Source organism: Gorilla gorilla, chromosome 3 (genome assembly GCF_029281585.2).
Source record: "Gorilla gorilla gorilla isolate KB3781 chromosome 3, NHGRI_mGorGor1-v2.1_pri, whole genome shotgun sequence".
In the NCBI taxonomy this organism is placed as follows: Eukaryota; Metazoa; Chordata; class Mammalia; order Primates; family Hominidae; genus Gorilla; species Gorilla gorilla.
Window position 1 is genome coordinate 94582658 of NC_073227.2, and position 72089 is coordinate 94654746.

The 72089-nt window shown below is 37.3% G+C and overlaps 1 protein-coding gene and 1 long non-coding RNA gene across 2 annotated transcripts in view; one reads left to right on the top strand and one right to left on the bottom strand.

The window, feature by feature from the left end:
* Positions 1–1313, bottom strand: part of LOC129533083 (uncharacterized) — a 52439-nt gene extending 51126 nt beyond the window's left edge. Inside the window, exon 1 of the long non-coding RNA XR_008679110.2 lies at positions 1207–1313. This is a non-coding gene — a long non-coding RNA (uncharacterized lncRNA). The remainder of the gene's footprint in view (positions 1–1206) is intronic.
* A 25333-nt stretch (positions 1314–26646) lies between these two features.
* Positions 26647–59038, top strand: EREG (epiregulin). Its single transcript, XM_055384129.2, has 6 exons — positions 26647–26685; positions 35492–35666; positions 49740–49826; positions 51282–51405; positions 52916–53065; positions 54996–59038. The coding sequence occupies exons 1-6, from the start codon at positions 26647–26649 to the stop codon at positions 55075–55077; spliced, it is 657 nt and encodes a 218-aa protein (XP_055240104.2). The 3' UTR covers positions 55078–59038.
* Positions 59039–72089: the final 13051 nt, after the last annotated feature.

The window sequence follows — 72089 nt, forward strand, 5'->3', positions numbered from 1 at the left end:
TGTAAAAGAAGTGTGTATGGCAGTGTAAAATAAAAGAAAGATTCAGAACTAGTGGCCCTCACTGCACCTAAGCAGAGTTATACATAGACAGTCTTATGGAGAAGTTCTATAGCAAATGGTATGTGACGACCTTCCAGAGAACAAATTCCAACTTAAGATGACCTCATGAATAAAAATTATAAAACACACAGATAATTTCAGAGGAGAGGGTGTCCATAGACCCAACTAGTGTGGAATTCATACCAAAGTAATTAGAGAAATTATGATCTAACTGGCCTTTTGAAAAGTGGAGCTTAAAATGTTCAGAGACAGGAAAGGAATCACCCCGTAAGATAAGAGTATTATATGGATAAAATAGACAAGTAAAAATCCTACAGTTAAAAATACAGTCTTCAGTATTTAAAAACATATCTTGTAAGTAGAATAAGTACTACAGTAGGCACAGCTGAAGAGAAGATTAGAAACATGGAAGACGATCTGAAGAAATCAGCTAGAATGCATCACAAAGTAAAGAGATATAAAGCATGAAAATTTCAGAAAAAAAAAAAGCCCAACATGAGTTCCAGAAGGAAAGGCTAGGTTAGAGGAAATATCTAAGAGATAATGGCTGAGAACCTTCAGAATGAAAGCAGGATATAAATCTTTAAATTGAAGTTGTATTCATAGTCTTAAAACTTAGTTTAAAAAACATAGTTTAAAAACTTCAAAGCCATACACACAAAAAGAAATATTACTAAAAAAGAAAACTAGTTAATTATAATGGCAGTAGATTTCTCATCAGTGAAAGTAGATGCCATAACACAATGGAATAAAGTATTCAAAATACTCAGGGGAAATCTCTGTTAACATAGAATTCTACCACCTTTGATAGTAAGAACAAAAAAATAGACATTCAGCCACAGCCACAAAGGATCTTGGTATTTCTAACAAGTAAACTCAAACCACTTATGCATAATTGAAGCTACAAAAATTCAACCATGGCCTATACAACAAGTTAATTTCACATTTTTTTCAAGGACAGACAAAGTTTAAATGAAAAGTTTTCTAGGACAAATATTTTAACAGATATAGTTTTTTAAACAAACATTTTGTGACTCAGGATTATAAATCAACCAAATTTATAAATTATTTTATTCTTCTTAGCAAACATATGGAAAGAGAAACTCAACTTTATGATGATAATATAAAAAACAAACAAAGACTTACCACAATGGTTCATGCTTATAACTTCAGCTCTTTAGGAGGCTGACGTGTGAGGGTCACTTGAAACCAGGAATTTCAGACCAGCTGGGCAACAAAGGGAGACCTCATCTCTAAAAAAAAAATTGTTTTAAATAAATTAGCTGAGTGTGGTGGCACACGCCTGTGGTCCCAGCTACTCGGGAGGGTGAGGTCGGGGATGGCTTGAGCCCAGGAGGTCGAGGCTACAGTGAGCTGTTATTGCACCACTACATTCCAGCCTGGTGATGAAACAGGAATTAAAAGAAATTAAAGAACGTGTAAGCGAAAACTCAGTTGTATGTAAAAAAACCCAATTCCCCCTGAGAAAGAAAAAGAGGTGGAGTCCTTTAAAAATTAACGCCTGTTTTTCTGTCTGTGGCTAGTGAGTCTTATCTCTCTCTTTCCCAGGCATTGCGAAGATCCTGTTTCTCTAACTGTGCAGTTGCAAGGTTACTAGGCAGATAAACTCAAGTCATAAAATATGTTTTTCCTTGAAAAGTTAGAAATAATGTAATGAGTGTCTCAATTGAATAACAGTCTTTGTCTCTCACTTCTGTAATATGCTTCCCCCTGCAAAGATCTCCCCCTGCCCCATGAAATGCTTAAAAGGTAACCTCACTCTTTGTTCGGGGCTCAGTCTTTTTGGATGCTAATCTGACTAGGCCAGTGCACCTAAATAATAAATAATATATATCCTCTCTGGCCCCTCAGTCTCTCTGATTCCTAAATTATCCCACTGCAGTGACACAGTGAGATCCTAAGAAAACAAACAATAAATTTAATGTAATTTTGCAGTAATTCACCAGTTAATGTTTGCTTACTTTCTTTTTTCTATATAATCTATGTTATAATCAGAGGTTTACCTTTCCAAAGACTAATGGTAGTTGTCTTCTAATTTTTTTCAAGTTTCCCCATTAAGCTCATCCTTAGGGCTTATAAACTCCTATTGTCCTTCCCAGCAAAGTCTAAGTTGAAGAACGTAGAGCTTATAATATTCTGTATCTACAAAAGACTAAGAGTTTAATATCTCTTGTATTGGTTCATTCTCACACTGGTGTAAAGAATTACCTGAAACTGGATAACTTATAAAAAGAGATTTAATCAACTCACAGTTCCACAGGCTATACAAGAGGCATGCCTGGGGAGGCCTCAGGAAAGTTACAATCATGGTGGAAGGGTGAAGGGGAAGCAAGCATGTCTTTACATGGTGGCATGAGAGAGAGAGAGAAGTGGGAGTGCCACACACTTTTAAACCACCAGATCCCACGAGAATTCACTCACTATCATGAGAACAGCAAGGGGGAAGTGCACCCCCATGATCCAATTACCTGCCACCAGGTCCTTCCCCCAACATTGAGAACTGCAATTCAACATGAGATTTGGGTAGGGAGACAGAGACAAACCATATCACCTCTAAACGATACTGAAAAGACTGCCAATGAATGTATTTCAGCAAGATGAAACAAGAACCCAGGAGAAAAAAATACCATGCAAGTATCAGTGATGAGCAAGGAAGTCAGAGATATGTGTTTGTCAATTACCCAAAATAAATATTGAGTAGAAATTAAAATTAATTTGTGACAATATTTACAAATTAACAATGTGAAACTTAAACACCAGACAACAATAATAAAGGAAGATTGGAGGGAGAATTTAGAAAGGAGTTCCGGTGTGCTAAATTCTTGTCTTGTTCAAATAAAGAACAAAGATATTGACTAAAAAGAGACCATGTTACAAAATTATAAAAACTAAGAATGACTGTAAAAGATATAGTTAACCATTAATATCATTAAATATTTATGTCTTAAGGAGAAGTACTATGTATCACTTTTAAAATAGGAGAGAAACTAAAAGCAGGGACTCCAGTGCTACAAAGCTTGGGTTTCTTGGTGCTACCATTTACAATACATGAACCTTGGGAAAGCTATGTAAGCTCTCTTCACCTCAGTTTCTTCATTCATAAAATGGGGATAATAGTAGAAGCTAACTCATAAAATTGTTATAAGGATTAGCTAATAGGTGATTTAATATACTAGTTACATATGGAGTTATGACTTAAATATATGGAAAGCACATTGAACAGAGTATAGCAAGAAAAAAATACTATATAAGTTTAGGTATTTTATGTATATTATCTAATTTCATATGTTAAAAAGAACTGGAAGCAAATATTAAAAATTTACAATTTACAAGGTGGGTATATAAATATTGAGTAGATAAATCTTTGGACTGTTCTACGTTTTTAAAATTTATCCAAAAAACAAAAAAGGCAGGAGTAAAGAAAGAAAGGGAGGGAGAGAGAAAGCTGGGAGGAAAAAGGGGAAGAAAAACTTCAGGTGACTACTCAGTAAAGAGCAAAAGACAGGAGATATTTCTGTTATTGTGACCCAAAAGTTGTTAAGGCCTATAAAATGCAGATTACACTTGGATTAAATAGAAACACATTAACATAACCAAGTACTGTAATGATTTTAAGGAGAATGTTGAAAAATGGAGGACACTCACCTAGAAATACCCAAGTATAGCTGCCTGTCTCTTAAAACTGTCATGAAAAATATTGATCATAAAATTGAAACACTTATGAAAATTATTTCTTATATCTGTGCTGCAAGGTTACATAATGAACAAAGACAGGTAAAACTCATCTCAGAATGGAATAAAATTAGCTGCATCTTCTGTTTCAAGTAAGATTGAATATTTTCCTTTGTTTATTGGACATTTGTCATTCTAGTTTAGTAAAATGTCGGTTCATCTTCATAGCTTATTTATCTATTAGGTTGAACGATTTTTTAATTTAGATATAAAAAATTTAAAACACTTCAAATATTAACCCTTTAACATTTGTGTTGCAAATGCTTATTCCAAGTCATTTCCCCATTTTTATTTAGTCTATATTTCTCTTTGAAATACATAATTTTCAAAGTGATATTTTCACATAGAAAGATCTTTACCACAAGTTATTTTTGCTTTAGAAGGTTTTCCATTCACACACACAAAAAAGTTGACTTATTTTATTTTTTAAAGATTCTGTGTATAGCAAGATGAAAATTTTAGTTCTTTTTAAATTTATCATGACTCATTTGTCACGTATCTATTTATTATATAAAGTAAGGCAAAAAATGTATACTATATATATTTACTTTGTATTCATATTTCCAAGATTAAATCCTATTTTATTGCTCACTCTTCCTCTTTTAGAACCAGTCCAATACATATATTTAATAAGTACGGCTATATAAAATGCTTGGAGTTCAGGTAAAGTTAGAATATTATTATCAAGCTTAATTTTCAAAATTGTATGCCTGTTAAGCTTCTGAGAAAACAGAGCCGGGCACAGTGGCTTACATCTGTAATCCCAGCACTTTGGGAGGCTGAGGCAGGTAGATCACTTGAGCCTAGGAGTTTGAGACGAGCCTGGTCAACATGGCAAGAGCTCATCTCTACTAAAAATATGAAAATTAGCCAGGTGTGGTGGTGCATATCTGCAATCCTGGCTACTTGAGAGGCTGAGGCACAACAGTCACTTGAATCCGGAAGTTGGAGGTTGCAGTGGGCTGAGATCTTGTCACTGCACTCCTGGGTGACAGAGTGAGACTGTCTCAAAAAGGAAAAAACAGTTCCCTTGTAATAGATCGTATATGAACATGATATAAAGGATAATAAAAAGGGTATTCAGATAATGGTAGTACTTCCTTCCATTATTGTTCCCTAACCACTAGTTATGCTTTTCAGAGATAAAAATTATTTTGTATCACTTCACATATTTTCTAAGCATAAACTAGTGACACAGGATTCTGTTGTTCAGCATGCAGAGGAAATGGCACCCAAGCAGCTTCTTTTCTTCCCTGTGGCTCCACCAGCAGGAGGGAGCGGTTACTGTGTTACAGGAGTTTTTTGGGGGTACTTAGCCAGCCGGAAATCTCATAGCCAGTGGCGTCTCTGCCCCAGCTTCGCTCATGACCACAGGGTTTGCTCTGCCCACTCAACCCAGTGGGCTACACTCAGCTCGCGCTACCAGCCCAGAAACTGCTCCCGCTGCAGCTCTGCACTCAGCTCGCTATTGGTCCAGGCATGTCGCAACTGGCTTCCACCTTGAGCACTGGTGTCTGGATGAGGGGGACGTAGTGGTGCCCAAAAACTCGGAGTGGCAAGCAACTGCGGAGCTCCAAGTGGTGTTATGGCTCTCACCCAAGGAGTCCTGAGGTCTGAGCCACCAAGAGATGTTACAGCTCCCTCGCGTTCCTGCCGCCTGCAACATGGCAAACGGGGGTGTGTTACAGATCATTCGTTTTACAGTTCATTTGTGTTATATCTCGTTTGTTCTCGCTGCCCACAGGGCGAGTTCTGGGTTTTTGTCCTGCAACCAAGAGGAATTAGGTACGCAGACAGTGGAGAGTAAGCAGCGTGGAGAAGAATTTTATTGAGCAACAGAAGGAAAGCTGTCAGTGGAGAGGGGACCCAAGGGAGGGAAGTCATCTGCGTGAGAGGGGGCCCAGAAAGTGAGTAATCCAACGTATGGCTCAGTTCAGGGTTTTCATTGGCTCAGAAGAGGAGAGTGCATTCTGACTGGTCCATGGGGAGGCGTGGAAAAAGCACCATTTGACTGGCTAAAATGCGTTGAGGGTATTCTCACTCTGGTCTTGGACGCTATCCAAAACTGTCTGCTGGGTTTTCAGTTCAGGCTTCAGGCTGTCTTTGGCTTGAAGGTCGGCTTTCACCGGGGACCTGTCCCTATCTGCCTAGGAATCTGTCTGCCTCCTTTTGCTATCAATCCCTCCTCTGAAGAGGTACATCTAACTGCTGTTAGGATGCAGACAGTAACCGCTCTTAACTGCTTCATGATGACAGGGTGCACTGTTTTGGGAAAACGGCAGTCAGATCTCTCAGAGGCCTATCGAAGTGTTTCCCGGGTAATGGGAACAGGTAATGGGACCCGGTAATGGGACCCATTGCCCGTGGCTCCTTTTGCATGACCATTTGGAGTTTGATGGTCTCTAGGTGAGAATAAACAAATTTTACAAGGAGGTTAAATATGCGTGGACCAAATAGGTGTAGTATACAAAGAGGAGCTAAAAGGAAAATCTCTATTGCCAACGATAACAGAAATAAGAAGTAAAATAGACTAATCATTCTGAAAACAACGTTGTGGCCACAGATATTTCACCCCAGTGAAGGAAATTAAATCTTGTATGGGGGAAGGCAATTAAACTTTAGAAGAGAGATAGCTGTTTAGGAGAGTAGATAATCCCAGGGACATTCAGTATTAAGGAGTCCTTGGCAAAGATGCCTTATGGTGAGGAACAGAACAAAGGCGAGTACAGCAACCATAGGTGAGATTATAAAGAGGATATCTATTGAAGGTTAATTATTGACACTTAAGTTTTGTGATTTTTAGCTTGAGGTCTCCCATTTCTTCACACTGTTGCTTCAGGTGCTCTTCTGGGTCAACAGAGGTAATTCCATCAGTTTCCCAGACTTTACTCGAGTATAATTAATCCAAGAATCTATTCCAGTGAACTTTACTGATGTAGGAGTAGAAAGAATTACAGTGGAAGGCCCCTCCCAATCTAGGCCACAGAAAGAGAAAAGGAAGGAAGAGCCTTTACCAGTACTAGGTCCCCTAGGTTGAATAGAGGTGGTTCTACTTCACGGGATTGGTCCTCCGACAGTTGTTTCAGTTCCTATTGGAAATGGGCCAAAGAAGTTACATGTCTAATCAAATCAGGGGTTTGTTGGTTTAGCAAGAAACCACTGGTGAGAAAAGGCCATCTATACATCGTTTTGAAGGAACTTAAACCCAGCTTCGAAAGTTGTTTCTAACACATACTAGTGCCATGGAAAGAAGAGTAATCCAGGGGAGATGAATCTCTTTAGACAGTTTTCTGAGGTGCCTTTTGATAATATCATTTGTCTTTTCTACGATTCCTGAGGATTGTGGTCTCCAAGCACAATGAAAATGATATTGCATGCCTAGTGCCTTTGAGACCCCCTAGGTGACAGCTGTTTTGAACAAGGGGCTGTCATACCATACTGGAAACATTAGTTTTGGGCTTTTTTAACCTAATGTTATGTATTTGTAGATTTTTTCAGTGCCAGTGTATTCAAGGCTGTGTCATTTATTCCAGAGTTGTAGAGTACTGCCTTGTTTGATGCATCATGTTGATTAACCAGTATTTAGTTCATGGATATTAACATTGCCTCAAGTCTCCTGTCAGAACAAATAAGACAATTCCTACTATTTTTACTATTACAATCAGAAGATATTTCAGTAAGATGGCTGAAAAAAATTTATATATACAATTTAATGGCATTCCTATATAGAATCAGTAACCAATTAGAATATAAAATGGAAAACAGTAATCACAGAATGATTTTTAATATCTTTCAATAAATTTAATAAGAAATGTGTAAGAGCCCTATGAACAAAATATTAAAATGCTATTATGGGAGATAAAAGAGCATTTGAATCTATTGGAAAATAATACCACTCTTGCATAGAAACACTCAGCATCATGATAATGTAAATTCTCTCTAAGGAAAGCCTTGAGATTTTATACAACAATAACAAAACAACAACTGGTCAATTTGTGAAATAGACTGGCTGCATCAATAAAGCAAAACAGAATCAAAAGATAGGAAGCAACAGAGTAGAGTCAACACTAAGATAACATTACAGATCAGTGCATAAGAACATAGATTATTCCATAAATGATGTTGAGAAATTGAGATAGACATATAAAAAATAAGCTGTTTACCTACTCTTTGCACTAAAACAAATTTTAGATGAATCAAGTATCTAAACATAAAAATGAAGCTATGAAAGTACTACAGAAGGCAAGGGAATTTTTTTATAATATTTAAGTGAAAGCCTTCTTGAGTGTGGACAAGGAAACAGAAATTGTAAAATAAAAGACAAATAAATTCAACCACACAACACGTTAGAGGTGTCAAAAAAGTATCATAAGAAAATCAAAGTCCAAACAAAATACTGGCAAGACATCCCTAAAGCAAAGGACCAATTTTCTTTATATAAATGATGCTTTATTTCGGTTTAATGGTGTAGCCCTCGGGTTGATAAAGAAATGGAAACATTATCACATTTTAAATATAAGAAGCAATACATCTTTGAGCCAGCAACCTTGGTTCTAGGAACTTATCCTTATAAAATATGCTTTCATATCTTCAACATGATACACATAGTTGGCTGGACATGGTGGCTCCTGCCTATAATCCCAGCACTTTGGGAGGCCAAGGCAAGAGGATCACTCGACCCCAGGAGTTTGAGAACAGCTTGGCCAACATGGTGAAACTCCATCTCTACTAAAAATACAAAAAATTAGCCAGGTGTGGTGGTGCATGCCTCTAATCCCAGCTACTCAGGTGGCTGAGGCAGGAGAATCTCTTGAGTCCAGGAGGTGGAGGTTGCACCGAGCCAAGACTGTGCCACTGCACTCACAGCCTGGGCAACAGAGCAAGACTGTTTCAAAAAAAAAAAGAAAGGAATAATAGTCTTACTTTCCTCCTAAGGGGTTGTAAAGATCAAATCTATATTAGGTTGTTTGAGCTGCCATAACAAAATACTACAGATTAGGCGGCTTGAAAAACAAAAGGTTATTTTCTCAGCTTTGCAGACTAGAGGGCTAAGATCAAGGTTTCAGACAGTTTGGTTTCTCCTGAGGCTTCTCTTTCTGGCTTGTGGACAGCCGCCTTCTAGCTCTGTTCTTTCCTCTGAGTGTTCTAATGTTTCTGGTATCTCTTTGTAGGCCCAAATTTCTTTTTCTTATGACACCATTCAGATTGGATTCTGGCCTACCCTAACCACCTCCTTTAAACTTAATCACTTTTTTGAAGACTTTATCTCAAAATACAATCACATTCTGAGCTACTAAGCGCTAGGACTTTAACGTATGAATTTTGGAGAAACACCATTTAGCTTATAAGAGATCACTGTCCATTCTGTTTCAAACAATAGTGTTTTTATCCTGCTACTGCAAAATTACCCTCACTCAAATCAGTGGAATCAATGGAATTAGTTTAGCTAGTAGGAATGCTAAAATAATGAAAAAAATAACGGCTCTGTGAATGGAAGGATTTGTTTGTGAAATTTGTTATATTTCAATGCCACTAATAATATCATATACTCTGTGACTAAGGTTTAAGTGAATAAATAATTTTATGAGTATTTAAAGCAAATACTAGTTGACTTGTAGTTTTATAGGTAACTACTGAATTACTGAATCTTTCAGACGTTTTCTCAGATTATTATTATGTGTGCTTTCAAGGGTCTTCTTGGGACTTTATTTAATCCATTTAATAACTTAGCTGTGTCCTTGAAAAAATAAGACTTCAGATATGCAGCCATTCCAAAAATGTTGTAATATTTATAGTTTCTGAAAAAAATTCTAAAGAAAAACTTAAGCTCAGGCTTATAAAGTTTATTTTACAGCATTTACAATATACAATTGATATCAACTCAAGAACCAAAATGAAAAAAGATGTATGCTTATCAATAAACAAAAACCAGATAAAGGAATAATCAAATTATTTATTTCTGTTTTCCAGCTTGGATATGTAGTAAACTATAAACAGTTAAAAGTGAAATTAATTCCCATATTATACCTGATGGCTTTTAACACAAATAAATATCTTCTTATTTTATTTATTACCTATCCCCCACACAAAGAAGTTTAGACATTTAAAAAATACTATGTCTTATTGCTCAATTCTCTTCTGTAAAAAACAAAGATCTTCCCCACATTAAATTTTGAAGAGTTGGTGTTTATAATTAAGTATCTTCGTGATTACCCAACAACTGTGCATACGTGAAAACATTGCTTAGCCGTCATGACATTGCAACACTCTCCACAAATGAGGAAATTCATATCCAGTAAACTTTTATTTATTTTGCAATAATATAAAGGACCCTTTCTAACATTTAGTGATATGCTGTTTATCTGAAATCTTTGTCATGGACAAGGATTGTTTCTTAGCCAGTGTAAGTATGTGTGTGTGTATGTGCCTGTGTCTGTGTTTAGGGAGAAATGACGTATTATGTCCTGAGCACCTTCTATTCACCAGGCATTATCTTCAGCACTTTGAATATGTGAAATTATTTCAATCTCAGAAGTATTTCATGGTATATGTTCTGTTAGCTCCATTCTATAGATAAAACTATCACTCAAGCCTGTTAAACAACTCCAACTTAGTAAGTGTGGGATCTGGGATTCACAAATGAAGTTTAAAAACAGTGAGAAGCACTGTTACATATGCACATTGGCAGAGTTATGTATGTGCATTAGCAGAGTCAAGACCCCAAGAACTTACCTAGTCTTTACATAAAATGTCACTGAAACATAAATATCAGTCTATCCTCCCTCCACCCTCGAAAATATTCAAGAATGACACTATACCAATTCTTTGTGATCTATTTCAGTCTCCATTCTTAACTGCCAGAGTACATCCTGGAAGCCTTTAACCCCTTAAGAACACCCTGTTTTGTCCTGTCTTAGCTGAAAGAGAGGGTCTGTTCACCACCACTCATAATTGAAAATTCTCTTTGTACTGAAAGCACCTATTCCTTTTTCTGTTCTTGGTTGTCTGCTTAGCCCAGAGATTCTGGCGGGGACACTGATCTGAATCTGTTCTCATCTCAGGTTTCACCAGGGGTTCCCAGGACAATCCTGCCACCAAATCAGAACATAAAGTAAACTCCTGGAACAGCAGATCTGTCAACATTAATCAAATACTTCCATGTTTGTATTTCAAATAGGAATGACTCTGAGTTGGACTAGATCTCTTCATGCTTACCCAGGCTATCTTACATATCAGCATAACTGAGAATTCAACAAGGAGGTAAAGAGGAACAATGGGGTAAGTTTAAATATCTCCACATTTTTCAAAATAGATAAGTGAAAGAAATCTATGAGGTTTGCATTTATTTTACCAGCACATTTATACTAAAACATCCAACAAGTATATTTTTACCACTACATTCCTATGACTATATCTATGACATAATTAGTGTTCATTCTTAAGTGCTTAGGTGATTATAATAATAGTTATTATATAGGTTCTTTGCATATCTAATATTGTCTTTGTTTCTAGTTACAGACATTAGATCCAAGACACTTAGTCACTGGGTATTTTCTTTTTCAGATCTCTGGTTTTACTGTATAAATCTATCAGCCAGTCAAATTCTTACATGTCTATTTTAAGCATGGGAGAGGCTCCAAAGAGAAGGTGAGTTCACAGACAGAGGTTGAATAAATGCAAACTGCTGATTGTCAATGATGAAGTTGTTAAATCTTATAATGGTTTTTGATGAATATTTTTGCAAATTGGAAAATACATGAGTCAAGATCATTTGGGGAATGCTGTTAAGAATGAGATTGAACATGCAGTGTTTGGTTTTCTGTTCCTGTGTTAGTTGGCTGAGAATGATGGTTTCTATCCTCATTCATGTCTCTGGAAAGGACATGAACTCATCTTTTTTTATGGCTGCATAGTATTCCATGGTGTATATGTATCACATGTTCTTTATCCAGTCTATCATTGATGAGCATTTGGGTTGGTTTCAAGTGTTTGCTATTGTGAATAGTGCTGCAATAAACATATGTGTGCATGTGTCTTTATAGTAGAGTAATTTATAATACTTTGGGTATATACCCAGTGATGGGATTGCTGGGTCAAATGGTATTTCTTGTTCTAGATCCTTGAGGAATCACCACACTGTCTTCCACAATGGTTAAACTAATTTACACCCCTACTAACAGTATAAAATTTTTCCTATTTCTCCACATCCTCTACAGCATCTGTTGTTGCCTGACTTTTTAATGATCACCATTCTAGCTGGTGTGAAATGGTATCTCATTGTGGTTTTGATTTGCATTTCTCTAATGACCAGGGATGATGAGCTTTTTTCCATATGTTTGTTGGCTGCACAAATGTCTTCTTTTGAGAAGTGTCTGTTCATATCCTTCACCCACTTTTTGATGGGGTTGTTTTATTTTTTTCTTGTAAATTTGTATAAGTTCTTTGTAGATTCTGGAGATCAGCCCTTTGTCAGATGGACAGATTACAAAAATTTTCTCCCATTCTGTAGGTTGCCTGTTCACTCTGATAATAGTTGCTTTTGCTGTGCAGAAGCTCTTTAGTTTAATTACATCTCATTTGTCTATTTTGGATTTTGTTGCCCTTGCTTTTGGTGTTTTAGTCATGAAGTCTTTGCCCATGCCTATGTCCTGAATGGTATTGCCTAGGTTTTCTTCTAGGGTTTTTATGATTTTAGGTCTTATGTTTAAGTCTTTAATCCATCTTGAGTTAATTTTTGTACAAGTTGTAAGGAAGGGGTACAGTTTCAGTTTTCTGCCTATGGCTAGCCAATTTTCCCAACACCATTTATTAAATAGGGAATCCTTTCCTCACTGCTTGTTTTTGTCAGGTTTGTCAAAGATCAGATGGTTGTAGATGTGTGGCATTATTTCTGAGGTCTCTGTTCTGTTCCATTGGTCTATATATCTGTTTTGGTATCAGTACCATGCTGTTTTGGTTACTATAGCCTTGTAGTATAGTTTGAAGTCAGGTAGCATCATGCCTCCAGCTTTGCTCTTTTTGCTTAGGATTGTCTTGGTTATACAGGATCTTTTTTGGTTCCATATGAAATTTAAAGTAGTTTTTTTTCTAATTCCGAGAATTCTAATACTGTGAAGTCAATGGTAGCTTGATGGGGATAGCATTAAATCTATAAATTCCTTTGGGCAATATGTCAATTTTCATGATATTTATTCTTCCTATTCCTGAGGATGGAATATTCTTCCACTTGTTTATGTCCTCTCTTATTTCCTTGAGCAGTTGTTTGTAGTTCTTCTTGAAGAGGTCCTTCACATCCCTTGTAAGTTGTATCTCTAGGTATTTTATTCTCTTTGTAGCAATTATGAATGGGAGTTCACTACACAGGGAGGGGAACATCACACACCAGGGCCTGTCAGGGGGTTGGGGGCTAGGGGAGGGATAGCATTAGAAGAAATACCTAATGTAGATGACAGGTTGATGGGTGCAGTAAACCACCATGGCACGCATATACCTGTGTAACAAGCCTGCATGTTCTGCACATGTATGATTTGATAAATATTTGGTTTCAGCTCCAATATGTAAAGATCTTAGAAGTTATTACTCTTATCCTCACAATAAGAAAAAGCTGAACAAGCTAAAAATAAACAAATTTTCTTAGATGTCTCAGAAAACTGAGGCCACAGGGCAAACTACCACCCCAAAATCCAGCAGATGAGTGAATCTTGAGAGTCACTGCTGAAATATGTTTATCTGAAGCAGTAGCAGCTGAAGTCAAAAACTGGTAGAAAAAAATGGTAAATTGGTAAATTGGGAGGCTGAGCCTGCAGTACTATAAGAATGAGAAACAGACAACTGTTGACAGAAGTCTTGAAGAACACACTTTAATGGGATTTATCTATAGAAAATCCATCAGGTTCTCATGATGAAGATGTGAGAAACAGCCCCTCCTGGCCCTGGCAGGAGGAGGGAAAGCATAGCCTTTGAAGCATGCACAGAGCATTCTCCAAAACAAAGGCCTCCTCTCCACAAGAAATACTTTACCAGAGTCTTATCCCACCTGATGGAAGGATGTTATCCTACTCCAGCTCCCTATAGTCCTCTTTACTCATTAGAAGGAGAAAAAAAGCTAAGAAATACCTGTGAAGTTTGCAGCCTAGGAAAACAGACTTACTAAAAGACATTATGCATAAGATTTTTGACAAAAAGAATTCTGTGAAATATTTAAAGAAGTTTCTTCTGAGCCAGTATTAGTGACCATGGCCCAGGGAATGGTCTTATGAGAAACTGTGTCCAAGGCAATTCAGTTACAGTTTGAGTTTATATATTTTAGGGAGACAGGAATCATAGATAAAATCACAAATCAGCATATGGAAGGTATACATTTGTTCAGCCTAAAGAGGAGGGGTATCTTGAAGTGAGGAGGGGGATTGGGAGGAGCACTTACAGGTCGATGTTAGGTCATTCTTGCATAGCTGTAAAGAAAGATCTGAGACAGGGCAATTTATAAAGAAAAGAGGTTTAATTGGCTCACAACTCTGCAGGCTATACAGGAAGCATGGTTCTACCATCTGCTCAAATTCTGGGGAGGCCTGAAGGAGCTTTTACTCATGACAGAAGATAAATTGGGAGCAGGCATATCACATGGTGAGAATGAGAACAAGAAAGAGTGTCAGGAGAGGTGCCACAGACATTTTGAAAAACAGATATCCTGAGAACTCACCCACTATTGCAAGGACAGCACCAAGCCATGAGGGATCCACCCCCCAGTGACCCAAACACCTCCCACCAGGCCCCACTTCCAACACTGGGGATTACAATTCAACATGTGATTTGGCAGGGATGTATATTCAAACTAAATTATTCTTCCCCTGGCCCTCCAAATCTCATGTCCTTCTCACATTGCAAAAACAATCATGCTTTCCCAATAGTCCCTGAAATTTATTCTTAACTCAATCCAGTGTTAACTCAAAAGTCCAAAGTCTCATCTGAGACAAGGCAATTCCCTTCCACTTCTGAGCCTATGAAATCAAAAACAAGTTATGTACTTCCAAGATGCAATGGGAGTGTAGGCATTGGGTAAACATTCCTGTTCTAAAAGGGAGAAATCAGCCAAAAGAAAGGGGCTACAGGCCCCATGCAAGTTCAAAACCCATCAGTGAAGCTCCAGAATAATCTTTTTTGACCCCATGTCCCACATTCAGGGCACACTGTTGCAAGAGGTGGGCTCCCAAGGCCTTGGGCAGCTCCACCCCCTGTGGCTTTGCATGGTTCAACTCTCATAGCTTCTCTCCCAGGTTGGAGTTGAGTGCCTGTGACTTTTCCAGGCACAGGGTGCAAGCTGCTGGTGGATCTACCATTCTGGGATATGGAGGATGGTAGCTCTCTTCTTATAGCTCCACTAGGCAGTGCCCCAGTAGGGACTCTGTTTGGGGCCTCCAACTCTACATTTCTCTTCTGCATTGCCCTAGTAGAGGTTCTCTGTGAGGGCTCCACCCTGGCAGCAGTCTTCTGCCTGGATGCCCAGGCCTTCTTATGTATCCTCTGAAATCTAGGTGGAGGATGCCATGCCTCCTTTACTCATGCACTTTGTGAACTTACGGGCTTAACCCACATGGATGCCAGTAAGGCTTACAGCTTGTTCCCTCTAGAACAGTAGCCTGATTTAGCTGGACCCCTTTGAACAGAGACTGGAACCAGAGGTGGAGTGTCCATGATGTGAGGAGCAGCTTCCTAAGGTGTTGCAAGGCAGTGGTGCCCTGGGTTAGCCCTGAAAACATTCAGTCCTCCTGGGTCTCTGTTTCAAGGGGCTAGCTACCTCAGAGATCTTTAAAATGCCTTCAAGGGCTTTTACTCATTGTCTTGGACATTATCATTCAATTCTCTTTTAGTTATGCAAATCTTTTTAGCAAGTGGTTGCTCCAAAGCCTCCTTGAATTCCTCTCCCAAAAGAACTTTTTCTTTCTCTGCCACATGATCAGGCCGCACATTTTTCAAACGTTTATGCTCTACTTTCCTTTTAAATTCAACTTCTAACTTCAAGTCATTTCTTTGCTCTTGCATCTTAGCATAGGTTGTTAGAAGCAGCCAGGTTACATCTTAAATATGTTACTGCTTAGAAAGTTCTTCCTCCAGGCTGGGCACAGTAGCTCATGCCTGTAATCCCAGCACTTTGGGAGGCTGAGGCTGGCAGATTACAAAGTCAGGAGTTCAAGACCAGCCTGGCTAACATGTGAAACCCTGTCTTTATCAAAAATACAAAAAATTAGCTGGGCGTGGTGGTGGGCACCTGTATTCCCAGCTACTCGGGAGGCTGAGGCAAGAGAATTACTTGAACCGAGGAGGTGGAGGTTGCAGTGAGCCAAGATCGCACTATTGCACTCCAGCCTGGGCAACAACAGCAAGACTCCATCTCAAAAAAAAAAAAAAAAAAAAGAAAGGTCTTCCTCCAAATACCCTAGGTCATGTCTCTCAAGTTCAGACTTTCACAGATCCATAGGACATGAACAGAATGTAGCCAAGTTATTTGCTAGGGCATAACAAGGGTGAACTTTGCTTCAGTTTCTAATAAGTTCTTAATTTCCATCTCATACCTCATCAGCATGGACCTCATTGTCCATATCACTATTAGCATTTTGGTCACAACAATCTAACCAGTCTCTGAGAAGTTCCAAACTTTCCCTCATCTTCCTCTCTTCTTCTGAGCCCTCCAAACTCTTCCAATCTCTGTGTGTTACCCAGTTCCACAGCTGCTTCCACATTTTCAGGTATCTTTATAGCAATACCCCCACTCCTTGGTACCAGTTTTCTATGTTAGGCCATTCTTGCCTTGCTATAAAGGAATATCTGAGACTGGGTAATTTATGAAGAAAATAATTTTAACTGGCTCACAACTCTGCAGGCTGTACAGAAAGCATGGTGCCAACATCTGCTTAGCTTCTGAGAAGGCCTCAGGGAAGTTTGACTTATAGTGGAAGGCAAACCAGCAGCAGTCACATTACATGGCAGGAATGGGAATGAGAGAGTGGGGTAGGAGGTATCACACATTTTTTTTAAAAAAACATATCTCCTGAGAACTCATTCTCTATTGTGTGCGCAGCACTAAGCCATGAGGGATCTGCCCCTATGACCAAAACAATTCTTACCAGGTCCCATCTCCAACCCTGGGGATGACAATTCAGCATGAGATTTGTCAGGAACATTTATTTAAACTATATCAAGGTCATAAGTGGATTCAAATATTTTCTGATCGGCAATTGGTTGAAAGAGTTAAATTTTGTCTAAGGACTTGGAGTAGAAAGAAATGCTTGAGTAAGATAAGGGGGCTTGTGGAGACCGAGGTTCTTGCTGTGAGATGAAACCTAATAGGTAGCAGTCTTCAGAGATAATAGATAGCAAATATCTCCTTTTGGACATTAAAAGATGTGAGACTCAACTTATCTCTCCTAGATCAGAGAAAGAACTGGCTGCATTAATGGAGATTCTCTACTGATGCAAATTTTCCCCATAAAAGATTGCTTTGCAGGGCTATTTCAAAATATGTAAAAAATATATTTTAGGATAAAATATTTTTATTTCCTTCAGGGTTTGCTGTCTTTCATGTGATGCTATACCTGAGTCAGGTTAGAATTTGATATCTTATTGCCACAAAGATTCTGTCAATCTTATGATCTCTGTTTTAATGTTAATGCTGGTCAGTTGTGCCTAAACTCCCAAAGGGATGGGGTTTAATGAGGCACTTCTGACCTCCCTTCCCAACATGGCCAGGAATTTAGTTTTTCAGTTTTCTCTGGGATCCCCTAGGCCCACAGAGGATCTCTTTAGTGGGTTGGGGTGGCTTAAAATTTTATTTTTTGTTTTACAGATTATAGGGCATTCCCCTTTTTATATCCCTCACCGGTACATCAGTGGTTCTCCAGTATGGTAACAGTGGAATACAGCTAAAAGAGCAGCTGGAAGGTGTACAGACTGTCTCCACGGAGGAGTACTTAGGAAAGTCCAAAGTAATGATGAGAAACAAAAATGCAAAACAAACAAACAACCCCCCCAGAAAAAAACTCTAGAGGAATTTAAAAGCCTATATACCCAACTTTCTGTTACCTGATATATCATGCCCCCCTACTTTCAACAAAAAAATTACAAGGCATGCCTACAGGCAAGAAAGAGCACTATATGAAGAGATAAAACAAGCATCAGAACTCAGATATGACAAAGATATTGGAATTATGAGATAAGGAATTAAAAATAACTGATTATTATGTTAAAGATTCTAATAGAAAAAGCAGACAATATGAAAGACTTGATGGTTAGCATAAACATAGAGATGGAAACTCTAAGAAATATCTAAAAGGAAACACTAGAAACCATAATACTATAACAGAGTTGAAGATTACTTTTGATGGGCTCCAAGAGTAGACAGGACATAAGTCAGGACAAGTGATAAGCAAATCAGTGGACTTGAAGATAAATCAATAGAAACTGCTCAAAACTGAAATTCAATGAAAAAAATAGAATACACAAAAACAGAACAAAACATCCAAGCATATGGAAAAATTTCAAAAGTGTAGCATTTACATAATGGGAATATTATAAGGAAAGGAAAGAGAAAACAGGGCAGAAGGAGTATTTAAAGTAATAGTGGTTAAGAATTTTCCCAAATTTATGACAGACAACAAAATTCAGATTCAGGAAGCTCAGAGAATACAAAGCAAGGTAAATAACAAAACAAACTAGGACTAGGCATATCATATTCAAACTGCAGATAACCAAAGACAAAAGAAGAATATTGAAATAAACTAGAGCAGAACATTCCCATAGAGAGCTAAGAATAAGAACTGTAATAAACTTCCAATCAGAAACCATGCAAACAATAACAAAGTGAAGGGACATAATTAAAAGAAAGAAAGACAGAAAACAACCACCTAGAATCCAATATGCAGCGGCATCACCCTTCACATGTGAAGAAGAAATAAAGACTTTCTGAGACAAAAACTGGTGGAAGTCATTACCAGCAGACTTGCACCGTGAGAAATGTTAAAGATAGCTCTTTAGGGAGAATAAAAATAAAACTTGAATCTACATAAAGAAGGAAGAACATCAAAGAAAGTATGTGTGAAGGTAAATAAAACCTTTCATTTTTGATCTGGAAGATAACTGATACATAATGATAAAGGGGTTAATTCTAAGAAGATAGAGCAATCCTAAGTTTGTATACACCTAGTAACATAGAGACAAGCAATGCGAGGCAAAATTGGTAGATGTGAAAGGAGAAACCGACAAAGTGCCATAATATTTGGAGACTTTAACACCCCTTATTCAGTAGTTAATAAATCAAGCAGGCAGACAATCAGTAAGGATATAAATGACCTGAAGACCACTGTCAATCAATATGATCTAATTGACATTTATAGAATATGTCCAACAACAGCAAAAATCACGTTCTTTTGAAGCTCACATGGAACATTCATCAAGATAGTGTACATTCTGGCCCTTATAACACACCTCAACACAACCTCAAGTTTAAAAGAATAACAATTATACAATAAGATTTTAGAGCACTCAAAATCAATATTGGAATTAAACTTGAAGTCAACAACAGAAAGATAGCTGGAAAATTCCCAACTATTTTGTAATGAAACAACACCCTTCTAAATACTACATGAGTTAAGGAAGTCACAAGTGAAATGTAAACACATTTTAAACTAAATGAAAATAAAAATACAACTTACCAAAATTTGCAGGATACAGACAAAGCAGTGTCAATGCAAAGCTGGGAAGTTCTGCTGGTTTTAGGTGGGTTTCCCCATGAGTCTGGGATTTGGCTGGAGATAGGCTAATCTAGACTGGTTTTATCTGGGGGCTTAGCTCTGCTCTACAGGACTCGCTCCTTCCCCTGAGACCTGTGACTATCCCAGGCATTAATTTTGCCAGTGCTGTCAAAGGTGCGAGAAAGCAAGCCCATCCATGCAAGTACTTCTCAAGCCTCTTGCTTGCATCATATCTGCCTACATCCCATTGGCTCAAGCAAATCATATGGCCAAAACCATAATCAAGAGGTAGGGAAGTACCTTCCACACATGGATGGAAGTGGGGCTAAAAGGGTGAATGTCTCAGAATAATAATCTGTTACAATAATATTGCCAACTTCAAATGGTTATTGTAAGTGTTGAATTAGGATATTAAGTTATGTATTTATGTAAATTCAGCATAGTAGTTGGCACATAGTAAAAGCACCATCATTTTTAGCCATTTCTATTACTTTATTAGCCTCTGGAAATAAAACACACATAATTCTTGTCCTCATAGTGCTTATTAGTAAAACAGATATTGCATGTGTAAAGATAAGAAATGCCAGATGTTGTGGGCAATATTTGGGAACTTTCTGCAGAATGAAGACTGATCTTGCATACATGCCTAAAAGTACTGGCAATTCAAGTTCAAGCCTAAGTAAAATTACAAATATTCCAAATTAAAATCTTTAGAAATGACAATAAAAAGTCAAATTTTAGTATTAAACTCTTGAATATCATGAGTTTACTGTATTGCATCAGTCTTTAATCCAATCTTGGTCATTTTAAAAACAGTAAAAACCTTGTATGATTCATAGTTTCCAAGTTCAAAATGGCTAAACTTTACTGAACTGTTACCATGGGCCAGGCACAGTTTTAAATATTTTGTGCCTATTTAAGACCCACAACATTTTAGGAGATAGTGATCCTATTATTTCTGCTATACAAGGGAAGAAAATCAGGCACAGAAATATTAAATGACTTGCCCAAAGTCACACAACTAGTAAATGGGGTAGTCAGGATTTGAACCTAGCTGGCACCAAGTTCATGTCTTTAGTTCCCACCCCCTTCAATGATTTCCCATATATCATTCCACTTAACATCACTTCGCTCATTCATTTAAAGAATATTAATAGAGTACAATAATGTTCCGTGTACAGAGCCAGGCACTGGAGAATATGCAAAAAAGTACAAGACATAGGGCATGGTCTGCCATCCAGAAAAGGAAAGAATTTAAAAAGTGTTCCTCAGGCCATTCTAGCATGGCCTAGAGAAATCCATCTTCCCTCCCCAAGTCTTTATTTAATCTAGAAGAGAGAAGAGTCTTTTGGGAAACTCCACACACCAGAAATCTCCAGGTTATCAGTAGGATCCCAGGTACAACAGACCTCCATAGATGGGCTTGCTTTCTTGTGCCTTTGATCTATATTTCCCTTGAAAAAAAATTCTTGATTGTTTTCTTTCATATGGTTTTAAAAACAAGGAGAAATCCCTTTTTCCTCAACAGCATTATATTCTGTTGTCATATGACAAAGAAACTGTGCCCCTACATCCTCAGTTTTCTATAGAACCAGACACTACAGCTTTTCAATTTGTTTACTCATCATTCTGGCCTTTTCTGTTCATCCTCTGGCTAGGAAACATTCTGAGTTGTTTGCCTTTCATGCACCCCGTATCCTCTCAGCCCCAACTAGTGATGCTCACTTCAAGCTAATACTGCCCAACCATCCTCCCATTTGGATGACCCTCCTCCCTATCTGATAGACGATTTAGGTTAGGAAAAATGTTATTTTTGGCTCTGCAGGCCTCTGAGAGTGGAGGCCAATTGTCAGCCTCAAATAGTCTACTTGTTTGGACTTCTCAGCCAGCTCCTGTAATTCTCATGCAAATGATCCTCAAATCCTGGACCTAATGCTTCCTCACCAGAGCATGGGTTACTGTGAGATGAAGTGTCTGCATGTGTTCTCTACTTTTGGAGTCCCGTTTAAGCTAAGGAGATGTGACTTTCTTGGAGGAGGGGGTTTATAAAGTTGGCCTGTGATATGGCTTTAAACTAAGAGGCTTATTAACCCAACATAGTTTGATGCTGTGTAGTCAAAAGTTAAAGCCAAACTGGGATCAAGCAGAAACTAAGCTAAAAGTGAGTTGAAGAGTGCTGAGAGTCTGAGGGGTGAGACAGTCTCCAAAGGAGGAGGAAGAGCCACAAGGGGATTGGTGACTAGAGGACTGAATTGATGGAGAACAGTGTGTAATATTCAGACCACGATCAGTGAGAAAACCTGGTGCTTGGGCAGTAGTTAGGAGGTCAACTCTATGGCAGAAGTAGACCAGTCTTGCGATGTAAATGGAGCACCAGAAAGGCCAGGGATTTGAAATCTAATAATCCTAGTTTCAAATCCCAGCTTCATCACTGCCTGATATTGAATGTGTTATTTAACTTTCAGTTTTTCATTAATAAATTGGAGATTATTATACCAAGTCCATGAATCGTTTTGAAGATTAAAAGAAGGAACATGTCTAATGTACCTAGCTTAATTTTTCACACAATCTGAACATTCAATAAATACAAATTTTCTCTTTCTTTGCTTCCTAGTCTTCTACCCCTCCCCTAACTGCACCATAATCTTGATTCATCTTTATAAACTGGTTTTGTTTACCTGTCTTAAACTGAGCGATTTTAGGAAGTTCTGATAACCGTTTTCAATTCTTTCTAATTAGTTTAAAACTGTGGAATGCTACCTTTGTGCTTGAAATATCACACATTTCTCTAGGAACAATCTGTTCCCATTCTGACGAACTGATAAAGTCTAATTTTCCTTTCGACTAAAGTGAAATCTTCTTTATCCAAAAAGCCATGAAGAGTAAAGCAATAAATAAAGTATCTTGGCCTTAAGAAGGTAAAATTTATTCCCTTACCAGAAACAAAACAATGAGCACTCAAAACTTAGCATTAAATTCTGAGCAAAACTTAACATTGAATTCATGATTAAAATACAAGCAAATTATTTAAACAAATTCACACAAGCCTGTAATATTAATTCCAAAATTAATGATGCTATATTTAAAAAATGTAAGGGAAATTGCATTATTAGAAACTCTAAGGGCCCAGACAAGTTTTACTGTACTTATACCTAGAGTATTCCTTGAAATGAAAAAATCATATGAGAAATCTTTTTTTACAGTAATTTTAGATGTAGTAGTTTTTGTCGTAGAGGATTTAACCTATAAGTTAGGGAAATTATAATGTACAGAGGTAACTGTCAAACTTTTTAAACCAATAATATGTTTCTTGAAATGAAATGTTATGTGGAAGACCTATATACATAATAAAAAATAGCAATAGTGAGAGTGAGAACCTGGAATTTATCTTCTTCAGAAACACATATTCTCTCTCCAATGTCTGACCCCTACAGAGACTCTTAGCCCCCAGCTCCCTCAGAAAGCTCCTAAGGCTTCAGGATCCACAAGATAGTCACTGTTCTAAAGCACCATCAAACCACTTTTTTTCTAAATTGCTTATTGTAACCAATTAATGTGTCATTAAATAAATTTTAATAAATCTCAGCTATATTTTAGCTTTCAAATGAAATTTAAAAAGATTAAAGTGGCTTCTCAACAATTTCTTTTTAAATATTTATTTCAGATATAAGTGAATATATATTCCTGGGTATGTTGCATCATAATTTAAAAAGGATTTTAGGTCTAGAAGACCACATACTACTTCATGAGGTTGAGAAAACCTCATGAAAATGGTAACATTTTGGTAAGGTGATTTTTAAATGACAAACTTCAAACTCTAATAAAATATAATGAAGGCGTATTTAGAAGAAAAGTTATAACTAAACACATGTATAGACCAATCAATGAAGAAGTTGGAAGCAAGAATTTTGTTAGCAATAAAAAAAGTAGCTGGATATTTTTAGCAGTTTATTTATTTATAACATTATAAGTTTCATGCTATTTTTGTATCTATCTAAAAAGTGCTTTGGTTTCAAACCTAAGATTATTGAATAACTTGGCCTGTCTCTTACACTCTAAGTCCTTTATAGAGAAACATATGTGAAAATATTTCAAATGCTTTAAGTGCAAAAAGTGGGCATAGCAAATAACTTAGTAAATCCATGGAATTGGGTGATGTGTCTTCTCCTCATAACACTGCAGATGTATTTGTCTTTTAGGTTCCAGCATCATTCCTGTATTAATTTTCAAATAAACATCCAAAAGAGATCAGTTTCTTTTTATGTGGTGCACAAAGATATTGTGTTGGTTAGACTCCAATTGCTGAGTTGCCAATAGGAGTCCGTTGGCTCCTTAAGCTACACAGTATTTTTTTCAAAATGATGCATCTCATATCTGACCAGCTTTTCTTAACATGATTCGAGATGTCATAAAGTCTTCAAAAAGCAGCATATTCTGAAGATTTCTTAAAGTATTTCATCTGCTCAACAGGCTCCACCAAACCCATTATATGACATTGTGACTTGTGAGTGATACTGATCAATGTTGAGAAGTAATCTTATGTGGACTGGTTAATGGGCAACCCTTCCTTACCATTGGCCCTAAATTTGAATCATAGGTGTCTAACAAAACTGGTCTGGGAGCTAGTTGAGATAACATACACATCATTAATGTAACAGGAATCATAGTTGCAATAATTATTAATATTGTAGTGTTTGATTACTATCAGATATAGAATGACCTAGTTCCAATGTAATTTTCACCTCTTCCTATAACCTGTAAAACCAAATAAAATGACTGAGGTGCATTCCAATCAATTTAGAAGGTTTTCTTTTTCCTTTTTGCCAAGGTTGAGGATATGCCCCGGATAAAGAAACACAAGCCAGAGTAGAATCTGTAGCCTGCACTTTCTTCAAAGAGGATTTTGAGGGCTTTGATATTTAAAGGGGAAAAAGTGGGCAGGAGGGGAAAGGGGAAAGAAAAAAAAGATGGAGGGTATGATCACATTGCTATGACAGTTTGATTAGCCTCACTGAATCCACATGTTGCACGTAAAGAGAAGGGGTGGAGGAAACAATTATATATTTATCTCGTGCTCAGTACACCTGCAATTTACATAAATCAACATCGAGTAGAGGAAGAAGTCAAGTATACATTTGGCTCAGGATGGGCAGGGTGCGGGGGACAATTTCTGGTTTTTCTTGTTCTGTACCCTGAAGATAAGCAGTTTATATATGAATACATAGTCAGGGTGAGGGAGGCCACCGCAAAGACATGTGGCATTCTACATGTATATCTATCAGTTAAGCAACAAAAGGAAAGGCAGTTTTGTGTGTTTGTGTGTGTGTGTGTGTGATTCAGCTTCCACACTTAACTTTTCTCTTTTGGCATAGTGAATTTGGGGTCTGGAGATTTATTTTCCTTTTACAAATCTATCAAATGGAATTCAGCTTTGGTAATCAAAAAATTCATTCAACAACCATATATTTACGGTCTACTACATGCAAAACAAATACACTAGAGACAGCAGGGTATCCAAACACAAGGAAGGCGTCATTGTGGCTTCAAGAATATTCAAACCTGGCATTGAGGAGGACACAACTTTTAAATCAGCACTAGGAAGAGCAATAGCTAGTACTTATTGAGTAACTTATATGTGCCAGGCAATGTTCTAAAATTTTTTACTTTAGTACTTTCATTTTCACAACTGTCTTATCATCTCATTTTATATATGAGAAACTTGCTCAATATCACACAATTACTTAGCAGTGGAGCCTGTATTCAAAGGCGGACATCTAAGAGCCTTCACCTACTTCTAGTGTGCCATGCAGCCTTTCTGATACAAAACAAATGATATATGTAAAACATTATGGGGATTTTTAAAGATGTAAAAATACACACCCAACTGCAAAATCATGACTTCTTAAATGGGATGGTTTTGCAAATAAAAGTTGAACTATAATTGAGATTTTAACATCTAAACACAGGGATGATGGTAACCAGTTTAGAATGAGAAGGGGAACAAAATCTGGAAGTCAACAGTTAGAGTGGAGAAAATGTTTTTGCTATGATTTTTAGAAAGTCAGTTATAACCTGTCTTTTGAGATATTTAACAATGAAGAAAAGGTGAAACTGTTAAAGGTTATGATAAAGTGGAGGACTTTGTGAGGGCTCAGGGAAGATGGGACTTAAGTATGGTGAGAAAGAAAAGAAAGTAGTAGAATAAGAGACTGGTAAAGATTTAAGGGAGAATAATAACCAGACAAGACTCAGAAGGAGGTAAGAAGCAAGTCAATAAAGAATACATGAAGAGGGGCCAGGAAGAAGGAGTCTTCTTTTTAAGAAATGGCAATGAAGAACAATGTGGTAAATGAGTTAATATAAAAAGTCAGAGGATATAGAAAAAAGCTACTATATTTAACAACATCTTAAGTTCTGATTTAAGAACAAAAAGTACTCATAAAAGATATTTCTCAGCTTACTTTCTTTACATGGTACTTAAATAATGCCTCCAAAATTACTCTTTATTTATTTATTTTTTTGAGACGGAGTTTCACTCTTGTTGCCCAGGCTGGAGTGTAATGGTGCGATCTTGGCTCACCACAACCTCCGCCTCCCAGGTTCAAGCGATTCTTCTGCCTCAGCCTCTCGAGTAGCTGGGATTACAGGCATGTGTCACCATGCCTACCTAATTCTGTATTTTTTTAAATAGAGACGGGGGTTTCTTCATGTTGGTCAGGCTAGTCTCAAACTCCCAACCTCAGGTGATCTGCCTGCCTCAGCCTCCCAAAGTGCTGGGATCACTGCGTGAGCCACTGTGCCTGGCCTGTTTTTTATTTATATATTTATTTTATGGCACAAAATGGTCAGTGAGGTCAATAGACATTTACCAATTAATTTATTTACCAAATATTTACTGAGCATGTATTGTGTGTCAGATACCATGTTAAGTACCAAGAATATAAAATAAATAAAAAAGAGAATTATCTCTTTCTTCTAGAGCTTTCCTTTTAATGGGAGAAGCAAAGAAACAGATATATGAAGAAGTGATAAGTTTTATGATAGAATAAGTCCAAAATGTAATGCAAGGTTATCACTCCAGTAACCTAACATGGTCCAGGAAGATCAGGGAAGACTTCTGAAGGAAGTGGTATTTAAGTAGAGACTAATTTGAGAAGTGACCAGGACAAGAAATAAGCAAAAGTACCAATTAACTTGATCTCAAGTGTCATATAAAATATTTTTAATTCAAAAGTCACAAAAGTGGAAATGTGATATAACCCCAAGGCTTCAACCCTCAAATTTACCCTCTAACATAAAAAAAAAATTCCTACCTTGTTGTTGTACTATTGAGTTTGATTTAGTTTTTTCCTTCTAAATATATTTTATTGACCTGTGATTTTGGAGGGTCAGGGTTTCTCAGAGCTTCCAGAGACCTTGGTACAGCAGATATGTTAATAAAGAGCAGAAAGTTTCATCTTTGAGTGCTCTAATGTTCACGAGACTGGCATTACAGGTAGCTATAAAGAGAAGGGTAGCTATAAATGAACAACCATTTGTTTTGGAGACCCACGGTACATGGGATATATGTTTTCCAAGTCCAAAGACACACCTTGTCATCTAGGTAGGACACAGATGGCCTCTAGGGAATTGGCTCAAACTTTACATAAAACTTAGATATTCTGTTAGTGAGATTTGGAGTTTCATTTAACTTCATTTTTTTCATATACTCTTAAGAACACAGTTGCACTGAGTCAGAAAGAACAGATCTAAAGTATTATTTCTTCTGGTACAAAGGTGGAAAGTTAACTGGATGTTATATGTAAGTGTGTTTTGGAAGATATCTTTAGAGGAAGGAAAATTAATGGTGTTTCAGGAAGTTTGTGGGGTTGATTGGTGAGATGACAAGCGTTTTGAGGGATTCTGAGGGTGGATTTATAGTCTGAGAGAGACACAGTCACTTGAAAGTAGAGTCTAGAAGCCTTAAGAATGATTTTCTTTCATTTCATCATTTTTCTGATATGCCATTCTGAGGTTCAAATCAGTTCAAGTTCCATAGCACCATGTTAACACTGAGCACGTTGACTCATATTTGTTTCTCAGTCTCAGCTTTTAGCCCTCACTGAAGATAAAAGTTTTTCCCCCAAAACTGAGGTAGATTGGAAAGGAAAAAGAAGAGAGACCAGTAACTTTAAATAAGGATTGAATGTAATATTAAGTATAGAATCTTAGAGAATCACTTTGTTCCTAATCTCATTATTGCAATGTGCAAGAATACTTTTCTTAAGTAGAAATAATGTTTACAATTGCTATGTAGTATTAGAGAAAATTATTTTTGATGTTTCTTTCAAATTAAATAGAAAAATGTAAGTATGCATGTCATAGTAAGATTTACCATAAGTAGCTTTTCTATCCTATTCATTTGAATATATCATAGGTTAGACAAAGGCCCACATGGAAAAATGATTTATCTCTACTACCTGAGTTTTACACTTACACTTTGACAACTTACAAGAGGCCCAGGTCGTAAATGTCCTCATTCTGAAGCTCACTCATATCCATCCTCACTTATGGATTATTTGGAATTAGAAGAAATACATGATTTTATACATCTGTAATTTGACTTATATCCGCTCTATGCTTCTGAACTTTCTCCTGAAAGGTTACCGGTGATCTCATTACTGCCACATCTTTTCCTCCATTCCTATTATTTTGACGTCATTGTTCCACCTGCTATTGGTGCCTATGCTTCCTCTTGGGAACACCCACCTCCTTCTTCTTTGAGAATCCAGCGCTATCATGACTACTCTTACCATTTTTAACTCTTTTGTATCTCCTGGCCCTAAACAAATATCTGATGTGTATTATTGTCAATCATTATATCTTATAGTTTTGTCTCACTCTTTCATTAAACATAATCTTATTTGAGTCCCATGAAGGACAGAAGCAACTATCTGCAAGGTGTAGAGATGAGGCTAATATAGTTTCAGTGTCATAAGGCCAAGGGAATCAGAAATGGTGAGAGACAGGATTCAAACCTAGGACTTCTGACTTAATTTGGTGTCTTTTTGGCTTGACTGATTATTTTCTTTTCTGGTATTTAGAATATTCAATTTATATACTTTTCTCCCATCAGAAAAATTGAAACTTTCTTTATGAATGTGGTTTGGGTCATACAACAAGATTGACTTCTTAATCCTCAGCAGGATCTGGATTTTCTAGCTCCTAAATCCTCATATTGTGTTCTGTGGAGTTCATGATTCATATGTTTTAAGCAAAGGGAGGAACATAAAAAAAGGAAAAAAAAAAAGCCTAAGCAAAAATCTTAGGAGAGATGAAGTCAAGATTTTAGAAAACCGGAGAAACCTGTTTATAAGATGTATAATTTTTCCATATCCTGAGGACATTATCTGTGCTATCACTCTAGAATATTTTAGCCAATACCTTTGCATACTTGCCTAAGGTTGCCTAATGTTTAAAGGCACATACAGGTCAAGAGATAATGAAGTTGTGGTTCTATATTCTTAATGTGGTACCAAGTAAGCTATGTGATTAGAGATCATGTAGTTCAAGCCTACATTTTAAGGATGAGAAATGTCTGATTCAGAGAGGTTAAATAACCTACGCAAGATCAGGTAACAATTTATTTTCAGAGTCAGGACGAGAGCTTGAATCTAGAATGTGTAGTTCAATATTCTTTCTCTTTCCGTGTTTTAGTTAAGACTAAAGCTGTTTGCTTGTAAAGCTGCATTGATTTGGGATTCTTTCTGGACCAAATGAATTAGAATCCTGGAAAGGTAAGGCCCAGATATAATTACATATTTTTGAAGCTGACCAAATGATTTAAAAATGTATCCACAGGTGAGAACCAGAGTCCAATAAATCTTACAATAAAATTTTAATAATTTACACAAATAATCCCTTACAGAGTAAGATGCCCTAGAAGATATAATCTTACTTAAGTGTAATTTTATTGGGGGCTATTTAAGTTCAAATATATATTACAAGTAATAAAGACTTTAATGGCTATTGTTTTATTGCATTCACTAGCAATGTTTTACTGTCTGTTGGTGGTAGTGATAAACAGAGAAAAACATACTAATCATGAAAAAATTCTTGGAGCTTTTTTGGCATTGCACTCAGTCATCTGCATATTTTACCTCCAGAGTCTGCATAAATTAGGTACTGCTTATTGAATCTTAGATATAGGAAGTAATTCAGATATCTTTAAGGCGATCGAAAGACAAGAAGATTTCAAGTTTAAATATCTACTATGTATGTTTTATCCTTTTTCTACATCTGAGAAGAACATTAACATTAATATTTGTAAAAACCACATAAATCCACATATGATTATGAAATAATCGTGTAAATGATTGACAAGTAAAATGCAAAGTTCCTCGAATTAAATATATGCATTTAAATGGCTGTCTTGTGGTTGCATGAGACGTAAAATGTTGAATGAATGGCTATTTGAAAGTTAGCATTTTAACTGTTAAATGTTGCTTAAGGAGTAGGAAACATACAATTATATGCAACTAGGTGTTAGCTAAACATAAAACATGAAAAAGCTGTCCTTTAAGTAGGTATAGCTGCATTCCTAATTCATCATCACTATGTGTATAAATTACTGCTGTGTGGGTTTGCATAAGTGACTGAAGGGGAGGTTCTTCTATTATTAGGGCGCAACTCATGGCAAGTATAACAAGCAGCAGCTTCAGAATCATCTAGGTTCTTAAAATCAAATACTATCTGGCCTTTTAATATTTTGTGATTACTGGGTAATTTTCCAGAGAATTATGTTGATGAAATTCACGGATGGCATTTTCGCTGTGACATTTTTAGAATAAAATAGTTTTCATAAACACAATGAGCAATAAAAAAGTGTAATTAGCAAATGCTTTAGCGATGGAAACTGAAAGATTGGCAAACATGATTTTCTTCTTGATAAAAAGACAACACACAAATTTCTTTTTCAGAAAAAAATGAAAACTATCTGTAAAGGAATATGAATGTTCTTTGCAAGTAATCTGAGACTAAAAAACTCCAGAAACACGGATTTTAATTTAAAAAATGAGAGGATCATATGTATAACAAACTCTGAACTTTAGGTGCGCTTAATGCTACACGCTAAGCAATATAATATGATAGCAAAGAGTATAGATGCTGTAGTCAGGCTGTCTGGTTTGAATCCCATCTCTGTGATTTATGAGCTAAAGAACCTTGGGTGAATTTCTTTTTTTTTTTTTTTTTTTTGAGACAGGGTCTTACTCTGTTGTCCAGGCTAGATTGTAGTAGTGTAATCATGGCTCACTGTAGCCTTGACCTTCTGGGCTCAAGTGATCTTCCGACCTCAGCCTTGGAGTAGCTGGGACTACAGGCATGTGCTACTTTGCCTGGCTAATTTTTTTTTATTTTCATTTTTGTAGAGACAAAGTCTCACTGTTTCCCAGGCTAGTATCAAACTCCTGAGCTCAAGTAATCCTCCTGCCTCAGCCTCCCAAATTGCTGAGATTACAGTCATGAGCCACAGTGGCTGGCCACCAAATATATTTTGAACCACTTAGTGAGTTATAAGTATCATGTAGAAATATTTGCTGCTTTTATTCTTATTATTTGTTATATCTCATTTAGATTTAAGAACAAGTATCCATTACTTTCACGTTCCTTTCCACCTATAGTTTTGAATAAATAGAATAAATTGTATTTTAATGAATCCTCTCATCTAATCAGCTATTGGCTAATCAGCCATCCATATCAGTCACTCAATAGTCAAATGGTACATAAATTTTTAAATGTGTTGGAGTCATTTTTAATTTCAGAAAAACTCTCAAATTATCAAGTTAATCAATAAGAAAATGTAATTTAGATTTCAGTAAACTTTAAAACTTTCTTAGTTCTTGTTTTCTTCTACATCTAATTTTCTATTGAAAGAAAAACAAGAGAATTTACTTTTTGAGTTCTTAAACCAATTCAAGAATGGATTAGTCCACAGGAAAAATATTTTTTAAAAAATCTATGATAAAAGCTATTTAAGTAAAATAGAGTATTACTACATTCAATATGTGTTTCTTCCTTTTCTCTATTTTGTCTCTGACTGGATTGTTTTTGGGATTCAGAATTGCAACTTTCTCTGTATCTTCGTATATCTCTATAGAAATGCTATTACAGGCCGGGCATGGTGGCTCACGCCTGTAATCCCAACACTTTGGGAGGCTGAGGCAGGTGGATCACCTGAGGTCAGGAGTTTGAGACCAGCCTGACTTACATGGTGAAATCCTGCCTCTACTAAAAATACAAAATTAGCTGGGTATCGGGGTGCATGCCTGTAATCCCAGCTACCCTAGAGGCTCAGGCAGGAGAATCACTTGAACCCGGGAGGCGGAGGTTGCAGTGAGCCGAGATCGTGCCATTGCACTCCAACATGGGCAACAAGAATGAAACTCCATCTCGAAAAAATATATATATATCATAAAAGGCATAAATTTTTCATTTACATGGAGCTTGCTAAAAATATCCTGTATGATTAACATGCAATTAAATTTATAATGTTAATTAAAAATTAGCATCTGCTAGAACAGAATTCATATTTAAGGTCTTTTTTATATTAAATGTAACAAATTGATCTTGAACACGTTCCTAAATTTTTCAAGTTCTTAATTGTAAAAAGGCAACCCAATACCATTTTATCTCAGTGGTTTTTGCTAAGGACTGAAAAACAACTTAAAACATTTTGTGTTATGTAAAAACTAATTCACTCAAGTAGCTATGCTCATTTTTTTAGTTAGAAAAGCAGTAATTTCATAATAAATAAGTGCCAGTTATAGTCAGAAGAAACAATAACCGGAGGGAAAAAGGAAGAGATGGAAGAATTATAACGTGTTCTATGTCCTTGCCTGTTGCTAAATGCTGGTTCTATGGGTAGGGCCCAGGGCTTCATCTGAGTGCAGTCTACAATAGGTTTAATACTGATATCAGTTTGGGGCCTGTGTGTGTATGTTCCCAGTCTAGGATTTCCTAATTCTTCTCATGAGAGGACTCCCTTTTAATTTAAAAGGATTATTTTTTGCAAGACTCTTCTTCCCCATTTAACGGTGCTTATATGTTTGTTATATATCAATGAAAAAACACATGCCGCAAAGCGTTTATGAATTCAGTATCAATTTAAAATGAATACATGTTACTAATTACAATAGAGACTTAATGTATGTTTAAAATAGTATATGTGTGTGTGTGTGTGTGTGTGTGCTTTAGTCTATAGATAATTCGATTTACCAACCCCTTGGAAAGGAATCCCAGTACATCTCAAACTGGGAATTGCTGACATTGCTGATGTATTAAAGTGACTTCCTAATTGGAAAATTCTATATGACCCGGTTATTTTCTTCCCAAACCATTCTATCTTTAAATAAGCTTTGTGCCTTTAAGAGGAATTATGATTATACCGCATACTATGTATATATATTTAAATGAACAATTAATGAAAATTGTTCCCAATTATTTAAAAAAAAAAAAGAAGAAGAAGAATACTATTTTGCGGAGGCAGTGCGTGCAAATCCTCTGATGTGTCATGGTGGAGTCATTCTCAAAATCTAATGGCTAGAAAACTGAGTAAACATAGAACTAATAAAGAAAAGATTTCTTCACATCATATAAAATCAGCCTACAAAAGAGCACATTGCTGTGGAAAATTTTGAGACAAGCACAAGGATTTTTTTCACAGTGATGATATCTCATGCTTGCAGGCATTAGTTACAAAGTTAAAAAATTCCTCTTCACATATCAATACCATAGAAGTGACTGTTGTCAATTATTGTCAGCATGACCCCATTCTCCCCATCACATCCCCACCATCTTTCTTTTCAGCATAAAACACACTATATTTAAAGAAACAAGCCATTAATCAGGATTAAAAACTCTTCCTCTCACTCTTTGCAAGTACCTGATAGAAAATGCTCCCAGTTGACATTCCATTCGTTTGAATTCTGCTTCCATTCCTCAAAAACACTGGGACTATTTTTTTTTCCAGATCCAATTTGTAGGACAAAAGCCATTATATAACCATAAAAGTCACTTTTCCTCTTTCTAATTTATGAAACTTGTGATCCCTACCAATGCTCCATAAAACTATAACCCATTTCTAATATCATTTTCCTTGGTTCCATTTCTTCTTTTCCAAAATAAGCTATTAAGTGAGAAGTCACTCAATGCCTGCTTTCTTGATAGATTTGGAAGCTAGACTTAGGAACCCAGCCTACCTCTATCCTACTGTTCATTGATTCATTTAACTTACAAATATTGACCAACTACCAAGTACTACCATCTTAAGCATCAACGTTTGCATATAATGGTAGTGAGCATTTAGTGAGCATTTAGTGAGCACTAACTCGGTACTAGGCACTCTGCTAAGCACTTTCATTATTTTCCTATGCGCTGGATACTATTATTATCCCTGTTTTACGTATGAGGAAATTGAGACAGATTAAATAACTTGTCCAGGAATTCACATACAGACAGTTTAAATCTTAACCCCAGATAACATGATGAAGTATTTGTTTCTAACAAGAGCATTCTGGACATTAAAGGGCCTTAGAGTATGAGAGAAAAAAGCCAGAAAAAAAAAGGAATAGTAATAATAATTTTTTTAAAAGTAGAAATAAAAAGGTAAGGAGTTAACATCCACTAGATTCCATTTTCTATTCAAATATGTATATTTACATACAGTACTGCTGAATTGACTCACAGTTCTTAGGTCCTATAGAGGAGTGCAGTGAAAAGGAAGACAATTTACACAGTACAGAGCTGAACATAGGACTTACAAACAAAAAAAAGTCAAGTAATACAAAGTAGCTTCCCCAGGTGTAAAGTACCGGGTCTAGAATTCTATGAGGCTAGGGAGAAGATAAACGACAAAAGCTATAAGAGATCAGAATGAAAAGAGATCCACAAGCCTAAGAAACCCAGGCCCTTGAGGAGAACCATGAATTTGAGCAGGATTTCACTAACTCCTTTAAAAAGTAGCCATTGCCTCAAAGTACGACTCCATCAGCATAGGCAGGAAAGTGGGAGTGAGGAAAGGCTTAGAGAGTTTTCCAGCCTGGCTGGTGTCAGACAATTTGCCTGGGGAAATAGTGGGAGCTGAGGTTGAAAAGACCGATTGGCTTCACGTTTGTGGCAGGCCTTGTCCAAAAAGCAATAGGAAGTCGTTGAAAGGTTTTGTGCAGGGGAGCGACAGGATTAAGGCACTACTTAGTAGGAAGTCATATCAAAAGCAGCAACCTGACAAATGGCAAATACGACAGAAGGAAAAAAAATAACAGGAATTTTCTTCACAATGACTCGACTTTGAGGTAATAAATGCCTGAGCCACATTAGAAGCAGGGGTCTCAGAAGGAAGGCGCAGATGGGAAAGGCTTTTCTGGGCGGTGGCGTTTCAATGCAAGGAGGGCGCTTGAATCACTGACAGACTTCAAGTTAAGGGAGTTTTCGTGGCTGAGGTTAGTAAGTCACACGCACAGCTCTCCAAAGGCATGTATGGGGAACGCCAGCCTTGGCTAAAAGACTGATTCAAGTTATGTCCGTCATCCTGAGCAACCAAAACCACCCACTACAGGGCAGGTGACCCCACAAAGCAAACCAAGCCATCTGGTCCACGCTCCCCACCTCCGGGAGGGAGATGGAAAAGTTTCGGGAGTAGTCCCCGGCCAATCGGAAAGACATTTTTTCATTCCTCAACCACTACTCTCAGGTGCTCCAGGGAGGGAGGATGACTTCCTGACGATCCTCCTGCCGCTCCTCCCTCGGGCCAATTATGAAACTCTGGGCACTCTTGACCTCACCCCGTTAGGGCCCGGGAGGGGCTCCCTAGTATAAAGTTCGCAGCACCAGACAGTTGAGCTCACTTGCCTGATATTTCCAGTGTCAGAGGGACACAGCCAACGTGGGGTCCCTTCTAGGCTGACAGCCGCGCTCCAGGCACTGCCGCGAGCCCGTCTGCTCCCGCCCTGCCCGTGCACTCTCCGCAGCCGCCCTCCGCCGAGCCCCAGCGCCCGCTCCCATCGCCGACGACCGCGGGGAGGAGGATGGAGATGCTCTGTGCCGGCAGGGTCCCTGCGCTGCTGCTCTGCCTGGGTAAGTTCTCCCCCTCTGGCTTCCGGACGCCCCAAAGAGGAGACAAATAAGGAAGGCTCCTGTGTATTTGTCATTCGACAAGTACGGAGTTGTCTCCAGGTTCAAGTGTGCTCTATTTAAAATTACGTCTTGTTTTGTGAGTCTGTCTTCCGCTATGGTGGGACTGGGGGGGGGGGGGGGACTGGGAATCGATGTTAAAATGCTTTTTATTGGTGAATTAATTATTGGCATATATGTTATGCATGGATTGAAATATCTCCTTATTAAACAAAATAAAAGGTTGTTGAAAAAGCTTTTTTTTTTTTTTTTTTGAAAAGTTGCCAGTCCTAGAAATCTAAAGGCCTGGAAGGCACTGTTAACATTTCATGTCTTGTTCCTTTTTGTTGGAGAGTGGGGAATAGAAACTAGCGTAAGAAATTTTTTGGAGGGGGGAAAAAAGCTTTTCTCCTCTGTCTTGCGCTCAGTTTCCTAAAACCTAGCCTGGTTTAGCTTTCCCGGAGGAGCTGGTATGCTCCAGTGCCAGTTGGCTGAGCTCCAGACACAAGAGAAATAAAACACTGGTCGAGGGTATCTGGAGCAGAAGGGCCCTGGGCAGGTCCTGGCGCTCCCCACCGCCCTTCGCCCCTACACCTGCTGCTTCCGTTTTCCCCTGCAGCCTCCCAAGCAGCCTCTGGAGCAAGCGTTCTGCACTTGCTGCTAATTGCACTCCATAGCCTGTGATCGCTGAGGGTATTTAAATGCCAGTCTTCCTATTTGAGATGATTTAGCTCAAGGGGAAAAATTTCCTAAATAGCCTTTCTGTTAAAAAAAAAAAAAATCACTTCTTTCCAATTCCTTAAACTTCAGTTTAAGGAATTTGAAAGAGTTTGAAGTCGTATATGAATATCTTAATAAAAAAATAAAAGTTACCACCAGTCTCATATTCTCCCTGGAGTTGGAATGAGGCTGATTCCCCAGACATTCTAACTCTACCTGTGAAGGATGTGACTGTTAAATTATTATTTTGACACACCTTATCTCAGGGGTTGAGAGACCTAATGAAATGCATACTATGCATAATTGAAACTTACAAGTCTAAGTCCAGGAACACAAGTGGAAACTAGATATGTGGTTTCTGCCAAAACTGAGCTAAGAAAGACTTGCTAGAAGATTCTCAGTAAACAATGTGGCTTTGCTGTCTTTGTTTTGAAAAGAATTAAATTAGAAAGGTGACAGTCTTCCTAGAGTTAGAAATTAACCTCGAGGTCAGAATAACTTAGCACTTATTATTTTCCCCACATGTAAGGTTGCATCTGAACAATGCACATGTCTGTTCTGGGTGTTTCATCGAATATTCTAATTTGAGACAGCAAGAGCCTGTGAATAACCTGGTTGCTACCCACTAGTGTGTGTGTTGTGTGTGTTTTTGTTGTCATGAAAGTGCTTACCTCCTTCATTGCATTACTTAATTATAGTTCATCTATTTCATCAGCTGCCAAGCCCATTTCCAAATGAGTTAGGTCAGTTTCTGTTTTCCCAGTTTGTTTGGATATTTCTCTGCCACTAGGAAAGTTCCTGTTTCAAGTTCTGTATTATATCTCTAAACTCTATTCAGTTATGCAGAGCCCATAGCCTTATTTTGGCAAGACCACCTGTTATTTCTAAAATTGCCTTCTTTCCCCCAAACAAAATATTTCCTAAAAATACTTTTCCCAAATCTTGTCCTTCCCCCCTCAAAAAAGAGCGAGACATTTATTTTAAATTTTAGCATACATATTATAACTGCTTTATGTAGTTATGACTAGGGAATAAAGTTCCAGCCTCCACCCTTAACACATACAGATTTAAATTGCTACACACAATCATTTGGTTACTTTTAAATTTTACACGTGTTTAATATTGAGGTTCTTGTTTTATAAATTGGGGAACTGTGACCCAAGTTCACATAGAAAAGTAGTGACAAAGTGAGAGAGTCCATACTTGGGCTTGCTAGCATATTTGGCCTACTGAACATTAAGTAGAAGAGTTGAAATACTGGATAACATTTTTCTAAATAATCTATAATTTTAGAGCAGAATTTTGTCTTTTTTAATCTTGTGATTTTTCTAAAGAGAGGAGGATAAATTTTTATCTTGAATTCTGCACTTATGTTCAGGGGCTTTCTATTTAACATCAAACATTTTTATTCGTGCCTACATGGGTTTTTGAATATGTTCCTGAATGACATCTCCAAGACAATTTAGTCATACTTCATCAATGAGAGAGAATTAAGCAGAAGAAATATTCTTTTTTGAAAATATAAGAAGCATAAATCTCAATGAGACAATAGGCTTGTCTTTGATCATTTCTGTTGACCCTGAGAGTTTATGAGTTACCTGAGTCTTGGCACAACCTGAGATGACAAATCTTGTCAGAAAACATGATGACAGGCCTTTCCTGTCTGGATTTTGACCAGGTACCCTCACCACCTTCTGCACAGTCTTGCCATGTGAGCAGCTTGGGTAATTGGGGTGTCTGATTCAGCACTAAGACTCAAATCCAGGAGTTGAGAAGAAAACTAACAGTTACTAAATGCCTACTGTGTGGCAGCCATGTTGTGTATTAGGTGCTTTAAATACATCATCACCTCTACTTCTTAAAATAACTGTGTGAGGTAGATTTGATTAGCCCAGTGAAGTCAAGTACCTTACAAAGACTCAGAGATAGTAAAAGGCCAGGTCACTCTGTGATAATGAGGAAAGAGCCAATGAGATTCAGGGTTAGCAGGAGCATAATAAACATAGCAGATTCTAATAGAGAAGTTCCAGAGTAGCCTGGGGCTGCTCCAGGGTTCAGACCCTCTCATAGGCACAGCACATGTACAAATGGACTTTCTGACTCTATGCAAAATCAGGCAAATAAAACGTGACTATTGTCTTAAGCTGTGCTAAAATATGTTGAATTTTTACTTAATGTTCATAATTTCTAATCAACACAGTTCCCCTAAGATATGATTTTTATTATGAAGCAGTCATTGAAGTCAGTTGACTGGGGCCCTTATTTTTATATTTTCCAAGGCTTACATTAAGTAAAGCAATAAAGAGGGTAACTTATGTCTGTTTTATTCCTTGTATTCTTTGTATATTATTGTGAATTGGATATAGCATCGATAAGGGATCAACTTGGGATCTATAGCCCATTCCCGTTAACTGTGAGAACGTAAATGTATTTCCTTGGTTTTAAAAAAATAACAACACTCATATAATCACTTTAGAGAAACTGAATTTGAATGTTTTCTGTCTATTTTTGCAAAAGAATCTCCCATTTCCTGGTTAATGTTCACATGAAAGATGCAAATGTCAAGTAAGAAATCCTCTTCAAAGAGAATGTAAATTAAGGTGGGGTTTCCTCATCTGTCAGTTTTTACTTTGAGTGTAGGCCTGTACAAATCGTCTAATTAATATGGCTGTAACTGCTGCTGGGAACATTCCATCGGGAGACAATGAGAACGCTTCCCAATGGTGTAATAGAAGAGATCCTCAGGGAGGAGTAGTCTGACAGCCATTGCCTTGACATGGCAATTCTGGAACCTTTGAAAAAATGAAGTAATGCCACATACTCAGCGTCTTCTGGAGATGCAGTTTACGTAAGACTGGGTGTTTAGTTATAGGGCACATAAACGTTGAGTGGCCTTCTAGGTTAAAGTAATGATTTAACTTACTAGGATACTATTTATAATACTCAGGATGATTTGATAATTGTCCAGAAAAAAATGGATTTTTTAATATATCTCATAAGACTCTTAATATATAGGTTTATCCTCCATCTCCTTTTTTAAAAATTTCAGTAGCATTTGGGGTACAATTGGTTTTTTGTTACATGGGTGAATTCTATAGTGGTGAATTGTGAGATTTTAGTGCGTCTATCACCTGAGTAGTGTACATTGTACCTAATGTGTAGTTTTTTTTCAATCCCTAGCCCACCTTCCACCCTTCCCCTTCTGAGTCTCTAAAGTCCATTATATCACTCTGAATGCCTTTGTGTACTCATAGTACATAGTACATAGTACTCATAGTACACATAGTACATGTATAAGTGAGAACATATGGTTTTTGGTTTTCCACTCCTGTGTTACTTCACTTGGAATAATGGCCTCCAGCTCCATCCAATTTGCTGCAAAAGACATTATTTCATTCCTTTTAATGGCTGAGTAGTATTCCATGGATATATGGATGTATTCCATGGAGATATATGTAATATTCAGAAAGAAAAGTATTAAACATTAATCTCTTAGGTTAAAAATTCTCAATTTTAAATCTGAGGCATGAAAGTGATTGATACGTGCACACACACACACATCCTTATACATGTAAGTTTTATAGTCTTGAACTAAGAGGCATAGTGTATAGTGTATAAAACACAGATTTCATGCACCAGTTTTTTCTTTCATACTTTCAGAAAGAGTGATTTATCTCTGAGCCTCAGTTTTCTCATCCGAAAAAAAAAGGTTGTCCACAATAACCTTGTCAGGTAATTGTATGTAGATTTAATGGATAAGATGATACATGAATTCATAGAAAGCACTTTTAAAATTAGAGCTGTCATCATCAAAATGGTTTCTTACAAAAAAAAAAGCCTCATTTAGTTCTTAGGATGCCTTTTTAGCCCAGAAAGTTATTATTGTTCCCGTTTTACAAATGAAGAAACAGGAGTACACAGCATGTAAGGCTTTGGGTTTGAATACGCTTGTATCCTTTACTGTCAATGCCCTCAAGTCACTCTTTACTTTTGGTGAAAGTACTCATCCTTTAAGACTGAAAAAGGAGCCACTTCCTTAGGCACTTCTCTGATAAGCCCTGACCCTCCTCCATTGCACCTTTCCCATTCCTTTTGTCCTATGGCCCCTGTCACACCACACACCACACTGTAAGTGTGTGTATAACTCTATCCCTCCTTGCTGGTGCTATAGTCATCTTTTATCATTTCTATTGTGATAGGCTTATATTAAACACAATTAATGTTTGCTAGATGGATGATCGCATTGATACTTTATTTGGAGTTATCACCACTATGTTATAGACTCAATTAGCTGCACTTTAAAAATGTATTTAAAAATATTAAAAAAGATATTTTGAGAAGAAAAATACCTTGAGGTTAAGTAGCAGTTTTGGAAAATTCAATTCTGCTGTTGTTTCTGATGAAGTCTAATAAGTTTTCTTCCCTCTCTTTCACATTTTTATCTCTTATTATGTTATTATATTATTCAGTATTAACTGAAGATATTTGTGTGTGTGTGTGTGAGAGAGAGAGAGAGATAGAGAGAGAGAGACAGAAAGAGAGGAAGAGAGGAAGAGAGAGGGGTTACTGAGCTATGATATGACTGAATAAAGTGGCAGTGATATGACTGCCAGTGGCAGAAAGAGAAGCATTGTTTTAGAAATTAAAGAAACCTTAGAGAAATCTAATCCAAACTTCATTTCACCCTCTACCCCACCTCACTCCTTGTTCTCTGTTTTCAGAGATAAGGCAACTCAGTTGCAGGGAAACAAAATAAGTATGTGAGCTAGAACTGGATTCCATTTCTCATGAGTCTAATGCAGGGTTTTTCAACCTTGTCTCAGCTGACATTAGGGACTAAATAATTCTTTGCTGCAGGGGGGCTGTCCTATGCATTGCAGGGTGTTTAGCAGCAACCCTGGTCTCTACCCACTAGATGTCAGTAGCATCCCCAGTTGTGACAACCAACATAGTCTCCGGACATTACCATATGGTAGCAATGGTCCCCAGGAGGAATTTTGCCAATGAGGGATACAATTTTGCCAACCTTGGTTGGCAATTTTGCTCCCGGTTTAGAACCAATAACATAAAATATACTTTTTTTTTAATTGCTGTTACACATTGCCACCCATACTTCACAGTTTGGAAAATTAGTGCTTGAGTTACCAAGACAAAATTAATTTTAATGATAATCTGGATACAAATATAAAGCCCATTCTCATGTTTAAAAAATCAGCTTGGCAATATTTATTGCTGATTTTAGCACCATTCACATCTAATAATGATGAGTCTTATTTACGATGGAATCATGAATACTGTCTCTGATTATTCCCTTGATAACCACCCTCTACTTCCTTTTACAACTCTACTCTCTTAGCTCTCAGCAAACTTAATTTTCTGTTTTCTCTAATTTCTTTTTCTCTTTTCTTTGCCACTTCTGTCTGCTCTCTACCACCTGTTTCTCAAAGTTCTGTTATTTTCCAGTTCATACTATTTTCCTTGGAACATATAAATGACTTCCATTCCTTTAAAGGTAGTATCTCCTCATATGACTTTCAAATAGACTTCTCCTAATCTCCAAATAAATTCTTATTCCTTTACTGTATTCCCAACAGCCTCAAAAATATAAATAGGTAATACCTATAGATAAACATTAAACTCAAATATGTTCACTCCCTTCATGCCTTCATGCCCAAATGCCACCACAAGCCTGCTGTCCTGCCTATGTCTCCTCCTTTTTTAATGGCAGCATTCTCTGGTTTTTTTTTCTGACTAGAAACTTGGCATCATCTATAAATTCTCTCCTTTCCTTACCACCCTTAGGTGTCCAACTTCTTTAAGTCTATTTAGGGCAGGAACAATGTCTTTTGTACCAGTTTTCTTTCCAGTGTTTTGTTCAATATCTTGCATGTAGACAACTCTCAGTAGATATTTATTGAGTAAATATTATTTGACAAATGTAGTTACTAAAAGCAAGGATGGGGTAAGCTGCCCTCCTTTTTGATGATTGGATTGTAACTAAGCCCATCCTACCAGCTATCATGCTATGGAGGCATATGTGGCTCTCACTGAAGTCAAGGTCGCCAATGTCAACTCAAACTATATTTTCATAAACTGTATTATCTGAAAGTAGAACTCCTTAGCAGCCTGCAGTGTGTGAGTTGTATTATGTGGGTTCTCTGAATAAAAAGTAATTAACTTCGAGTCTTTTGAAATCATCTTTAATGGATTCCCTTTCTCTTGTTTAGTGTGCGCTCACTGATTAAAACTTTATCCTTGCAGATTCATGTTTGGCCATAGGCATCTAGAGAGAATACAATACAGTCAATATGCTTCTCAAAATGCCGTTAAATATCCAGGCTTCGTGCCACAATGTGGCCATAATGAAAAGAAGGCAAATTGCAGACACTTATAGTCCAAACTGTTGCTTCTTCAGGAGATTTTTCTTTTGGAATAATAATGTAAGAATAATTTAAGTTGGATTTATAGAAGTGAGAAGCCCGATGGAAGGGAGTCAAGGTAGAAAAGGTTATAAAAAAGCTCTTCTTATGTAAGATTGTCTTGAGAAAAAAATATGTTTCCAACAGAAAATTTGAAACAATACTCTATAAATGAAGCTTTGGCTTTTAGGGGAGGCAAGTCCCACCTTTAGAGATTTTAGTCACAGAGTTCCAAACACTCAGATTAATTTAAATTGTACTTTTTTTTTTTTTTTGAAACAGAGTCTTGCTCTGTCACCAGGCTGGAGTGCAGTGGGGTGATCTCGGCTCACTGCAACCTCTGCTTCCCGGGTTCACGCCATTCTCCTGCCTCAGCCTCCCGAGTAGCTGGGACCACAGGCGCCCACCACCACATCTGGCTAATTTTTTTTTTTTTTTGGTATTTTGGTTTCACCATGTTGGCCAGGATGGTCTCGATCTCTTGACCTCATGATCCACCAGCCTCGGCCTCCCAAAGTGCTGGGTTGTACTCTTTACACAAGAGTTGGTATGTATTCTCCTGCATTCTGGAAATACTTCCGTTATGAACAAGATATACATCTTTAAATTCATATTTAGTGCAAAATAGATAATTCCCTTATATTTTGACTCACTGATTCTTTATTTGACTAGCTTTAAGTATAGCATTGTATGATAATATGTAAGCGAAATATATTAGCATTTGAAGTATGATTTAGAAATGACTACCTAAATTGGAGAGTATAAGTTAATGCTTATGACTAGAAACACATGGCATATTAATATTTTTGCTACTTGACAAGGAAGATTCTATGGCTATTTTTCAAAACTCAAAATTAAAATAATTACTTATTTTTAACCTGTTATATTAACCTTGGGTTTCATATGTTTTATCTCAAATTGCTCTAGACAGTTTTTACACTTAGGTCTTAATGAAGTGCAGTTACAAAGCTAACATTAAAAATATATAGGAATAGAATTATTACTGGCAGAAGGCAAGGTTAGTTTTCTATAGATTTATATATATGTGTGTATATATGTGAGTGTATATATATATTTATATATAAGTAATATATGTATATATGTGTGTATATATCTGTTCATATATATTTATATATAAGTAATATTTATAAGTATATATGTGTGTATATATATAAGTATATATGTGTGCGTATATATATCTATACACACACACACATATATATATATACTCTCTGAAAAGTAGGTTGCTACTAGAAGGTGCTGACAGTCTTTTCAGTATCTGATGTGATGATGAGTTTTAGAGTTATTTTGACCAAGGTGAAGCAAGAGCTTATCAAATAGTGGAATTTAATTTAAAACAAAAAGACATCCAAAAACAGTGAAGGCATATTCACTCCTTAAAAGCACACAAGATCCAACAAGCCTATTATGTTATAGACAAATTCTAAAATCACAGACTGCCATGGAAGATGGTAGAAAATGAACAGTCTGAGTAGGTTGGCGTGTGACCACAGCAAAAGTGTGAACAAAGAGGATTTTGCTATGTGTTTGGGCTGGACAAATGCTATGATTCTGCACAAGTTTGCTTTTCTGGTCTAAATAGCCTAAAAGGTTAAACTGGGAAAATGAGATGCATTTCTTTTATTCTGTAATCTATCTGATTTTAATTTGGATCATTTTTATTTTCTTGATTGTTTTCCAGAATAGTCATTTTACCCTAAGATTTGCAATTATTTTGCTGACTTGGCTTGGTCATCCAGTCACCAAATCCTAGCCTCCTCTGTACTGGCCTCCTTCTGGATGAGCCCTCAGTGTGATCCTTAGGAAGCAATGTCAATCCAGGCACAATGGCTCAAGCCTGTAATCCTAGCATTTTTGGAGGCCAACATGGGAGGATCGTTGAGCCCAGGAATTCGAGGCTGCAGTGAGCTGTGATTGCACCACTGCACTCCAGTCTGGGCAAATGAGTAAGAGCCTCGAAAAACAAAATAAATATAAATAAAAATGAAGCAAGGTCAAAAGAAACCGTATGCAATAGGAAGTACATTTTCTACATCTGGCATTTTGTCTGACTGTTGGGCAACCACTTCTTAGTGCTCCAGGGCCCACGACATTTACTGCTATTGCCATTCCTGTGATGGCACTCAACCTCCCACACGCGGTCCCCAATATTGTGTAAGGGTGTAGGCTCGGTCCTGACTCACAGGGAAGAGGCGATTTGTATCCTCTGAGTCACTGGCACCACTTCCTGCTGGCACATCTGAGATTTCACTGAAACATAATCTGAAAAATGAAGGCAGAGAGATATATAGGTGAGGTTCACATTCCTAAAACCCATTTGGAAATTTGATAGAAACAATGACCTCTGAATGCATTTCCATTTTTGTAGCTGTATTGTAAAAGAAGCGCCAACTGCCAATTTTAAGTTTACAGATCATGTGTGTTATATCACCTGGGAAGAAATTCCTCTGTATCTTAGTTACCAATGCCACCAGACAAGAAATGCCACCAGATCTGTTTTTTTGACACAGATACTATCTAAAATATTTAGTATCGTAGTGAATTATTTGCTTAGGAAGAATCTACTGTCAAGAATGAAAAAGCCAAATATAGTATTTGAGGTCCAATCATACAGAAATTATGTTCAAACAACACTAAGGTCATGAAAAGCCTGACATTAAGGAAATATATGCATGCTTTTTAGCATTTATTCCCTCCCTGTATGACTCATTAAAGTAATGACTAGCGATTCTTTTTTTTTTTTTTTTTTTTTTTTTGAGAGGGAGTCTTCCTCTGTCGCCCAGGCTGGAGTGCAGTGGCGCGATCTCCGCTCACTGCAAGCTCCGCCTCCTGGGTTCAAGCCATTCTCCTGCCTCAGCCGCCTGAGTAGCTGGGACTACAGGCGCCCGCCACCATACCTGGCAATTTTTTTTTTTTTTTTTTTTTTTTTGTATTTTTAGTAGAGACGGGGTTTTACCGTGTTAGCCAGGATGGTCTCGATATCCTGACCTCGTGATCCTCACGCCTCGGCCTCCCAAAGTGCTGGGATTACAGGCGTGAGCCACCGCGCCCGGCATGACCAGCGATTCTTAAGGTTAACAGGATAGTGGATGTAGTATTTCTCTGGAGATAGATTTTTTATTCATTGGATCGCATTCACTCTTCTACCCTAGTTTGCAAGTGTTTGGGAGCAGACGCATATTGCAGGAACATTTGAGAACCACTATTTTAAAGCAATAGTGCTGTGCAGATGGACATGACTTAGAATTAATTTTGCTGTTTTCTTGGCCACATCCATCCGTGATGGAATTGCAGTTATACACTTTAATTTGAAAGGAACATTTAAAATTATATACGATTCCACCTGTAAAATATCCTGCTGTAGGATTAATGCAGCAAGTCTCACAGAAACTATCCTGAGCGATGGACTGTGTCCAAGGGAGCGTCACAAGTAAGGAAAGCCCAGTTTTTGTGGAGGCACACCCTGGGCTGAACATTCTTTAATGAACAAAGACAAATATTTCACCTGTGGCCTGAGCAACTGGAACAAAGTTTCCAACGGTGGAAAAACTAACAACTACTAAAAACCTTTAAAAAAGAAGATTAACAGCAACACTCCAAAGTAAGTTGGATTCTATAATAGTTGCAGGTTGCAATTGCAGGCAATTCCAAGCAGGAAAGGTTAGGCTTTAGTTTATGCAAAGGATAGAGAAACTAGCTTCAAATGTGCATTTTTTTCCCCCTGGCTAGCATTTTCCTGGAGGGAGAATTGGTAATGTCTCCTCCAAAGCTTTCCTCAGTTGAAGAAATATGTAGGAATAGGAATGTCAAGGATGTAAGCACGTGCAACTAAAACTCCAATTTGTATTGAGGAAACTGTATTAGTTAAAGGATTTAATTCTTCAGTAGTGAAAGTATGGTGAAATTATTATTGGGGTATAAAATAAAATTGACTTGAATGAGAATCTAGCTTATCCTCCATGAAAAGCTTAGTGAAATAGTTTTCAACTCTGTTCAACTGACAATGAAATCTAGGCTTTAGCTATTTCTTTGTCATTCAACAAAAATGTATTTTTTGTGGTTCCACAAGAGCAACTGAAGCAGCATTTATATTGTAGAAAAAGCATGGAGTGGGGAGGGGATAATTCTGAACTTTAAAGACAACAGAATTTTCAAATCGTTGAAGAACAGGAGACTTGATGTCAAAAGATAAATTTGTAACTCTTCTATTCTGTGGTCACAAGTGATCTTAGACAAGACATTTAATTTAAATACACTGAGGATATTTGAGACTAATAACTACTTCACAGAATTAAGTGTGAAATTTGATATATGAAGTTATACATTATGATGCTGATGCCGATGTGTAATTTACTTTTCAGAACCCAAAAATATACAATCGGCTTAACAGATACAAGCCTTCTCTAACTGAGAAAAAATAAAATTCTTGTATTACACGAATTAAATCTTTCTTTACAGTACCAAATTACAGAGATATACAAACTTGTTATAAACCAGTAGAGGGCACTGTCCACATACACTGCTAAAACCAGAGGCTAGAAGTTGAGAGTCAAGCAACATTTATGGGATGTGTCAGCCATTTCAGGAAAAAAAAAAAAAAAAAAAAAACATTAGTTTATTTCACTGTATTCTCCCCCAAAATCTATAAGATAGGAAAAATTAACACCCAGAAAAGTAAATTAATTTTTTCTCAAGATCACGTAGCTCAAGTTTTCCTCACAAGACTGCCTTTCCACCATACTTTGTGGCCTCTATGTTGGGTTAAATACTCTACTTCAATTACAGCTACCATAATTTGTTTTCTGTGATGTCCATTATACTCTAGTATTATTGCCTATTTCCAAATTCTATAAAGTGGCCCATTTAACAATATGTATCCTTGGGAAAAGTTATTTAAACTCTTTATGCCTTAGTTTTCTCTAATGGGGATAATAATAGTATCTTCCTCAAATTGGCACTGAGAGGACTAAATAATATAATACAGATAAGGTGAATAGGACCACACCTGGTTGTATTAGTTTGTTTTCACACTACTATAAAGGACTTCCCTGAGACTGGGTAATTTATAAAGGAAAGAACTTTAATTGACTCACAGGTCTGTATGGCTGGGGAAGTCTCAGGAAACTTATCATGGCCGAAGGCGAAGGGGAAGCAACCCCCTTTTTCACAAGGTGGCAGGAGAGAGAGGCGGGAAGGAGGAACTTCCAAACACTTATAAAACCATCAGATCTCATGATAACTCACTCACTATCCTGAGAACAGCATGCAGGAAACCACTCCCATTGATTCAATCACCTCCCTCCTTCGACACATGGGGATTACGAGTCCCTCTCTCAACACATGGGGATTGCAATTCCAGATGAGATGTGGGTGGGGACACAGAGCCAAACTATATCCCTGGTACATAGTACATGTTCGAGAGATGGATCGTCCTCTGTCTGAACTGTGAAAGAAATGGAAAGTTGAATATATTTTGTTGCCTTTATGGAGGCATTAATCATCCTTTCATAACAGTTACCACTTACTTAGCTACTTCAACGAAACAGGTTGATTCAAACTCTTCCTGTGCTTACAGAAACTGGATTCTCAGTGTGGTTCATCTGGCATGCCTATTCCTTCTCATATTAGATGGGATATACTCTGATTTTACCTAGATTACATTTACCTAGCTGCCAATCAGTCAAGGAGAATTTTCAGGAGTAGGAAGTCATTCTAGTTATCACGCACCCTAGGCCAATAAGCACCGGAATCCAAACGAAAATGTCCAACCGACTAAACAAAATAACATAGGAGGTATTTATTCTCAAAAGACAACCTTTAGGGTGTAGAAAAAACAAGCTTAACACACATGTCATTATCCCCCACGGTAGGTATTATTCATTTCTTCAAACAAAATATGTCTAATTTTTTTCAAATCTCAGTTCTGAAATTCGTTATTCCCCAAAGCAATTGCGAGCTGAAGCCATTAATTAATTTAGTGGAGCTTAATTGCTGCTACTACTACTACCACCACCATTAGTATTTACTATATAACAGTTACTTAAATAAATTGGAAAGAGTGTTTGAAGTGCAAATACCTAAAGCTTAAACAGAAGCAGCTAAAGCTCTTAAGTAAACATCTGTGAAATTACGAGGGTTCTTCTTATGATGATTCCTACACAATTCAGAAAGTACTTGAGTCATTCTTGATATCTATGTTCCAAAATTTTATCTTTTCACTGAATACACATGATGAAACAGCTGATTCAGACTCTTCCTATGCTGATAGAAACTGGATTCTAGGGCTCAGTATGGTTCATTTGGGATGCCTGTTCCTCCTCATATTAGACAAGATATATTCTGATTTTACCTAGCTTTCACTGTATTAATTAAAATCTATACTCATGTGTAATGCAATGCAAAGAGTAACTTAGGTACATAAATCAATAATGAATGTTTCTTAGGTTGAGTTTCTTGTTGTTACCGTAAGTGGAAACCGATTTTTTATTCAGAGCCTTTTGTTGTGATGGGGTCTAATTAGGAGCATTTCTCTGAACACGTGATGGAATAAAACAGTGGAAATTCTCCAACCGATGTGCGTCTTAAGAAATCAAACTTCAAAATCAAATCTTTGAAAATGTTACTGTGAAATATTTAGAGCAGGTCAAATCTGTAACCGTGAATGTAATGCCAAGGCTTTTATCCTTCCACAGAATAGCTGGGGGAGTTTGTATTTTCTGTTACATGCCTGTTTCCATGAATTATTTTGTTTTATGGTTTTGATGGACCAAATCTGTGAAACAAAACAACTCTATAAGTACTGCAGTTATGTAGAAATTTGATCAAGATTTCTTTCCTTAACACATTAATTATATATTCGATTTTTCTTCATAAATAGGTTTCCATCTTCTACAGGCAGTCCTCAGTACAACTGTGATTCCATCATGTATCCCAGGAGAGTCCAGTGATAACTGCACAGCTTTAGGTAAGCCCAAGTTTGTCAACGTGGCATCAAGAGACTACATATTTTTAAACAGAAATATAAACTCAAAGACTATAAGTATGTGATAATTTAAAAAAAAGGGTAAGAATAGCTGCTATATCACTTTTTAAACCACCATATAAACTAATGTTCTGAAAAAATTATATAAAGGAATAACTGGTAGGAGAGGGACCGGATAAATTATATACACAGATTTGATTGTGAAGAGATAGGGAACAGCAACAACAAAAAATTGCATTCCCTTCGACCGTCTCCTGGCACTTTACTGCGAAACATCCTCAGAGACCACACTGACTGGATTCCAGGCAAAACAGCAAAACAGGAAAACTTTGTACAGAGTAGGTTCTCTATCTCTCTCTTTCTACCCCTCTCTCTCTCTTTGTAAGAAGAACAAATGATAGTCCTTTCTTTCTAGGCACAGTGTTCATTCAGAAAACATTTATCGAGTATGTAGTATGCACCAAACGCTGTGCTAAGACATACAGATACAAAGATAAGTAATACAGTTTTTTCCCCTCGAGGACTGTGGACTCCAGATATGGTCCAAGGGGGATCAGCTTTATCTTCATTCTGAGTTATTGAATCAAGATAACTGAGTTATTTTGAGGAAGCAGGATATTTTCCATAACAACTTTATCTTTTGTCCCTCACCATCAGGTTATCTGGAGGTTTGGTCAGCCTCCTCCGCATCACCTTTTTTTTTTCCTTCTTTGGTTATTTGGGCAAGAATATTACAATCAAATTGCTATTTTAAAAGTAATTTTATAAGCATCTTTCACATTTTGGTATCTAAAGCTTTCTAAAGTGAATTTTACACAGAGGCTCCTATTTTCATTGCTGTTATTTGTCTACCAGAGGCCTTTCTCACTCAGGGTTTGTCTAGTTTGGATTCAGGCCTCATTATTAGAGATATTGGGAGACTGGTTAATTTCATTAATGGTAACCTCAACAACTTGAGAACATACACCAAAGCCAGCCTTACTGATTAAAAATCCACTGTAGAATTAAGCTCCTTTGAATTAATTAATGGTATGAGCTTGCAACTGCTTTGGGGAGTAATAGATTTCAGAAATGTTTTGGGACTTGAGAAAAATTAGACAAATTTTGCGTGAAGAAGTGAGTAACACCCACTTGGAGGATAATGACACGTGTGTTAAATTTGCCTTCTCTACCCTTACAGGTTGTCTTTTGAGAATGAAATCCTTTCATGTTATCTTCTTTTGTTTAGTCTGTTGGACATTTTCCTTTGGATTCAAGTGTTTATTGATTGGTCTAGGGGGTGTGACAACTAGAGTGACTTCCTACTTCTCAAAATCCTCCTCGACTGATTGGCATCTGACCTGTTTTGTAGAAGTAGCTCAGTGGTTACTGTTATGAAAGAGAGAAATTCTTCCATGAAGGCTGCAGAATATACTCAACTTTGCACTTCTTTTACAGTTCAGACAGAAGACAATCCACGTGTGGCTCAAGTGTCAATAACAAAGTGTAGCTCTGACATGAATGGCTACTGTTTGCATGGACAGTGCATCTACCTGGTGGACATGAGTCAAAACTACTGCAGGTAATATGTCAGAAATAAACAAATACAGTTTGTAAAATTTTGTTTTATAGATTTAGGGGTACAAGTGCAGATTTGCTAGTGGATATATTCAGTAGTGGTGAAGTCTGAACTTTTAGAGTAACTACCCCTCAAATAGTGTGCATGGAACCCATTAGGTAATTTTTCATCCCTTAACCCCCCCCAAAACTCTTCTACCTTTTGAAGTCTCCAGAGTCTATTACTCCACTCTCTATGACCATGTGTACACATTATTTAGCTCCCACTTGTGAGAACATGTGATAAACAAATGCAGTTTTACTCTTTGTATTTCTATTTTTATATTTTGGAATTACCGTATATTTCCATGGGCTGTTAAATGCAGTATATATATTATTAGAAACTTTTCTGAGTTTTTAAAAATTAGGTAGGAAATAGTAGCTTTTAAATTGCACACATATGTCAGAGGTGGAGAGCAGGGAGGGCTTCTGATGCTTCTCACACTTGCCAAGATGGTGTCTCTCTGCTTTGGATCTTTTCCTTCAATTTCTATATCAGGTATTGTTTTAAGAATTGATTCCAGGCCGGGCGCGTTGGCTCATGCCTGTAATCCCAGCACTTTGGGAGGCCGAGGCGGGCGGATCACGGGGTCAGGAGATCAAGACCATCCTGGCGAACACGGTGAAACCCCGTCTCTACTAAAAATACAAAAAAAAAAAAAAAAATTAGCCAGGGGTAGCGGCGGACGCCTGTAGCCCCAGCTACTCGGGAGGCTGAGGCAGGAGAATGGCATGAACCCGGGGGGTGGAGCTTGCAGTGAGCGGAGATCATGCCACTGTACTCCAGCCTGGGCAACACAGCGAGACTCCATCTCAAAAAAAAAAAAAAAAAAAAAAAAAGAATTGATTCCAGGCCAGGCGCGGTGGCTCAACCCTGTAACCCCAGCACTTTGGGAGGCTGAGGCGGGCAGACCACTTGAGGTCAGGGGTTCCTGACCAGCCTGGCCAACATGGTGAAACCCCGCCTCTACTAAAAATACAAAAATTAGCCAGGCGTGGTGGCGCACGACTGTAGCCTACTCAGGAGGCTGAGATAGGAGAATTGCTTGAACCTGGGAGGCGGAGGTTGCAGTGAGCCGAGAGATCACGCCACTGCTATCCAGCCTGGGCGACAGAGCGAGACTCCATCTCAAAAAAACCAAACAGACAAACAAACAAAAAAAGAATTGATTCCACTGATTTAGACAAAAGGAATCTCAAACCTGTACGACTTAACAAAACACCACTGTGGACTGTCAGCCACCATGACAGCTGAACACAACCATCATTTTAATACTACAATTTAGTCCAAGAGCTACGTGGAGCCCTTTTATCATTACTGGTCTAACTCAATCTTTGAAATCCTCTTTACAATCTTTAGCAAATTTTGTTGATTTCTTGCATTACAGTGTGATGTTAGTCCTTATAAAACTAATTCATAGCCATGAATTCCCTTTTAAATAACTGATCTTTCTTTCTTCCGTATTTTCCTTCAGGTGTGAAGTGGGTTATACTGGTGTCCGATGTGAACACTTCTTTTTAACCGTCCACCAACCTTTAAGCAAAGAATATGTGGCTTTGACCGTGATTCTTATTATTTTGTTTCTTATCACAGTCGTCGGTTCCACATATTATTTCTGCAGATGGTAAGTCAGTGTGGTTTTATAGTCTGCTTTTATAAATTACTTTTACATAATGCAGACCTATAAACTGGGTAAAAACATGGATAAAGTATTAGAGAGATAAGACCAAACCTGTACAAATGATATTTACAAGGGTTGAGAAACTATTAAGTATTATGCCCAATACCTGAGTGATGGGATCAGTTGTACCCCAAATCTCAGCATCATACAATATATCCTGTTAAGAAACCTGCATATGTACCCCCGAATCTGAAATAACTTGAAATTATTTTTTAAAAATATGTTTTTGCTGCAGAACATCTGGATTGAACTTTATTATCAGCTCTGACACTTATTACCTATGTGACCTTACATAAGGCAAATTGAGAGTATCAGTTCCCTTCTTTATAAAATATGGACAGAAATTCTTACCTTACATTAGTTATAGGGTGGTTGCTTTTAGTATGTAATATGATATTTCATGTGAAAGTAAATCATAGGAAAGGTGCTACTGTTATAGTTAACCACCTGAATTTAATTCCTCAAGTCACATTTTTTATTTTATAAAAAACAACCTTGTAAATTAATAACCTTAGAAGCTTGGGTTATCTTACAGTTTAAGGCAGACTGGTGGAACTATTTCTAGACAATTATAAAAAATGGTTGTTAAAAAATAGTTTGTGTCAGTCCCCCAAAACAGTCGTACCTCATCCTCATGTGCATTATTGTCACAAGCTGAAAACAGAAAAATAGAAAGTGAACATTGAAAGTATAGTTTGGCATTTTTTTTAAGGGTTAGGAGCAAAGGATGGGAACAGTGTGAATTAATTAATAACAGTTCCCTTTAAAATGTCTCCATGAAACATATTTTGAAACAGGTACAAATTACTCAAGGTGAATTTACGTTTTTATTTTTCTGTGAAAGTAGTGCACTTCCAATTTTGAAGGTCTGAAAGTGTGCTACTTTCATAATATTAAATTTATTTTGTCCACATTTGACTCTAAGTATCCATCAAATAATAATGCCTTCCTAATAAGTTGCCATGACAGAACTAAATATTATGAAAACTGAAATATGCCTGGAAATCTTTGACCACAATCCTTTCCTTTATAGATGGGGCACTGAGGTTTAGAGAGGTTCATTCAAATGTCCCAGCTCATATAGTTGACAAATGCCAGAGTGAAAAACAAATTCTTTCTAATTCATATTCTTCCAGTAAACATAGACATGATGTGGTTTCCTCAAAGCTACATGTCTTATTTCCAAAATAGGGACAAAATAAACTCAAAAATATTAGGAAAATAGCTTAATGAATAAATGAAAGAAGATTCTAAATTATGATAAATCTATGAATCCTAGCTATGAGACCTTGGACCTTGGGCACATTATATATAACCCATTTGTATTTCACTTTCTTCATCTGTAAGATGAGGATGGTAACAGCAAATGTGAGGGTAAAATAAATAATGCATGTATAGCGCTTAGAAAATTGTAGGTCACCAAATTAGTGCCTGATAAATATTATTTTTATTTTGATTAGTGATAGCATTATATCAATGTGATGGAAAGAGTGTATTAATGTGGCATGATTTGTAAATATTCATTCCTTATAAGGGAGGAAGGAAAAAGAAAGAGAGACAGAAAAAGAAAACCTAAAACTCAGACTTAAATGTGGCCACACGCCTCTTGGAATTTCACAATATTCATGATCACGTTAAAGACTTTGAGAAACTCTTTCAGTGTATTTTATCATTTCATTCCAAAATTGTTTGACTACAGCACACCACCTCTTCATCCCTCTTTTTTTTTTTTTTAACATTGTCCAACCTAAATCTGTTCAACTTTGTCATTTTGGAAACACTATGCTAATGTGCCTTTGGAGTCCATATATAACACACTTGTTCCTTTGCTATTAACTGCAGTGCTAACAGTTTCGTTTGTGAATATTTCCAGGTACAGAAATCGAAAAAGTAAAGAACCAAAGAAGGAATATGAGAGAGTTACCTCAGGGGATCCAGAGTTGCCGCAAGTCTGAATGGCGCCGTCAAACTTATGGGCAGGGATAACAGTGTGCCTGGTTAATATTAATATTCCCATTTTATTAATAATATTTATGTTGGGTCAAGTGTTAGGTCAATAACACTGTATTTTAATATACTTGAAAAATGTTTTTATTTTTGTTTTATTTTTGACAGACTATTTGCTAATGTATAACGTGCAGAAAATATTTAATATCAAAAGAAAATTGATATTTTTATAAAAGTAATTTCCTGAGCTAAATGCTTCATTGAAAGCTTCAAAGTTTATATGCCTGGTGCACAGTGCTTAGAAGTAAGCAATTCCCAGGTCATAGCTCAAGAATTGTTAGCAAATGACAGATTTCTGGAAGCCTATATATATAGTCAAATTGATTTAGTAAGTATTTTTTTTTCAGTTCCTCAAATCAGTGATAATTGGTTTGACTGTACCATGGTTTGATATGTAGTTGGCACCATGGTATCATATATTAAAACAATAATGCAATTAGAATTTGGGAGAAGCAAATATAGGTCCTGTGTTAAACACTACACATTTGAAACAAGCTAACCCTGGGGAGTCTATGGTCTCCTCACTCAGGTCTCAGCTATAATTCTGTTATATGAGGGGCAGTGGACAGTTCCCTATGCCAACTCACGACTCCTACAGGTACTAGTCACTCATCTACCAGATTCTGCCTGTGTAAAATGAATTGAAAAACAATTTTCTGTAATCTTTTATTTAAGTAGTGGGCATTTCATAGCTTCACAATGATCCTTTTTTGTATATTACAACATGTATGTGAGGTAATTATTGCTCAACAGACAATTAGAAAAAAGTCCATACTTGAAGCCTAAATTTGTGCTTTTTAAGAATATTTTTAGACTATTTCTTTTTATAGGGGCTTTGCTGAATTCTAACATTAAATCACAGCCCAAAATTTGATGGACTAATTATTATTTTAAAATATATGAAGACAATAATTCTACATGTTGTCTTAAGATGGAAATACAGTTACTTCATCTTTTATTCAAGGAAGTTTTAACTTTAATACAGCTCAGTAAATGGCTTCTTCAGAATGTAAAGTTATGTATTTAAAGTTGTATCTTGACACAGGAAATGGGAAAAAACTTAAAAATTAATATGGTGTATTTTTCCAAATGAAAAATCTCAATTGAAAGCTTTTAAAATGTAGAAACTTAAACACACCTTCCTGTGGAGGCTGAGATGAAAACTAGGGCTCATTTTTCTGACATTTGTTTATTTTTTGGAAGAGACAAAGATTTCTTCTGCACTCTGAGCCCATAGGTCTCAGAGAGTTAATGGGAGTATTTTTGGGCTATTGCATAAGGAGCCACTGCTGCCACCACCTTTGGATTTTATGGGAGGCTGCTTCATTGAATGCTAAACCTTTGAGCAGAGTCTACCTGGATCACATACCAGGTCAGGGAGGATCTGTTCTTCCTCTACGTTTATCCTGGCATGTGCTAGGGCAACGAAGACATAATAAGCCATGGCTGACCTCTGGAGCACCAGGTGCCAGGACTTGTCTCCATGTGTATCCATGCATTATATACCCTGGTGCAATCACACGACTGTCATCTAAAGTCCTGGCCCTGGCCCTTACTATTAGGAAAATAAACAGACAAAAACAAGTAAATATATATGGTCATATACATATTGTATATGTAGTCATATACATATTGTATATATATTCATATACAAACATGTATGTATACATGACCTTAATGGATCATAGAATTGCAGTCATTTGGTGCTCTGCTAACCATTTATATAAAACTTAAAAACAAGAGAAAAGAAAAATCAATTAGATCTAAACAGTTATTTCTGTTTCCTATTTAATATAGCTGAAGTCAAAGTATGTAAGAACACATTTTAAATACTCTACTTATAGTTGGCCCTCTGTGGTTAGTTCCACATCTGTGGATTCAACCAACCAAGGATGGAAAATACTTAAAAAATAATACAACAACAACAAAAAATACATTATAACAACTATTTACTTTTTTTTTTTTTTTTGAGATGGAGTCTCGCTCTGTTGCCCAGGTTGGAGTGCAGTGGCACAATCTCGGCTCACTGCAACCTCACCTCCCGGGTTCAAGAGATCCTCCTGCCTCAGCCTCCTGAGCAGCTGGGACTACAGGCGCATGCCCCCATGCCCGGCTAATTTTTGTATTTTTAGTAGAGGCGGGCTTTCACCATGTTGGCCAGGATGGTCTCAATCTCCTAACCTTGAGATCCACCCTCCACAGTCTCCCAAACTGCTGGGATTACAGGCGTGAGCCACCGCACGTAGCATTTACATTAGGTATTATAAGTAATGTAAAGATGATTTAAGTATACAGGAGGATGTGAATAGGTTATATGCAAGCACTATGCCCTTTTATATAAGTGACTTGAACATCTGTGCCCGATTTTAGTATGTGCAGGGGGGCGATCTGGGAATCAGTCCCCTGTGGATACCAAGGTACAACTGTATTTATTAACGCTTACTAGATGTGAAGAGAGTCTGAATATCTTCAGTGATCTTGGCTGTTTCAAAGAAAATCTATTGACTCTTCAATAAATCAGCTGCAATCCATTTATTTCATTTACAAAGGATTTATTTAAGCATCTCAGTCTTGGTTTGTCAGTTTATCTTAAGCATGTCAATTCATAAAAACAAGTCATTTTTGTATTTTTCATCTTTAAGAATGCTTAAAAAAGCTAATCCCTAAAATAGTTAGATTTTTGTAAATGCATGTTAAATAATAAAGTATGGCCCACATTACTTTTTATGGGTGAAAATAAGACAAAAATAATAGTTTTAGTGAGGATGGTGCTGAGTAAACATAAAAACTGATTTGCTCTCAGCTGATGTGTCCTGTACACAGTGGAGAGATTTTAGTTCACACTTAGTCTAACTCCCCCATTTTACAGATTTCTCACTATATATATTTCTAGAAGGGGCTATGCATATTCAATGTATTGAGAACCAAAGCAACCACAAATGCATAAATGCATAATTTATGGTCTTCAACCAAGGCCACATAATAACCCAGTTAACTTACTCTTTAACCAGAAACATTAAGTTTTATAACTGGTACTCAAGGTTTAACCTTAAAATTGAGATTTCCTTAACCTTAACCTTAAAATTGATATTATATTAAACATACATAATACAATGTAACTCCACTGTTCTCCTGAATATTTTTTGCTCTAATCTCTCTGCCGAAAGTCAAAGTGATGGGAGAATTGGTATACTGGTATGACTACGTCTTAAGTCAGATTTTTATTTATGAGTCTTTGAGACTAAATTCAATCACCACCAGGTATCAAATCAACTTTTATGCAGCAAATATATGATTCTAGTGTCTGACTTTTGTTAAATTCAGTAATGCAGTTTTTAAAAACCTGTATCTGACCCACTTCGTAATTTTTGCTCCAATATCCATTCTGTAGACTTTTGAAAAAAAAGTTTTTAATTTGATGCCCAATATATTCTGACCATTAAAAAATTCTTGTTCATATGGGAGAAGGGGGAGTAACGACTTGTACAAACAGTATTTCTGGTGTATATTTTAATGTTTTTAAAAAGAGTAATTTCATTTAAATATCTGTTATTCAAATTTGATGATGTTAAATGTAATATAATGTATTTTCTTTTTATTTTGCACTCTGTAATTGCACTTTTTAAGTTTGAAGAGCCATTTTGGTAAACGGTTTTTATTAAAGATGCTATGGAACATAAAGTTGTATTGCATGCAATTTAAAGTAACTTATTTGACTATGAATGTTATCGGAGTACTGAATTGTATCAATTTGTTTGTGTTCAATATCAGCTTTGATAATTGTGTACCTTAAGATATTGAAGGAGAAAATAGATAATTTACAAGATTTTATTAATTTTTATTTATTTTTCTTGGGAATTGAAAAAAATTGAAATAAATAAAAATGCATTGAACATCGTGCATTCAAAATCTTCACTGACAATGCAGCCTCATTCTTTTTTTTTCTTTTGCAATTTTTTCCCCACAGTACATTAAAGGGTTTTAAAGCAGTGACAGGGATATAATGTGTGTAGATATAATGACTCAATGGTGTTAATTCGGGAAAACATTCTATAAATGTATCATGTTTTATAGCCAGCATAGTGAAGAATTTCTTGAAATAGAAGGAGCCACATTAGTTATAAAATTCTAGGTGTTGGTATTTAAAAATCCTAGGAGTTAGGATTTATTTATTTGTTTATTTATTTATTTATTTATTTTGAGATGGAGTCTCACTCTATTGCCCAGGCTGGAATGCAGCGGCACGATCTCGGCTCACCACAACCTCCGCCTCCTGGGTTCAAGCGATTCTCCTGCCTCAGCCTCCCGGGTAGCTAGGATTACAGGCACGTGCCACCATGCCCGGCTAATTTTTGTATTTTTAGTAGAGACAGGGTTTCACCATGTTGGCCAGACTGGTCTCAAACTCATGACCTTGTGATCCTCCCGCCTCTGCCTCCCAAAGTGCTGGGATTACAGGCATGAGCCACCATGCCCAGCCTGGGGTTAGTATTTTTTAAAATAATATTTTAAAGAGTATTTTAAAAGAGTATTTCTAAAAAGAATAGATATCCTATTGGGAAGTAGCATTTGAAAAGATTCATCAGCCAGAATGGTGTCTTATGATTCTCTCAGCCTCTGCAAAGAGGCTTGGCTCCCCTGAGCCTTCAGAGCAGACAAGCTTGATTCTTCCCACCCTTCATCACAGTGATGGATGGCTTCCTTGGTATACTGCTTCAGCAGCCTACAGAGTACTTGCTCCATTCCTTAGCTCCTTGGATCCTTCATTAGCTTGCAGCTGGGGAAGGGACCTATGGCTTCAACCCTTTGACAGGGAGGTTAAGCAATTGTCCTGGGTCACACCACTGGCAATAGGTGGAGGTGTCATGAGAATTCAGGTCTTCTGACTCCTAATTCCACTGATGTTCGGGCCATGTCAGAGGCAGAGGAAGATTATAAGGAGTTAGTCTCAGATCTAGTTTAGAGTTTTCTTGTGAGAAATAGAAATTCTTGTAAAACAGAATCTTTGAATTGTCATAGAATCATTACACTGATTTTGTTCAAGGTCTGAGAATCCAGAAGATTAAGGAAGAGAACTCTTAGAAACACTTTTTTTTCTCTTGGTTTCCAGGATATCACACTCATCTGCTTTTCTACCTGCTTCTCAGTCTTTAGCTAGATCTTCCTCAATATTTCCCTATTCTCTACTATGGACCTATCAACAATAGAGTGCCCCAGAGCTCAGTATTGTAATTTTTCTCTCCATATAGCCACTCCCTACTTCATTTCATACAGTTTCATATCTTTAATTGCTGTCTATGTACTGATTTCTCCCAGTCTAGATATTTGCCATGAGTTCCAGATATCTGTGTCCGATTACCTAACATCTCCACTTCCATATTCACTAGGCATTCAAAGGTGACACGATCAATAACTAATATTCCCCTATAAATGTTTCTTCAATATAGTTACTATTTCAATAAAATTCAACTCAATCTTTCTTTTATTTCAGACCAAAAACCTGCTATCTCTCTCTGGGAGGTGCTAAATTACTCATCTTCAAGTGATTTCAGAGATAAATAACCTAAACTTTTACAATGATGGCGGAATTGGTCATTTTGAAGAGATTATGCAGAGGGGGGAAAAAGATTCCAAGAAACTGGAGTTAAACAGAATATCAGAGTCTTCAAAAGGATAAAATTATAAGCACTGAATTTGACTCTGATCAATTCTAGAACATATTTTTCCCTAAACAGTCATAAAACATGAAATATATGTGCTGTTCATTAAGTTCCAACATGAATTCATTAAGAAAAGACATAAAACATGGATCACTTTTAAATATCCTGTCTGGTCACCCACTAATGCTAACTATCTATCATACAAAATCAAACACAGATACTCTGCTCAGTTTATCTAAATTTCAGAGAAATACTTGGGAAAAGACTTCCATAATTTTCTTATTAGCTTGTAGGGCAATGTACCTATTAAGAAAATAAGCAAAACTTACGCTCATTTAATGCAGATAATGTACGTGGATCCATTACATGCTAAATGAATGGAGAACATGTGACTAAGTGATACAGAACAGATAAGGGATTGGTTACACTAGCAGATGTTATGAAATATACATAAAAATACAATCATATATTGTTGACCAATGATGACCTTTCCAATTAATCTATGAATCAATGATTTTTCTGTTATTCTCAGCACCATCCCTTCTTCTGGGGATGGCAGGATGTGTTCCAAAGAAGTATGTGTCATGTTTCTGACCTTCAAGTTACTATCAGGAACAATCTGCATCCTTAAAAAATAATAAAAACAGTGCTTTATGAATTAATCAATATTTATTGAAAAGCTTTTCTGTGTCTAGTAATTTGCAAACGGTTGTGGAATATTCAAAAGAGTATAAAATATACTATCATTTGCAAAAAACTTAGAAGAGAGATTCAAAGTTATGAGAACATTTAAAGAACAGTGGAGGCTTTAATAGTTAGGGTTTCTTGATTTTTAGGGGAAAAAACCAATTCTGGTGAAACTAAAACATTTATAGGAAAGATATGAGAAAGTCAATAGAATTAGAGTAAAAGCTAAAAAACAGGACATTCTAGTGATTTAGGTAGCAGTGTGTTGTTTCTAGAAGTTGTGTATTCCAACCATTTTACTTCTTGGGAGCTCATGGTCTAAGAAGACAGCATATGACTGTCTAACTGAGAATATGAGTACACCCCTGGCCAAAGAAGGGCACTTAGCTGAGAAAAGCAAAAGTCTGTATCTAATAAGAAAAAAAAAATCCCCCAAAGAAAAATAAAATGCTATTACCAGAAGAATGAATAAATTCTGAAAAGACAAATAGCAGGAGTCCACCATATGTAGTAGATAGTATCATACAAAATAATTTAGAGAAAGGTGACTTCGAGAGGGGAAGTTTCACTGAAGAGGTAGGACTTTAATTGGACTTTGAAAAAATGACAGGACTTTGATATAAGCAAAGGAGAGATTGTAGGACATTTCAAATGGGAGAATAATCAGCAAAAACACTAACAAAAAGCATAGCATGTTTACGATGTGTCAGGGAGACTATCCTGACAGTAGCAGAGGATCTATATTTGAGAATAGTTACAAATTTAGTTTGAAGGCTCAGTAAAGATGTAAGAAAAAGATAAGCTTTACATTTATGGACCATTGAGAATCATTTATAGTTTTTAATCAGAGGAATGACACCATAAATTGGTGTGGTAGGCAGAACAATACCCCTCACCTCAAAAGATATCTGTGTTCTAATCCTCAGAACCTATGAATATGTTACCTTCCATGGTAAAAGGGACATGACTGATGATTAAGGTTACAGATCTTGAGATGAGGAGGTGATTGTGGATTAACTGGGTAGGTCCAGTCCAATCACATGAGTTCTCAAAAGTACAGAGTCATTCCCAGTTGTCGTCAGAGAGATGTGATGTGAAAAGGAAGGACTTGACTCACAGTTGCTGACAAAGGAAGAGGGTCCCAAGCCAAGAAACACTGGTGGCCTATGAAAGTTTGTAAAGACAAGAAAATAGACTCTCCCCTGTATTATTCAGAACAGAATGTAGCCCTGCCAACACCTCGATTTTCACCCAGTGTCAACACCTTCCTTTAGCCCAGGCATCTATTAGACTTCTGAATTGTAAGATAATAAATTCTGCTGTTTTAAGTCACTGAAATCATAGCAATTTGTTGACATTAAAAGAAATCTAATATGGTTAATTTTTTGGAAAGATTGAAATGAGATTATTTGAGAACACTACTTGAGAGAGGCAGGAGGCAGAGAGACCTACTAATGGAGTGTTGTAATGACCTAGATGTAAACTGAAGAAAGTTGAGACTAGGATTATGTCTGGGAAAACAGAGCAGGAGGAGCATTTTAGATATGTCACAGAGGGAAAATCAGGTGTTTAGTAATTGGATATGAGAAATGAGAGAAAGCAAAGTTGGAAAGAATTGAGTTTAGGAAGGAAGAAAAATGGTTTCCATATGTTGACTCTAAGATAACAGCAGGGCATATAGTAGAAATAGCATATTTGAGGTATCTGACAACACTTCAAAATTACTTACTGTTTTACAATTTACAAAATACTTTCACATCTATTAACTCTGTTTCGACACACACTTTGAGATAGAAGGTAAGATTCATAATTATTACCTAAAAAAGAATATGGTCTCCAGAGAAGTTGTGATTTGCACCAGATCACAAAGCAAGTAAAGTCACAGAACTCATACACTATCCTAGTGCAGCCTCTAAGCCCCAGGCCAAATTTCCCTCCCCTTAGACGAACCCCCCAGTGCAGAAGTTGGGTATGTGGTCTGGACTAAAGCTGTGATGATGAGAATCCCCATCACAGAAACCATGGCTGAAGCCAAAGAATCACTTCAAGTTAAATACTCCAAAGGTATGAGGGTAGAGGAGAAATGCCAAGAAAACCAGTGACTGAGTCTCAGTAAAGTGATAAAAGAAACTTTATCTAAGGAATGGGTAAAAGAAAAGAAGATTTTGCAGACAAAAGAAATAATTAAACGTTTAATTTCTTCATTCAATCCTTCAAATACTTATTGAGGGCTTATTATGTGTCTTACTGTCTACATCTTGAGAATAAGTGATAAATGACAAACAAAACTTGAAATTTATATTCTAGCAAGAAAAGAAAGAAAATAAATACTAATAACAACAACAGTTGCAAACGTGTATAGGGCTTACTATTTGTTGTTAAGCTTTTCTAATACAATAACTGATGAAATCCTTCTAACCACTTGATGAGGTACGTAACTATTTATTTAAAATGCATTTTTCAGATGAGGAAATTGAGACACAGGGTAACATGTCCAAGGTCTTATGGTTAGTGATAAAATAAGGTAGTAAAACATAATATGCTACAATTTCAGGGTGTCTTTAGCTAGGGTGGTCAAGGAGGCATCCCTACAGTTTGTGGAGGCAAACTATCCTTGGCTTGGAGCAGTAAGCGCAAGGACTCTAATGTTCAGAAGACAGTAAGACCAGCCTGGCCCAGGGCATACTCAATGGACAGTTGCAAGAGAAGTCAGAGAGGTAGTCAAGGGTAGAAACTTTAGGGGCTATAAGATTTGGTAAGGTCTTTGCCTTTTCTTAACAATGCAATAAGAACATAGGTGGGAACTGAACAATGAGAACACATGAACACAGGAAGGGGAACATCACACACCGGGGACTGTTGTGGGATGGGGGGCGGGGGGAGGGATAGCGTTAGGAGATATACCTAATGCTAAATGACGAGTTACTGGGTGCAGCACACCAACATGGCACATGTATACATATGTAACAAACCTGCACGTTGTGCACATGTACCCTAAAACTTAAAGTATAATCAAAATAAATAAATAAATAAATAAATAAATAAAAGAAACTATCAGAGGGCTGGAGGTAGGGTGATGAAATAATTCAAAAAGATCAGTCTATCTGCTCTGCCGAAAGTAGACTAAAAAGGAAGACTGAAAGATAAGGTGGGGAGTATTTTAATAACCCACCTAAATGGTTAGGGGAAAGATAGCAGTAGTGGAAGTAATGAGAAAGCATTGAATTAGGAGTATAAGTAGACTATACTTAAATCAATAGGACTTGCTGATGGTTTTAACCAGGACATCTAGGAGAACATAATGGCATGAAACTCAGAAGAAAGAAAAAAAAAATCCAAGATTTACAGTGATAGTCAACACTGTCTAATAAAAAAAAATCTAGAAAACAATGGGAAAGAAGAAAAATGCCCCTGGTTTTGACCTCTGAATGTCATGAAGCTTGAAAGAGAGTGCTTTTAGTGAGTGATGAAAGTGGAGGCAGAATTGCACTAGATTAAGGGAGTTGGTGGTGGCTGTTGGTAGACAGTACTTATTTATAATATTAGCCATGAAAGAAAATGGAAATGACAAGCCCTCAATTGTTCAGTTGTTGATTATATAGTTTTAGAATTAGCAGGCCTTGTGCTTTTTTCTTGGGCCCTTTCTGTGTTCATTACAATCTTTAGTAAAGGAGAGTTGACATCAGGGAGGAGGTTAAGATTATCAGTTAAAACGGAAGTTGGGAATACCAGTGGTTTTCGCTTCTTCCAGTCACCTCTGTCACTCAGACCACAGATAGCTGAGAGTTGGCTCTCACCCTGAGTTTCAGGAAAGGGACCAGTGTGAGTGAGTCATGTGCTTACATTAGATGCAGTCTTGATTACAGTGGGAGAATCTGGCTGTGGGAATATGAATATGTCCCTTATCAGTGGGTAGGGCCTTTTTATACATGGGTGGGGCTATGGAACAGAAATCTGAATTGAAGAACATACACATTAGCTATATTGAAAATTCATTCTTCCGCAATGCACACGATATCTCCTGGACCTGTCGATAATGTTGTATAATTTAGAAATCATGAGTAGGAGGTTTTGGGCTAGTGGATACAAATCTTAGCTGACGTTTCAGGGGTAACAATTTGTTATCCTTAATATGAGAATCTCCACTGTGGTATTCGTTAGGTTGGGGGCAATCTCCAGTAGTTAGTATGTGTTTGTTTTCTGGTCCTTTGTTATTCTTTGGTAGTTAATAGAAGAATTCAATGTTTATTATTAATACACTAATAGCAATTCGTCATTCCTCCTTAGCACCAACCTAGATTGTAAAAAGGCTTAAAACAAAGACTGTAACAGAGTTTCTGAATCTAGGCCCACCCTGTAAAATTTAGGTCATAAAATACATGTAAGGAATTAACCTTGGAAATTAAATTATAAAATAAGTAATTGAATTATTTTGAAAGCTTTTACATAGAGAAAATGCAAATTTAGCATATAAGAACTGCACCTCTTCCACAGATTCTAATCAACCTTATTACATTTTCTTTTGAGAATGTGCAGCACTTGGTTTCAGGCTTGGGATACTTTCCCAGGAAACAAATCCACGAGGTCATGGCCCTTTAAAACAGTCATGCATCAGTTTACAACTATGGAAAAGAGATTTCCTGGGTGTACGTTCCACCAAAGGACAAGTTTAGGGGTCAGGCTTCAATGTCATTCACCAACCTCAGTAGCAGGATCTTGTGTCACTGGAAGCCAGTTATAGCTTGTAATAAATGTGTGGGTGTTTACATATGTGCACACATCTAATAAGCTCACAGTTTCATTTAAATTTATGGCTACTTATACCTCTTTAAGTCATACTCTAGACTACAGAAAATTATTTGTTTTAATTACAAAATAATAAGTTTGTTTTAGTAAATTTTCAAAGTAGTGTTAAGTAAGTTTAAGTTACCTTTTTTCCCTTACATGTTAAAATTACCACTATGAACATTTTCATTTATAGTTTTGCAATCTTTCATGCGTGTGACTGTGGGTATGTATACACAGTAATGGGGTCATTCTGTGGGTACCATTGTGTATCTTGTCTTTATCACTTAACAATGACATTTTCCATGCCATTAAATATTATTATGCAGCATTTTAATCACTCCATTATATATGATATACATTATATATATCATATATTTTTATATATATGATATACATTATATATCATATATTTTTATAGATATGATATACATTATATATATATTTTATATATATGATATACATTATATATATATTTTATATATATGATATATATTATATATATTTTATATATATGATATATATTATATATATTTTATATATATGATATATATTATATATATTTTATATATCATGTATTATATTTTATATATATCAAATATATATTTTATATATGTATATTATATATATATTTTATATATGTATATAATGTATATATATTTTTGAGATGGAGTCTTACTCTGTCGCCCGGGCTGGAGTGTAGTGGCGTGATCTCAGCTCACTGCAACCTCCACCTCCCAAATTCAAGTGATTCTCCTGCCTCAGCCTCCTGAGTAGCTGGGATTACAGGTGCCCGCCACTACGCCCAGCTAATTTTTTGTATTTTTAGCAGAGACAGGGTTTCATCATGTTGGCCAGGCTGGTCTTGAACTCCTGACCTCGTGATTTGTCTGCCTCGGCCTCCCAAAGTGCAGAGATTACAGGTGTGAGCCACCACACCCCGCCATGACTGCATAATCCTAAAACAACACTCTATTATTGGATGTGTGAGTTGTTTTCAGTTTTCCACAGTTGCATATAAGTTTTGATGAATACCTTTGTAACAAAATTGTGCCTCTTTTATATTATTTCCTTAGAATAAGTCCCTAAAGTGAAATTACTAAACCAAAGCTAAGAATAAGCAAATTTTGTGTTAGATATAACTCCCAGAAATTATTTTTTAAGTTTTAAGTAACAAAATAAAATATATATATATTAATATCTATAGGATACCTTGGCAAATGATTCAATCATAAGTTATTCTATGAGCTTTTCACCCTACTTGCTTCATCATTCCTTCTCCCTCTCTGAACAATTTGAGAAAAGTTACAGATATTGCAAAGCTCTGCCTCTGAATACTTCAGTGATTATTTCCTAAGAATAAGGATATTCTCTTATAAAATCATAGTCAAGTTGTCAAAATCAGGAAATTAAACATTGAATACTTTTATCTGACATTGATTCCATATTAACTCAAATTTAAATTGTCCTAATAATGTCCTTTATGATTATTTCTTTTTTTTTTCATTCAGAATTCAATCCAAGATCACAGGTTGCATTCTGTTGTCAATCTCTTTAATTTCCTTTTTCATTGAACAGCTCCTCAGCATTTCTTTGGACTTCCTGATCTAGACATTTGTAAAGATTACAACTCTGTTCAAATTGTCCCACATTTTGTATTTCTCTGATGTTGGTTAATAATTAAAATCAGATTATGTATCTTTGGAGGGAACATATTGGAAGTTATAGTGTGTCCCTCAGAATACTTTATATTGTGAACCCTAGGATATCAATTTATCCTAATGTTTATGATATTAAGATTGATCATTTTGTTAAGGTGACATTTATTAGATTTATCCACTATAAATTTACTATTTTGCCCTTTATAATTAATAACTAATTTGTGGGGAGATATTTTTGGACCATGTAAATATACTGTTTCTCATTTAAATTTCACCCACTAGTTTCCATATTGATGTTTTTCCTATTTGATCATTTCTTCTACATTTGTTATTTGGGGTTCTATTGTAAGGAAGAGCTTTTCCTAAAGGTTTATTTATTTTTATCACTATGAACTATCAATATTTGTTCTATCATTGTTTATAAATTAAACAGAAGAGACCTTTCATGCCAGTTCAGAAGAGGGACTAAGCACCTTGAGCATGTTACCTAACCTCTCTGTGCCACCATTTCCTCATCTCTATAGCAACTCTGCCTTACAGGGCTACTATAAGAATTCACTGAATCAATACATATAAAATGCTAAGAACAGCATTTGGCAGATACTGAATGTTCAATAAGTACCATCTGTTATTACTACTTCGAAAGAAGTTCCTCACAACTGGTGGTTACTTGGGAGAAATAAAAAATTTAAATAATTTGTTCAAATCACTTCTAGTTATTTCTAAATTACATCTGGGGTGATTGTATTTCTCCTTACAGCATTACACCAGTTGTGCTTTTACAGTTTTGGTTTCGTTTTTGGTAAGAATTCAGGAACACATTCTTAATGTTTTATCAGAAGTATTCCTGGGCAATAGAAACTAGGGAAACACACAGCTTCCTGCATCTTCCATGGAAGGTGGAAGGTAGCGTGTCCGGAATTGGTGGGTTCTTGGTCTCACTGACTTCAAGAATGAAGCCGCGGACCCTCGCGGTGCTGCAGTTCTTAAAGGCGGCGTGTCCGGAGTTTGTTCCTTCTGATGTTTGGATGTGTTCGGAGTTTCTTCCTTCTGGTGGGTTCGTGGTCTCGCTGGCTTCAGGAGTGAAGCTGCAGACCTTCGCGGTAAGCGTTATAGCTCATAAAGGCAGTGTGGACCCAAAGAGCGAGCAGCAGCAAGATTTATTGCAAACAGTGAAAGAACAATGCTTCCACAGCGTGGAAGGGGACCTGAGCAGGTTGCCACTGCGGGCTCTGGCAGCCTGCTTTTATTCTCTTATCTGGCCCCACCCACATCCTGCTGATTGGTCCATTTTACAGAGACCCGAGTGGTCTGTTTTGACAGGGTGCTGACTGGTGCCTTTACAATCCCTGAGCTAGACACAAAGGTTCTCCACGTCCCCACTAGAGTAGCTAGATACAGAGTGTTGATTGGTGCATTCACAAACCCTGAGATAGACACAGGGTGCTGATTGGTGTGTTTAAAACCTTGAGCTAGATACAGAGTGCCAATTGGTGTATTTACAATCCCTTAGCTAGACATAAATGTTCTCCAAGTCCCCACCAGTCAGGAGTCCAGCTGGCTTCACCCAGTGGATCCCCCACCGGGCCGCAGGTGGAGCTGCCTGCCAGTCCCGTGCAGTGCACCCGCACTTCTCAGCCCTTGGGTGGTCCATGGGACTGGGCACCATGGAGCAGGGGGCGGCGCTCTTTGGGGAGGCTCCGGCCGCACAGGAGCCCACAGAGGGTGGGGGAGGCTCAGGCATGGCGGGCTGCAGGTCCCGAGCCCTGCCCCGCGGGGAGGCAGCTAAGGCCCGGGGAGAAATCGAGCGCAGCGCCCGTGGGCCGGCAGTGCTGGGGGACCCAGCACACCCTCCGCAGCTGCTGGCCCGGGTGCTAAGTGCCTCATTGCTCAGGGCAGGCAGGGTTGGCCAGCCACTCTGAGTGCGGGGCCGCCAAGCCCACGCCCACCCGGAACATGTGCTGGCCCGCAAGCACCACCCGCCGCCCGGGTTCCGCCCGGGCCTCTCCCTCCACACCTCCCCGCAAGCTGAGGGAGCCGGCTCCGGCCTCGGCCAGCCCAGGAAGGGGCTCCCACAGTGCAGTGGTGGGCTGAAGGGCTCGTCAAGTGCCGCCAAAGTGGGAGCCCAGGCAGAGGAGGCGCTGAGACCGAGCGAGGGCTGTGAGGGCTGCCAGCACCCTGTCACCTCTCAGTAGCATGATGAGAAGATGGTATTATAGCTGAAGCATTTCCTTTCAGTGGGACATTTGGTTTCCTTGGCATCTGTATAGTTGTGGAAGACAAGGAAGCATATTCAGGTCTTTCTGCAGCTTGCTGTCATCAGGTGCCCGTAAAGAAGACTCAGAACCACCTCTGAGGGGCTGCTGATTCTTAGAGGCTGTAGTGCAGGAGTGGAGAAGAGTTAGCACAGTGTTTTATGCATGTCTGAAGAAATCCCACAGAGCTGGAGGGACTTGATAATCAGGGATGTGAACAAAGATTTACCAATGAAGATATTAATTAAAATGCTATTTTTAAGAGCAAATACTTAGGCACCAAATAAAAGGTGAGTGAGTAGGGAATACATTTCTGGTTAGAACGTAAGTTGGTACTTTTTTTAAAAAAATCTGTTTTTCAAAATGTAGCAAGAATCTTAAGCTGGTAATTACACTTTGAGAAATCCATTCTGAAAAAAATATTCTGAAATTCATGTAAAGAATCTGAACAATTATGTCCATCATAATATTATTTGTAATGGCAAGAGTTGGGAACATCTTATACATCTGTAAAACAAATCCATAAAATGAAAATAATGTGTATGAAAATATTTTAATACCATTGAGAAATGCTCACCACTTAATGGTAAATGAGAAAATCAAAATATAAAACTGTTTTAGTTGGGTCCTCTTGGAAGCAAACCATTTTGGGCAGGATAATGCCTGTGACAGATAAAGGAGGCGATAAAACAGGAGAATAGACTTTACAAGACAGTGTAGGTCTGACACCTGTAGAAGGACAGAGGGAAGAAAAAGGATGGGGTAAGAGGAGACTCTGGCTGTAGTTCAATCCCAAGAAAATCTCGGCCAACAGGAGCTCTGGCACAGAGAGTGCTGACGATGGTGCATTGGGCAGAAAGGGCCGGGCCCTAATACCCGGGGCTGTGCTCAGTCACGTGTTAGAGCTTCCCACGAGAACGCAGAGAAGCCAGAGAACACCGCAAGCAGGGCTCCTCAAACACTATGGCAGATTTTTAAAGTGCCTGCTGGCTGAAGACTGTTCGCTAACTCACTCTTCACAGTTGACTGGCACATTCTTTCTGGATGGGAGATCTGATTGGTGACCCTTCAGGCTGTGGCAAAAACTATTCCATGCGTTCCTAGCTTTGAGAAAGAAAGGAAAAGATAAATGAGAGAAAGAGAATGAATAAAATAAAGTTAATATTTATTATCTCTGTATAATCGTGTGAATATGAATTTTGAAAAAGTCATTTGTGTATTTCACTAATTTTCTCTTCCTTCCTTCCCTCCCTCCCTTCTTTCCTTCCTTCCTTCTTTCTTCCTTTCTTTCTTTTTTCTTTCTTTCTTTCTTTCTTTCTCTCTCTCTTCTTTCTTTCTTTCTTCTTTCTTTCTCCCTTTCTTTCTTTCCGTCTTTCTCTCTTTCTGTCTTTCTCTTTCTCTCTTTCTCTCTCTCTCTCTCTTTCTTTCTTTCTTTCCTTTTTTGTTTTTTCATCTTGCTCTGTTGCCAGGCTGGAGTGCACTGGCACAATCATAGCTCACTGCAGCCTTGACCTCCTGGGCTCAAGAGATCATTGGTCCCCTAAGTAACTGGAACTACAGGCACCTGCCACCACATCCAGCTAATTTTTATTTTTATTTTATTTTACTTTATTTTATTTTTTGAGATGGAGTCTCACTCTGTCATCCAGGCTGGAGTGCAGTGGCATGATCTCAGCTCACTGCAACCTCCACCTCCTGGGTTCAAGCGATTCTCCTGCTTCAGCCTCCCAAGTAGCTGAGATAACAGGTGTCTGCCACCACGCCCAGCTAATTTTTATATTTGTAGTAGAGACAGGGTTGCACCATGTTAGCTAGGCTGGTCTTGGACTCTTGCCCTCAAGCGATTCGCTCGCCTTGGCCTCCAAGAGTGCTGGGATTACAGGTGTGAGCCACTGTGCCCAGCCTGCTAATT

What these genes read in the sequence shown, in the direction of transcription:
- EREG (XM_055384129.2), top strand. Translation starts at nt 26,647, where the DNA reads ATGGTCCAGGAAGATCAGGGAAGACTTCTGAAGGAAGTG. An exon ending in TGATAACTGCACAGCTTTAG is followed by an intron (nt 49,827 to 51,281) that starts GTAAGCCCAAGT and finishes CTTCTTTTACAG; the next exon opens with TTCAGACAGAAGACAATCCA. An exon ending in ACATATTATTTCTGCAGATG is followed by an intron (nt 53,066 to 54,995) that starts GTAAGTCAGTGT and finishes GAATATTTCCAG; the next exon opens with GTACAGAAATCGAAAAAGTA.